At 50.3% G+C, this 70,579-nt stretch overlaps 2 protein-coding genes across 3 annotated transcripts; one reads left to right on the top strand and one right to left on the bottom strand.

The window, feature by feature from the left end:
• Positions 1 to 3,283: 3,283 nt before the first annotated feature.
• Positions 3,284 to 17,904, top strand: LOC137332783 (PABIR family member 2-like). The gene is made up of 4 exons (XM_067996719.1): positions 3,284 to 3,301; positions 7,867 to 7,931; positions 10,569 to 10,665; positions 16,584 to 17,904. Exons 3-4 carry the CDS (start codon positions 10,574 to 10,576, stop codon positions 16,759 to 16,761), a joined length of 270 nt encoding a protein of 89 aa, XP_067852820.1. The 5' UTR covers positions 3,284 to 3,301; positions 7,867 to 7,931; positions 10,569 to 10,573; the 3' UTR covers positions 16,762 to 17,904.
• A 6,940-nt stretch (positions 17,905 to 24,844) lies between these two features.
• Positions 24,845 to 60,591, bottom strand: mospd1 (motile sperm domain containing 1). 2 transcript variants are annotated; one of them, XM_067997344.1, is made up of 7 exons: positions 60,508 to 60,591; positions 53,419 to 53,479; positions 38,468 to 38,710; positions 38,299 to 38,374; positions 37,211 to 37,434; positions 34,367 to 34,528; positions 24,845 to 27,735 (listed from the first exon to the last, which is right to left on the bottom strand). In XM_067997344.1, exons 3-7 carry the CDS (start codon positions 38,619 to 38,621, stop codon positions 27,704 to 27,706), a joined length of 648 nt encoding a protein of 215 aa, XP_067853445.1. In that variant the 5' UTR covers positions 38,622 to 38,710; positions 53,419 to 53,479; positions 60,508 to 60,591; the 3' UTR covers positions 24,845 to 27,703. The 2 variants fall into 2 exon arrangements, with proteins under 2 accessions (XP_067853445.1, XP_067853446.1); XM_067997345.1 differs by lacking the exons at positions 53,419 to 53,479; positions 60,508 to 60,591 and adding an exon at positions 50,333 to 50,413.
• Between the last annotated feature and the right edge of the window lie 9,988 nt (positions 60,592 to 70,579).

Genomic DNA, 70,579 nt, shown 5'->3' with positions numbered 1-70,579 from the left:
TTTAGGGGTGATCTTATAGAAGTCTATAAAATAATGAGGGGCATAGATAAGGTCGATAGTCAAAATCTTTTCCCAAAGGTAGGGGAGTCTATAACGAGGGGGCATAGATTTAAGGTGAGAGGGGAGAGATACAAAAGGGTCCAGAGGGGGAATTTTTTCACTCAAAGGGTGGTGAGTGTCTGGAACGAGCTGCCAGAGGCAGTAGTAGAGGCGGGTACAATTTTGTCTTTTAAAAAGCATTTGGACAGTTACATGGGTAAGATGGGTATAGAGGGATATGGGCCAAGTGCAGGCAATTGGGACTAGCTTAGTGGTATAAACTGGGCGACATGGACATGTTGGGCCGAAGGGCCTGTTTCCATGTTGTAACTTCTATGATTCTATGATTCTCTGGTGGGTCTGTCCTGCCGGTGGGAGGGTTGGTTGAGGGATAAATATTGGCCAGGACACTGGGGAGAACTCTCCTGCTCTTCTTCGAAATAGTGCCGTGGGATCTTTTACATCTGAGGGGGCAGACGAGGCCTCTGATTAACATCTCATCTGAAAGACCCCCCCCCCCCCCCCGACAGTGCGGCGCTCCCTCTGTACCCCCCCCCCCCCCCCCCCCCGACAGTGGGGCGCTCCCTCTGTACCTCCCCCCCCCCCCCCCCCCCCCGACAGTGGGGCGCTCCCTCTGTACCCCCCCCCCCCCCCCCCCGACAGTGCGGCGCTCCCTCTGTACCCCCCCCCCCCCCCCCCGACAGTGCGGCGCTCCCTCTTTACCCCCCCCCCCCCCCCCCCCGACAGTGCGGCGCTCCCTCTGTACCCCCCCCCCCCCCCCCGACAGTGCGGCGCTCCCTCTGTACCCCCCCCGACAGTGCGGCGCTCCCTCTGTACCCCCCCCCCCCCCCCCCCCCCGACAGTGCGGCGCTCCCTCTGTACCCCCCCCCCCCCCCCCGACAGTGCGGCGCTCCCTCTGTACCCCCCCCCCCCCCGACAGTGCGGCGCTCCCTCTGTACCCCCCCCCCCCCCCCCCGACAGTGCGGCGCTCCCTCTGTACCCCCCCCCCCCCCGACAGTGCGGCGCTCCCTCTGTACCTCCCCCCCCCCGACAGTGCGGCGCTCCCTCTGTACCTCCCCCCCCCGACAGTGCGGCGCTCCCTCTGTACCCCCCCCCCCCCGACAGTGCGGCGCTCCCTCTGTACCCCCCCCCCGCCCCCGACAGTGCGGCGCTCCCTCTGTACCCCCCCCCCGCCCCCGACAGTGCGGCGCTCCCTCTGTACCCCCCCCCCCGCCCCCGACAGTGCGGCGCTCCCTCTGTACCCCCCCCCCCCGCCCCCGACAGTGCGGCGCTCCCTCTGTACCCCCCCCCCGCCCCCGACAGTGCGGCGCTCCCTCTGTACCCCCCCCCCCCCGACAGTGCGGCGCTCCCTCTGTACCCCCCCCCCCCCCGACAGTGCGGCGCTCCCTCTGTACCTCCCCCCCCCCGACAGTGCGGCGCTCCCTCTGTACCCCCCCCCCCCCCGACAGTGCGGCGCTCCCTCTGTACCCCCCCCCCCGCCCCCGACAGTGCGGCGCTCCCTCTGTACCCCCCCCCCCCCGCCCCCGACAGTGCGGCGCTCCCTCTGTACCCCCCCCCCGCCCCCGACAGTGCGGCGCTCCCTCTGTACCCCCCCCCCCCCGACAGTGCGGCGCTCCCTCTGTACCCCCCCCCCCCCCGACAGTGCGGCGCTCCCTCTGTACCTCCCCCCCCCGACAGTGCGGCGCTCCCTCTGTACCTCCCCCCCCCGACAGTGCGGCGCTCCCTCTGTACCTCCCCCCCCCGACAGTGCGGCGCTCCCTCTGTACCCCCCCCCCCCCCCCGACAGTGCGGCGCTCCCTCTGTACCCCCCCCCCCCCCCCCACGACAGTGCGGCGCTCCCTCTGTACCCCCCCCCCCCCCGACAGTGCGGCGCTCTCTCTGTACCCCCCCCCCCCCCCGACAGTGCGGCGCTCCCTCTGTACCCCCCCCCCCCCCCCCCCCCCCCCCCACAGTGCGGTGCTCCCTCGGTACTGTACTGATGTCAGCCTAGATTTTGTGCGCGAGTCTCTGTCGTGGGACTGGAACCTTCGTCCTTATGGTTCCGAGAGTGAACCCACTGAGCCAAGGTTGACGCCACTAAGCAATGCATGACTGATGGGCACGAGTATCTTCTGTTCAGCACCAAGTCGTGATCCAGACAGCTGGTTTGTTGGTAATTTGGGCAACTCCTGGACCAATGGGCAAAGGTTTTTGCTTGGAAACCTACTGTAAGTTAGAAGATGATTTGCATGTTTTAAAAAAAAATCTTCCCAGCAACTTTGTTTGATAAATTGAGCTCAGAATTAAATCTTAAGTTACCACTGCCTGCTGCTTTGGCAGAATTCATTTGCATGTGGAGGTTGAAGTATTCGGAAGAATGTTTGGTGTATCTTCCCCATTCTTTAAATACAGTTCAGCCTCCACACACACAACTGCCTTCCTACTCACTCCAGTCTTCTCCCTAACTTGGAGCATTTGCAGTTTGTATTATGTGTCTCTCTTTGTACCAGCCTGGTCTCTACTGCTGTCTCCTTCAAGAGGACAGAAGTGGAACACCAGCTGCAGCGAGACGCTCACATCGGCCGCTCTGATGGCCCCAAACATTTAATTGGCAGTGCCCATAATTCAGTGCTGCTTATGGGACTTTGCTGTGTGTAAATTGACTGCTATATTTGCCTACACAAGTGACTGCACTTCAAAAGTAACTCACTGGCTGTGAAGCACTTTAGGATGTCCTGAAAAGATGAAAAATGCGATGTAACGGTTTTCTGTCTCTCAATTTCTCTTCCTTTATCTCTCTCACTTTCTCTGTCTATCTCTCTTTCTCTCCACTCCCTCCATCTCGGTTCACACTCACAGAAAGTCCTTTGATTTAAGTTGGAGGTAGGGAGAGGTTAAAGGAACCTAAATTAAGATAATTCAAATGTTACTTCACAGGAACCAGAATTTAATGCAACAATAAAAGCTTTTCAGTTAATCTCACGATCCAGAACAATGTTAAACCCAACCTGGTGGTTTCACTTTCCAATGTTGCTGACCAAAGCTACATTGTGTGTGTGTGTGTGTGTCTGTCTCTCTCTGTCTCTGTTACAGATATTGATTGATATTAAATATTGAGCTGTACCAAAAGGAAATGGAATTAATTGTTGTTTTCCCTCTTCCCATTCCCACAGCAATGCTTCTCACCTTCCCTGCAGATTTTTGTGAGTAGTAATGGGCTCCCTCCAAGTCCCAACCCCAGTCCAACGCGGAGGTTTGCCACGTAAGTGCTCTTATCAGAATTGTGTCGAATCACTAATGTTTCTTTGAAGTGTTGTGAATGCAGGATTGCCCCGGCTAAATTTTGTGACTTTAAAAAAAAATTAATTCTGGGGATGTGGGCGTCGCGAGTGCAACATTTATTGCCCATCACTCGTTACCCTGAGAAGGTGGTGGTGAGAACGATTTGATAAAACTGAGTGTCTTGCTCGGCCACTTCAGAGGCAGTTAAGAATTAACCACGTTGGTGTGAGGACTGGAGTCACATATAGGCCCAGACCGGGGAAGGACGGCAGGTTTCCTTCCCTAAAGGACATTAGTGAACCAGTTGGGTTTTTACGACACGGTTTTTACTGAGACCAGATTTTTTGCTTCCAGATTTTAAAAAAAAATGAATTCAAATTCTCAAACTATTTGAGATTTGAACCCACGTTCTTTGAATTAATAGCCCAGTAACACAACCTCTGCAGTTTACTGCACTTTATAACTTGCGCTTGTGATGTTCAATAATGAACCTTAATTAACTAAATTGCAGAATTAAAGGCAACACAAGTAGACTTGTGCCTGGGTGATGAGAGTGATTAATGGTGTTTGTGATTGGGGCATTCTTCAGTTCACTGACACGATAAATTAGGGGTTATAGTTAATACCGAGGAGGACTGCGACAAAACACAGGAAGACATTAATAAACTTGCAGAATGGGCGTGTAATTGGCAAATGAATTTCAATATAGATAAGTGTGAGGTGGTATGTTTTGATAGGAAGAATAAGGAGGTCACATACTGTTTGGATAATAAGAATCTAAATGTGGGAAAGGAGTGAAGGGATCTGGGAGTACAGATACACAAATCATTAGCAACACAGGTTAACAGCCATTTTAAAAAAAGCAAACCAAGCCCAGGGGTTGATTTCGAGAGGGATAGAATTCAAAAGCAGAGAAGTTATGTTAAACTTGTAACGAACCTTGATACACCACGATGATACCAGAACTGAGAGGTTCTACCTCTCAGGAAAGATTGAGCAGGCTGGGGCTTTGTTATCTAGAAAAGAGAAGGCTGAGGGGTGACCTGATAGAGGTTTTTAAGATTATGAAGGGGTTTGATAGGGGAGATGTAGGAAAGATTTTTCCGCTTGAGAGGTTTAGAGGTAGAGAGATTTACTGGAATGGTACCAGGGATGAGGGACTTTGGTTTCGTGGAGAGACTGGAGAAGCTGGGATTGTTCTCCTTAGAGCAGAGACGGTTAAGGGGAGATTTGATAGAGGTGCTCAAGATCATGAGGGGTTTTGATAGAGTAAATAAGGAGAAACTGTTTCCAGTGGCAGAAGGATCGGTAACCAGAGAACACGAGCTTGAGGTGAAATTAGGAAACGTGTTTTTACGCAGTGAGTTGTGATGATCTGGAATGCGCTGCCTGAAAGGGTGGTGGAAGCAGATTCAATAATAACTTTCAAAAGGGAATTGGATAAATACTTGAAGGGAAAAAAATTGCAGGGCTATGGGGAAAGAGCAGGGGAATGGGACTAATTGAATAGCTCTTTCAAAGAGCCAGCACAGGCACGATGGACCGAATGACTTTCACCTGTGCTGTACCTACTATGATTGTGGGGGAGTCCAAAACTAGGGGTCATAAATATAAGATAGTCGCTAATAAATCCAATAGGGAATTCAGGAGAAACTTCTTTACCCAGAGGGTGGTGAGAATGTGGAACTCACTCCCACAAGGAGTAGTTGAGGCAAATAGAATAGATGCATTTAAGGGGAAGCTCGATAAACATATGAAGGAGAAAGGATTAGAAGAATATGCTGTTGGGTGAGATGAAGTAGGGAGGAGGAGGTTCATGTGAACATAAACACCGGCATAGACCAGTTGGGCCGAATGGCCTGTTTCTGTGCTATACATTCTGCGTTGGAGCCTGTGATTGGGCAGTTCGGAGGTCACTGTAGAGGGGGACCTGAGGGGTGGTATGTGGGTATTGTTGGTATTCTTGGTATATTTTGCAGTAGGGGGATGGGGAGATCCTAGGCAGCACTGGGTGAGGGAGGGACAGAGAGTCCCAGGCCCAGTATCACTGGGTGAGGGAGGGACAGAGAGTCCCAGGCCCAGTATCACTGGGTGAGGGAGGGACAGAGTGTCCCCGGCCCAGTATCACTGGGTGAGGGAGGGACAGAGTGTCCCCGGCCCAGTATCACTGGGTGAGGGAGGGTCAGAGTGTCCCCGGCCCAGTATCACTGGGTGAGGAAGGGACAGAGTGTCCCCGGCCCAGTATCACTGGGTGAGGGAGGGACAGAGTGTCCCAGGCCCAGTACCACTGGGTGAGGGAGGGTCAGAGTGTCCCCGGCCCAGTATCACTGGGTGAGGGAGGGACAGAGTGTCCCCGGCCCAGTATCACTGGGTGAGGGAGGGACAGAGTGTCCCCGGCCCAGTATCACTGGGTGAGGGAGGGACAGAGTGTCCCCGGCCCAGTATCACTGGGTGAGGGAGGGACAGAGTGTCCCCGGCCCAGTATCACTGGGTGAGGGAGGGACAGAGTGTCCCCGGCCCAGTATCACTGGGTGAGGGAGGGACAGAGTGTCCCCGGCCCAGTATCACTGGGTGAGGGAGGGACAGAGTGTCCCCGGCCCAGTATCACTGGGTGAGGGAGGGACAGAGAGTCCCCGGCCCAGTATCACTGGGTGAGGGAGGGACAGATAAATCTCCGGGACCTGATGAAATGTATCCCAGGACGTTATGGGAGGTTAGGGAGGAAATAGCGGGTCCCCTAGCAGAGATATTTGAATCATCGACAGCTACAGGTGAGGTGCCTGAAGATTGGAGGGTAGCAAATGTTGTGCCTTTGTTTAAGAAGGGCGGCAGGGAAAAGCCTGAGAACTACAGACCGGTGAGCCTGACATCTGTAGTGGGTAAGTTGTTAGAGGGTATTCTGAGAGACAGGATCTACAGGCATTTGGAGAGGCAGGGACTGATTAGGAACAGTCAGCATGGTTTTGTGAGAGGAAAATCATGTCTCACGAATTTGATTGAGTTTTTTGAAGGGGTAACCAAGAAGATAGATGAGGGCTGTGCAGTAGACGTGGTCTACATGGACTTTAGCAAAGCCTTTGACAAGGTACCGCATGGTAGGTTGTTACATAAGGTTAAATCTCATGGGATCCAAGGTGAGGTAGCCAATTGGATACAAAATTGGATTGACGACAGAAGACAGAGGGTGGTTGTAGAGGGTTGTTTTTCAAACTGGAGGCCTGTGACCAGCGGTGTGCCTCAGGGATCGGTGCTGGGTCCGCTGTTATTTGTTATTTATATTAATGATTTGGATGAGAATTTAGGAGGCATGGTTAGTAAGTTTGCAGATGACACCAAGATTGGTGGCATTGTGGACAGTGAAGAAGGTTATCTAGGATTGCAACGGGATCTTGATAAATTGGGCCAGTGGGCCGATGAATGGCAGATGGAGTTTAATTTAGATAAATGTGAGGTGATGCATTTTGGTAGATCGAATCGGGCCAGGACCTACTCCGTTAATGGTAGGGCGTTGGGGAGAGTTATAGAACAAAGAGATCTAGGAGTACAGGTTCATAGCTCCTTGAAAGTGGAGTCACAGGTGGATAGGGTGGTGAAGAAGGCATTCAGCATGCTTGGTTTCATTGGTCAGAACATTGAATACAGGAGTTGGGATGTCTTGTTGAAGTTGTACAAGACATTAGTTAGGCCACACTTGGAATACTGTGTACAGTTCTGGTCACCCTATTATAGAAAGGATATTATTAAACTAGAAAGAGTGCAGAAAAGATTTACTAGGATGCTACCAGGACTTGATGGTTTGACTTTTAGGGAGAGGTTGGATAGACTGAGACTTTTTTCCCTGGAGAGTAGGAGGTTTAGGGGTGATCTTATAGAAGTCTATAAAATAATGGGCATAGATAAGGTCGATAGTCAAAATCTTTTCCCAAAGGTAGGGGAGTCTATAACGAGGGGACATAGATTTAAGGTGAGAGGGGAGAGATATAAAAGGGTCCAGAGGGGCAATTTTTTCACTCAAAGGGTGGTGAGTGTCTGGAACGAGCTGCCAGAGGCAGTAGTGGAGGCGGGTACAATTTTGTCTTTTAAAAAGCATTTGGACAGTTACATGGGTAAGATGGGTATAGAGGGATATGGGCCAAGTGCAGGCAATTGGGACTAGCTTCGTGGTATAAACTGGGCGACATGGACATGTTGGGCCGAAGGGCCTGTTTCCATGTTGTGAAAGAAAAAAAAAATCAGATTCCTTTTTGTAAACATGAATTTGAAAGTATTACTAAATTTTTAAAGTTCTGAAAAATAGTTTTGTACAAACGTCCAGTACTTTGCTGGTCAGTGCTGCCATGTGATCTCGGAGATCTCTCTTGTTCACATGGGCTATCTCATGTCAGAGAGAAATCATCGGACCCAAAAATACTGCCTCTATCAAAGCCCCAGATATTGCAACTCCTTTTGATTGTTTGATTTAGTTTGTGCTGTAAGTTAATAAAGGAATTGTTAAATTGTCGAGTGTTTATAGTTTTAATCCATTGATGTCCATTCTGGTTTCAGCAGGAGGAGTCAGAGTCCAATCAACTGTATCAGGCCAAGTGTTCTGGGGCCTTTGAAAAGAAAAGGTAGTAACTCAGTAAACAAACTGTCATTTTTTTCTTTTTTAAAAGATGATTATATTCTGTCAAGTGCAACGAAATGTACAGCTGATTGTCTGAGTCAGAAAGTCTAGGTTCAAACCCCACTCCTTGACTTCAACACACATTCTAAGCTGACACTTTTCGGTCTTTTGGCCCATTCAACTGGATGTAAAGATCCCCAGGGGAGTTAGAACCATAGAAAAGATACAGCACAGAAGGGGGCCATTCGGCCCATTGTGTCCGCGCCAGCTCGAAGAACAACTAGATGCCCATTCTAATCCCACCTTCCAGCACCCAGTCTGTAGCCCTGCAGCTTACAGCACTTTAGGTGCATGCAGTTCTCCCCAGTGTCCTGGCCGGTTTATTATCCCTCAAACAACATCACTAAAAACCAATTCACTTGTCATTCTATCATTGCTGTTTGTGGGATCTTACTATGTGCACCTTGTTGCCTACGTAACAAGAGTGACAACACTCCATTAAAAAGTCATTCATTGGAGTGTCCTGGGAAGGTGAAAGTTGCTATATAAATACAAACTCCAATAATGAAGCAGTCCGAGCCCGCATGCAGCAAAACCTGGACAACATCCAGGCTTGGGCTCATAAGTGGCAAGTAACATTCGCGCGAGACAAGTGCCAGGCAATGACCATCTCCAACAAGAGAGAGTCTAACCACCTCCCCTTGACGTTCAACGGCATTACCATCGCCAAATCCCCCACCATCAACATCCTGGGGGTCACCATTAACCAGAAACTCAACTGGACCAGCCATATAAATACTGTGGCTACGAGAGCAGGTCAACGGCTGGGTATTCTGCGGCGAGTGACTCACCACCTGACTCCCCAAAGCCTTTCCACCATCTACGAGGCACAAGTCAGGAGTGTGATGGAATACTCTCCACTTGCCTGGATGGGTGCAGCTCCAACAACAATCAAGAAGCTCAACACCATCCAGGACAAAGCTCGACACCATCCAGGACAAAGCAGCCCGCTTGATTGGAACCCCATCCACCACCCTAAACATTCACTCCCTTCACCACTGGCGCACAGTGGCTGCAGTGTGTACCATCCACAGGATGCACTGCAGCAACTCACCAAGGCTTCTTCGACAGCACCTCCCAAACCCGCGACCTCTACCACCTGGAAGGACAAGGGCAGCAGGCACATGGGAACAACACCACCTGCATGGAATCCAGGGTGCCTTGGCACTTTGGATACAAAACTGGCTTAGTAGCAGAAGGCAGAGGGTGATGGTCGAAGGTTGTTTTTGTGACTGGAAGCCTGTGGCCAGTGGGGTACCACAGGGATCGGTGCTGGGTCCCTTGCTGTTTGTGGTCTACATTAATGACTTGGATATGAATGTAAAAGGTATGATCAGTAAGTTCGCTGATGATACAAAAATTGGTAGGGTGGTAAATAGCGAGGAGGATAGCCTCAGTCTGCAGGACGATATAGATGGGTTGGTCAGATGGGCGGAACAGTGGCAAATGGAATTTAACCCGGAAAAGTGCGAGGTGATGCACTTTGGAGGGACTAACAAGGCAAGGGAATACACAATGAACGGGAGGACCCTAGGCAAGACAGAGGGTCAGAGGGATCTTGGTGTGCAAGTTCACAGATCCCTGAAGGCGGCGGAACAGGTAGATAAGGTGGTAAAGAAGGCATATGGGATACTTGCCTTTATTAGCCGAGGCATAGAATATAAGAGCAAGGAGGTTATGATGGAGCTGTATAAAACACTGGTTAGGCCACAGCTGGAGTACTGTGTGCAGTTCTGGTCGCCACACTACAGGAAGGATGTGATCGCTTTGGAGAGGGTGCAGAGGAGATTCACCAGGATGTTACCAGGGCTGGAGCGCTTCAGCTATGAAGAGAGACTGGGAAGATTGGGTTTGTTTTCCTTGGAGCAGAGGAGGCTGAGGGGGGACATGATTGAGGTGTACAAAATTATGAGGGGCACAGATAGGATGGATACTAAGGAGCTTTTTCCCTTCGTTGAGGGTTCTATAACAAGGGGACATAGATTCAAGGTAAAAGGCGGGAGGTTTAGAGGGGATTTGAGAAAGAACTTTTTCACCCAGAGGGTGGTTGGAGTCTGGAACTCACTGTCTGAAAGGGTTGTGGAGGCAGGAACCCTCACAACATTCAAGAAGCATTTGGATGAGCACTTGAAATGCCATAGCATACAAGGCTACGGACCAAATGCTGGAATATGGGATTAGAGTAGACAGGGCTGATGGCCGGCGCGGACACGATGGGCCGAAGGGCCTCTATCCGTGCTGTATAACTATGACTCTATGTTCCCCTCCAAGTCACACACTATCCCGACTTGGAAATATATCGCCGTTCCTTCATCGTCGCTGGGTCAAAATCCTGGAACTCCCTTCCTAACAGCACTGTGGGAGAACCTTCACCACACGGACTGCAGCGGTTCAAGAAGGCGGCTCACCACCACCTTCTCAAGGGCAATTAGGGATGAGCAATAAATGCCGGCCTCGCCAGCGACGCCCACACCCTGAGCATCTATAAAATAAAATCTTTCATCATTCACTCTGAGACTGAAACTTACTTAGAGAGACAGTGGCTCCAGCTCCGATGCCTGATCTTTGTTTGTAATTCCAGGTGAGATGGAATCTGAAAGCCAACCAAAGCGACTATTCCAAGGAACCACTAACATGCTGTCCTCTGACAACTCACAATCGCCAGAACTCAGCTCCTGGTGAGCACCCAGATTACATGGATTTACATAGAATGTACAGCACAGAAACAGGCCATTCGGCCCAGCTGATCTATGCTGGTGTTTATGCTCCACACAAGCCTCCTCCCACCTCTCCTCTCAACCTATCAGCATATCCTTCTATTCCTTTCTCCCCATGTGTTTATCGAGCTTCCCCTTAAATGTATCTACACTATTCACCTCAACTACTCCTTGTGGGAGTGAGTTCCACATTCTCACCACTCTCTGGGTAAAGAAGTTTCTCCTGAATTCCCTATTGGGTTTATTAGTGACTCTCTTATATTTATGGCCTCTGGTTCTGGTCTCCCCCCCCGAAGTGGAAACATCTTCTCTACGTTATCAAACCCATTCATTATCTTAAAGACCTCGATCAGGTCACCCCTCAGCCTTCTCTTTTCCAGAGAAAGAGCCCCAGCCTGTTCAGCCATTTCTGAAAGGTGTAACCTCTCAGTTCTGGTAACATCCTAGTAAATCTTTTTTGCACCCTCTCTATTATATCCTTTTTATAATATGGAGACCAGAACTGTTCACAATACTCCAAGTGTGGTCTAACCAAGGTTCTATACAAATTTAACATAACTTCTCTGCTTTTTAATCCTAGCCCCCTAGAAATGAACCCCTGTGTTTTGTTTGCTTTTTTTATTGGCCTTATTAACCTGCGTCGCTACTTTTCGTGATTTGTTCTCTCCCCCATTTAGACTCTTATTATCCAAGCAGTATGTGGCCCACTTAATTTTCCTGCCAAAATGTACCACTTCACACTTACCTATATTGAAATTAATTTGCCAATTACATGCCCATTCTGGTTTATTAATGTCTTCCTGTGTTTTGTCGCAGTCCTCCTCAGTATTAACTATACCCCCCAATTTGGTGTTGTCGGCAAATCTGAAATTGTAGTTCCAATTCCCGAGTCCAAATCGTTTATGTAAATGGTGAACAGTGGTCCCAGCACCGATCTTTGTGGAACACCACTTCCCACCTTTTGCCAGTCTGAGTAACTACCTTTAACCCCTACTCACTGTTTTCTGTTTTGTAGCCAGCTTGCTATCCATTCTGCTACTTGTCCCCTGACTCCACATACTCTGACCTTAGTCATGAGTCTACAATGCGGTATCTTATCAAAGGCCTTTTGAAAATCCAAATATATTACATCTACTACATTACCCTTGTCTACCCTTTCTGTTATTTCTTCAAAGAATTCAATAAGTTTGGTCAAGCATGACCTTCCCTTTTGCTATCTGTGCTGACTATTCTTCATTATATTTTTGGTTTCTAGGTGTTTTTCTATTACATCTTTGAGTAAAGATTCCATTATCTTTACTACCACCGACATTAAGCTAATTGGTCTGTAGTTCCCTGGACTTGTTCTAACTCCCTTTTTAAATATAGGCATCACATTAGCTGTCATAAGAACATAAGAAATAGGAGCAGGAGTAGGCCAATCGGCCCCTCGAGCCTGCTCCATCATTCAATAAGATCATGGCTGATCTGATCCTAACCTCAAATCTAAATTCATGTCCAATTTCCTGCCCGCTCCCCGTAACCCCTAATTCCCTTTACTTCTAGGAAACTGTCTATTTCTGTTTTAAATTTATTTAATGATGTAGCTTCCTGGGGCAGCAAATTCCACAGACCTAGTACCCTCTGAGTGAAGAAGTTTCTCCTCATCTCAGTTTTGAAGGAGCAGCCCCTTATTCTAAGATTATGCCCCCTAGTTCTAGTTTCACCCATCCTTGGGAACATCCTTACCGCATCCACCCGATCAAGCCCCTTCACAATCTTATATGTTTCAATAAGATCGCCTCTCATTCTTCTGAACTCCAATGAGTAGAGTCCCAATCTACTCAACCTCTCCTCATATGTCCGCCCCCTCATCCCCGGGATTAACCGAGTGAACCTTCTTTGTACTGCCTCGAGAGCAAGTATGTCTTTTCTTAAGTATGGAGACCAAAACTGTATCCATTTGTCCCAATATCATTTCTCTGTATTACAGTGATTCCTTCCTTTATTAACATAGCCACCCCACCTCCCCTTCCTTCCTTCCTGCCTGTCCTTCCTGATTGTTAAATACCCTGGCATATTTAATTCCCAGTCGTTGTCACCCTGCAGCCATGTTTCTGTAATGGCCACAAGATCATACCCATACGTAGTTATTTGTGCCGTTAACTCGTCCATTTTGTTACGAATGCTACGTGCATTCAGATAAAGAACTTTCAAATATGTTTTGTGACACTTAGTTCCTGCTTTTTCCTTTTTAACACTTTACCTTTTACTCCATACCTTCTGCCCCTTCCTGACACGCTTTCCTCTATCTCCCTGCTCAGGTTCCCAATCCCCTGCCACAGCTTTGATGCTGGGTTAATCGCCTTACGCCTTCTAGTTTTTATTTTATCTGTCGTGCCTAAAGTACACTTTCTTTCCGCTGCTCTACGCTTTTCCCTCTCACTTGTTCTTGAACAACTATTTGTACTATTTGTATTGTAGATTTCCCCTGGGTCTTCCCCTCTCTTGCTGCTCTCAATTTTATTCCCTTCTGACTCCCCGCTCAGGTTCCCATCATCCTGCCACTCTAGTTTAAACCTGTCCGCCAGTCCTCTGGCACTATTCCCTTTTCTAATGAATTTTTATATATATATAATAGTGCCTCTGCTCTCTCTTCCCTAACTTCATTTAATATTCACCGATGCAATCCATCCGGACCAGGGGATTTATCCTCTCTAAGTTTGATTAGTTTATCAATTATCTCCCCACTTTCTATCTTAAATGTCTTTATTTTTTTTGATCTCTTCTTCTAATGTCCTGCCCACCGTGATAGTCTCCCTGGTAAATACTGAGGCAAAGTAACTATTCAATATTTCTGCCATTTCGCTGTCATTACCTGTGAGTTTATTGTGTGTATCCCCTCGAGGCCCTATCCCTATCCTGATTTTTCTTTTGTTATTTATGTGTCTGTAGAATACTTTATTTCTTTTTATATTCCTCAATAATTTAATTTCATAGTTTCTCTTTGCCTTCCTAATTTTTTTAAAATTCTTTCCTAACCTCTTATTTCCCTTCTGTCATCCTCTCCTTTGTCGTCTATGCACTCAGTGTGTCCCTTGTCTCTTTAGTTTCAATTTCACCCTTATTTCTTTATTCACCCATGGTGTATCGTTACTGGCTAGTTTGTTCTTGCTTTTTAGTGGGATATATTTCTCCTGGACACTCAAATACCTTTACTTACTTTGTATATTCCGTTAATCATTTGAGGATTGTGTTATTGAAGAAGATTTGTAATCTGGGGGTTTAATGGAGAGGCGAGGGACGAGCTGTCTCTGTCACTGGTTTTTCCCTGTGTCCTAAAATGTAGCAGCTCTGATTCAGCAATGCGAAGATTTGAGGTTGACCTAAATTGCTGCCGCTCTGGGCTTTCTCATCGCATTCCTGCAACCAATTCACACGAGCGCAGGCTTCCCCACATCCATGCAGACACACCCATAAATACCCCTACGGAGTTTATTGGTCTGTTAACTGAAACTGAATTTACATAGTGTAATCCCTTGTGCCCCTTCAATTAAGTTGAATGTTTTCCTCTGTTTATCTGTCCTTGTGCCTGTCCTAACCAATCCCCCCAGCCCTCTGTCATCTCCCAGCTATCGCCTCATAGAATCATAGAATCATAGAAGTTACAACATGGAAACAGGCCCTTCGGCCCAACATGTCCATGTCGCCCAGTTTATACCACTAAGCTAGTCCCAATTGCCTGCACTTGGCCCATATCCCTCGATACCCATCTTCCCCATGTAACTGTCCAAATGCTTTTTAAAAGACAAAATTGTACCCGCCTCTACTACTGCCTCTGGCAGCTCGTTCCAGACACTCACCACCCTTTGAGTGAAAAAATTGCCCCTCTGGATCCTTTTGTATCTCTCCCCTCTCACCTTAAATCTGTGCCCCCTCGTTATAGACTCCCCTACCTTTGGGAAAAGATTTTGACTATCGACCTTATCTATGCCCCTCATTATTTTATAGACTTCTATAAGATCACCCCTTAACCTCCTACTCTCCAGGGAATAAAGTCCCAGTCTGTCTAACCTCTCCCTGTAAGTCAAACCATCAAGTCCCGGTAGCATCCTAGTAAATCTTTTCTGCACTCTTTCTAGTTTAATAATATCCTTTCTATAATAGGGTGACCAGAACTGTACACAGTACTCCAAGTGTGGCCTCACCAATGCCCTGTACAACTTCAACAAGACATCCCAACTCCTGCATTCAATGTTCTGACCAATGAAACCAAGCATGCTGAATGCCTTCTTCACCACCCTATCCACCTGTGACTCCACTTTCAAGGAGCTATGAATCTGTACTCCTAGATCTCTTTGTTCGATAACTCTCCCCAACGCCCTACCATTAACGGAGTAGGTCCTGGCCCGATTCGATCTACCAAAATGCATCACCTCACATTTATCTAAATTAAACTCCATCTGCCATTCATCGGCCCACTGGCCCAATTTATCAAGATCCCGTTGCAATCCTAGATAACCTTCTTCACTGTCCACAATGCCACCAATCTTGGTGTCATCTGCAAACTTACTAACCATGCCTCCTAAATTCTCATCCAAATCATTAATATAAATAACAAATAACAGCGGACCCAGCACCGATCCCTGAGGCACACCGCTGGACACAGGCATCCAGTTTGAAAAACAACCCTCGACAACCACCCTCTGTCTTCTGTCGTCAAGCCAATTTTGTATCCAATTGGCTACCTCACCTTGGATCCCATGAGATTTAACCTTATGTAACAACCTACCATGCGGTACCTTGTCAAATGCTTTGCTGAAGTCCATGTAGACCACGTCTACTGCACAGCCCTCATCTATCTTCTTGGTTACCCCTTCAAAAAACTCAATCAAATTCGTGAGACATGATTTTCCTCTCACAAAACCATGCTGACTGTTCCTAATTAGTCCCTGCCTCTCCAAATGCCTGTAGATCCTGTCCCTCAGAATACCCTCTAACAACTTACCCACTACAGATGTCAGGCTCACTGGTCTGTAGTTCCCAGGCTTTTCCCTGCCGCCCTTCTTAAACAAAGGCACAACATTTGCTACCCTCCAATCTTCAGGCACCTCACCTGTAGCGGTGGATGATTCAAATATCTCTGCTAGGGGACCCGCAATTTCCTCCCTAACCTCCCATAACGTCCTGGGATACATTTCATCAGGTCCCGGAGATTTATCTACCTTGATGCGCGTTAAGACTTCCAGCACCTCCCTCTCTGTAATATGTACACTCCTCAAGACATCACTATTTATTTCCCCAAGTTCCCTAACATCCATGCTTTAGTTTTGTTCTCTCTGGGCTCTGGATTTGCCACATTCCCGTTAGCAGCAGGTGTGAGATTTGCTGTGTGCAGAATTATAAGTGCAGCCAGTGTTCATCACAGCACAGCATAATGTTGCTTATTGTAGGAGAACCTTCACCACATGGACTGCAGCGGCTCAAGAAGGCGGCTCACCACCACCTTCTCAAGGGGCATCTAGGGATGGGCAATAAATGCCGGCCTCGCCAGCGACTCCCACATCCCGAGAATGAATAAAAAATAAAACTACCCCACTTTGTGTCAGTTTCTTTTAGAAACTTGCTGGGGATCAGTTGGGTCCTCATCCAGGAACATCGCAGGTCAGTCCTGGGTGAGATAATTTCACCATTCCAGGAACATCGCAGGTCAGTCCTGGGTGAGATAATTTCACCATTCCAGGAACATCGCAGGTCAGTCCTGGGTGAGATCATCTCTCTGCCCCATGTTATCAAGGAGAAAAATCAGCCATGATTCCTGCTGCCAAAAGCTGGTTGACTTTTAAAAATGTAGTGGATGATGTTTTGCTGTAGTTTATAATGTGGTTGATTTTTTTCAGTGCGGTTGGAGGTGTTGACGTGTGCCTCAGTCTCTCGGCAGACTGCCTGGATGGTAGTAGCTGCGGTAGTTCAAGCCAGGATTCACCGGCAAAGTCCAGTGCGGTGACTGAGTCCCCGCTGACCACGTCCGATTCCTGCTCGTCGTTTAGCGCAGGAGCTGAACTTTCCCCAAAATGACCCTGCCTTTCCAGAGGTCACCGTGTACTGAGGGAGAAGAGTACAGGATGTGTGAAGCAGAGAATTTGCAAACAGAGACTGCATCAATTGTAACCTGGTGTAAAATGTGCTGTGCCATTAATATATGTAATTGTGTAGAAGGATGTCAGTGTTAATGAACTGGTTGTAGTAATTCTGAGAAATATTTTCTCCCTTTTTAATTTTTTCCCCTCGAAATTGTCCATTTACTTTTTGCACCAAAACCTGGAATGGGAGAGACTGAAATGTTCTTGCCTGCCAGAATCATAAGCTTCTGACTTTTACTTTCACAAGATGGATTATACGTACAACACAGGTTTGTCATTTTCAAATACTTATGAGCTTTACTTTTTATGAATAGCACTAAATGTAAATGGTTCGTGACTTGAATTTTTTTTTAGCAGTTGTTGAATAGATTTTTGTGCTGAACTTAAATGAGCAGAAATGTTAGGAGCCAGAGTGCAGCCTGGAGCAGGGCTGCTGGTATATTTGCTATAATGGGAGAGATGGAAGGGGATCGGAGGGGGTTGATTTCCATGTACAGATTCAATTATTATTGTTGTTTCTTTATTCAATGATTGTTGCAGAAGCACCTTTTCCGGAGAATCTCGCAGTTACCTGTATTATCATTTGCCTGTGGAATGTTCATAGTTACCTTCTATTAACAAAAATGTGCATAGTGTAACATACCAGAAGGATCTAATTTAATATCGTTACATCTATCGAGACCATGACTTGGTATGTGTATAATTCATAGATACCTTTAAACAGTTTTACATGCTTCTGGTAAAATAAATTATTAGTTGTACAGCAAATCGATTCCTCGTTTTACCATAAACTTGATTTTTTTTTTGTTTTATTTCTGATCTCTCTTTCTCGCTGTGTGTTTGTGAATAGAACATTGTGTTTAATTTTGCTCCATGTGCTTCGAGTCACCAGCTGATTTCTATGTCACTTCCTGGAACATTGAACTATCTTCTGGTTATCAATATCCATCTTTTCCCATCTTTAGGCACAACAAGGGAAATCCAGGTTTAGAACAGGGGGCAACTGAGCATTCGGTTCCAAAATACTGTATTGATTGAAAATATATATTGTATATATAAAAAGGTTCTGTAGCATCAATATTTCATCTGCATTTGTGGAAATCTTTCAGTGAGTGTGTGGGAGTGATTGATATTTAACATTCAGTGCTGATTGTGCAGTTACCGGCCTCTAGCTGACTGCGGCAGACATTCCAACAGTGCAAAGCTGTTTGAACTCTTCACAAGAAGGGAGTCTGGACATTTCCTCCTTCAGCCACCATCGTTAAAGAGAATAAATGGACAGCTGATTCTCCTATTTGTGGGTCATCACCAATACTGAATGTTTGCAGATTGAAATTCATCACAGGAAGCAGGTTTGATGTGAGGATCTGTATAAGTGTGCGGATTATTCGTGAATCCTCCCTCTCCCTCTGGTGTTTACTTGTGATGAAGATCGCACATCATTAAGGAATTAAAAATAAAACCCCTGAACAGTGCACAGAGAATAATAACAGCACAAGTACATAAAAGGAGCAGGGCGGGGCACTGACCTTTCACCATGGCTTGCACTGATTGCAGAGCTTGTATTGACCAGTGACAAGTAACTTGCACCTGACTACAAGAGGAGAGGGAGAGACTGCAGAGTGTGTCCACCTGTTATCCTGAGAGGACAACAGGTTCCCCTCCCACAACATTCCTGCTGCCACTCCACCGGTCAGCCAGCCAGCCCGAGATGGTCCAGTCTGAAGCAGAGCCCCTCAGCCCAGGACTGCTCAAGGTCGTCCTCCAAGGCCATCTGCTCCTCAATGGAAGGTCAGCAGCCTCCCACCACCCATGCTGCAGCCACTGGGAATGCGCCTTGTCGGAGCGCTAGGAAAGGTAAAGGACAGGCACTAAGGGAATGCAAGGTGAATAATATTTTCTGTAAATATTCTTTATTTGATAAATTTGGATTAGGTGCAGGAATTTATGTTTGTACTGGTGAGGGCGAGACCAGTGTGGAATGATAGAAGGGACTGTGATAATTGTAGGACTGTTGGTGATTGGGAAATCTGATTTCCAGGAGCTGCTCCTCAGAGGTCTCTGAACTCGGGCAGACGGGCTCTCTGGGCACTGCCTCACCTCTTCCTCCTCTTCCTTCTGCTCCTCCTCCAAGAATGCAGTAACAGGGCACTTAGAAAATCATAATACGATTAGGCAGAGTCAACATGGTTTTATGAAAGGGAAATCGTGTTTGACAAATTTATTTTAGTTTTTTGAGGGTGTAACTAGCAGGGTAGATAAAGGGGAACCAGTGGATGTGGTATATTTGGATTTTCAAAAGGCATTCGATAAGGTGCCACATAAAAGGTTGTTACACAAGATAAGGGCTCATGGGATGGGGGTAATATATTAGCATGGATAGAGGATTGGTTAAAGGACAGAAAACAGAGAGTAGGGATAAATGGGTCATTCTCAGGTTGTCGGGCTGTAACTAGTGGGGTGCCGCAAGGATCAGTGCTTGGGCCTCAGCTATTTACAATCTATATTAATGACATGGATGAAGGGACCGAGTGTAATGTATCCAAGTTTGCTGATGATAAAAAGCTAGGTGGGAAAGTAAGCTGTGAGGAGGACACAGAGTCTGCAAAGGGATATGGACAGGTTAAGTGAGTGGAGAAGAAGGTGGCAGATGGAGTATAATGTGGGGAAATGTGAGGTTATTCACTTTGGTAGGAAGAATAGAAAAACATTTTTTAAAAAAAGGTGAGGGACTAAGAAATGTTGGTAGTCAGAGGGATTTGGGTGTCCTTGTACACAAATCACAAAGTTAACATGCAAGTGCAGCAAACAATTAGGAAGGCAAATGGTATGTTGGCTTTTATTGTAAGTGGGTTGGAGTACAAGAGTAGGGAAGTCTTGCTGCAAATATGTAGGGCTTGGGTGAGACCACACCTGGAGTACTGTGTATAATTTTGGTCTCCTTACCTAAGGGACATAAGAAATAGGAGCAGGCGTAGGCCATCCGTCCCCTCGATCCTGCTCCGCCATTCAATCAGATCATGGCCCCCTAGTTCTGTACTCTCCAGGAGAAACAGCCTCTCAAGCCCCCTCATAATCTTATATGTTTCAATGAAATCACCTCTATTCTTAACTCCAGAGAGTATAGGCCCATTCTACACGACCTCTCCTCATAGGACAACCCTCAACCCAGGAATTAATCTGGTGAACCTTTGTTGCACCGCCTCTAAGGCAAGTATATCCTTCCTTAGATAAGGAGACCAAAACTGTACACCGTACTCCAGGTGAGGTCTCACCAAAGCCCTGTACAATTGTAGTAAGACTTCCTTACTCTTGCACTCCAACCCCTTTGCAATAAAGGCCAACAATCCATTTGCTTTCCTAATTGCTTGCTGTACCTACATGCTAACTTTCTGTGGAAGGATATACTTGTCTTAGAGGCGGTGCAATGAAGGTTCACGAGATTGATTCTTGGGATGAGAGGGTTGTCCTATGAGGAGAGATTGAGTGGAATGGGCCGATACTCTCTGGAGTTTAGAAGAATGAGAGGTGATCTTATTGAAATGTATAAAATTCGTAGAGGGCTTGACAGGGTAGATGCTGAGAGGCTGTTTCCCCCTGGCTGGAGAGTCTAGAACCAGGGGCATAGTCTCAGGACAAGGGGTCGACCATTTAGGACCGAGATGAGGAGGAATTTTCTACCCCAGAGGGCTGTGGAGTATATTCAAGACTGAGATCGATAGATTTTTGGACTCTAGGGGAATCAAGGGATGTGGGGATTGGGCGGGAAAGTGGAGTTGAGGTCGAAGATCAGCCATGATCTTATTGAATGGTGGAGCAGGCTCGAGGGGCCGTATGCCCTACTCCTACTCCTATTTCTTATGTTCCTCCTCTTCCTGCACTTGTTGCCTAGGTGGTGGTGAGTGCTGGTCCCTCATGATAACGATGTTATGGACTATGCAGCAGACCACAGATCTGGATCCCTGCTCGAGTTTATTGCCAAGCTCCTCCGGAACGGTCCAGGCAGCAGAAGTGTTGTTTGAGGACTCTGATTGTTTGCTTGATGATGTTCCTTGTGGCAGCACGGCTCTCGATGTAGGCCTGCTCTGCCGCCGTGCGCTGCTTCCTGACTGGAGTCACGAGCAATATACGGAGGGGATAGCCCTTGTCGTCCAATGGCCAGCCTGTAACCTGGCGGTTTGGTTGGAATAAAGGCGTCACAGGACCCGTACATGACTGCTGCCAGGATAGCGGTCACAGACCTGCCTGATGCTCTGCCTGTGGTCACACACCAGCTGTTAAGGGAGTGGAATCCCTCACGATTATAAATATGCCAGGTGTGCGAGCCGTCCACGGCACCTTGCACCATGGGGAAGTCTGCCATGCAGGTTAAATCACGAGGACAGACTGCATAGACTAGGCTTGTATTCCTTTGAATTCAGAAGATTGAGGGATGATCTAATTGAGGTGTTTAAAATAATAAAAGGATTCAATAGGGTAGATACAGAGAAACTATTTCCTCGAGTGGGGGAGTCCAGAACCCTTAAAATTAGGGCTAGGCCATTCAGGAGTGAAATCAGGAAACACTTCTTCACATAAAGGGTAGTGGAAACCGGGGACTCACTTCCCCCAAAAGGCTGTGGATGCTGGGGGACAGTTGAAACTTTCAGCACTGAGATCGATAGATTTTTGTAAATGGAGTTGAGATACAGATCAGCCATGATCTAATTGAATGGTGGAACAGGCTCGAGGGGCTGAATGGCCTCCTTATATTCCTAATATTAGAGAGCTGGAGTGTTGGAGAGTGCGATTCTTTGAAACACTGCTTTAATGATTCATTTTAACAGGAGGGAATCTTTTTATTAAAATCTACGAGTAATTCACAAGTTGAGGTCGAAGATCAGACACTTGGTAATAGTTTAAATTCCTAATGGAGCAAACCAGACCCCAGCATTAAACCAATTGGTGGCAAGCCCCTTTTGTGCTGTTAGTCATGAAATTTGGTGCCTACAACTTCAGAAAATGCTTGGATTTTTCCCATTCTCTTGTATTTACACCAAAGAACGAAGTTTCTGTTCTTTGAGGTTTTTGCTTCCTTAATCAGATGGAAAAATCTCATCCTGTACATTTTGATGGAAAGGCTGCCACCGTGTGCTGAAGTTGGGGAGTGCAATTCTCAGTCGGAGTAACTTAGTTTTAGTGCGAAGCTTTTTTTGTACATTTTAGGCTCAAACATTTATCATTTGCATTTACTGAATTTACAATGTGAGGGCCTCACCAGATGCACCTGATGTAGAAGGTTGGGTTTTATCTGGATAAAATGTGTAGAGAGGAGCAGGAAATCATGGGTGTCATTCATATATTTCCAACAAATTCTATGTTCATTGTACATTAATATTAAATAAACCATTTCAGAATTAAAAGATGCTTTTAAATTTAAGATACAGGAGAGTTGACTGTTAAATGTCAAGTTGTACAAAAACCAGGATCCCAACCTGGTGTAATTAACAGCATTTTTTTGTCCTCCCTCTTTTTTTTCTTTCTCTCTCGCTCTGTCCTCTTTCTCCCCCTCCTCATCCCAGTTCTTTTCACTCTGTCCTTTCTCCGTTTTTCACTCTCTTTCCTCCCCCCGCCCCCCTTCTCCTGCTCTGTTCTCATCCTTGTGTTTAAATCCCGCCATGGCCTCGCCACTCCCTATCTCTAACCTCCTCCAGCTCTACAACCCTCAGAGTACTTCAATTTTTGCCACTTGTGGATAACCTGCTCCCTTTGCTCCACCATTGGTGGCCGTGCCTTCAGCTGTCGAGGCCCCAAGTTCTGGAATTCCCTCCCTAAACCTGTCCGCCTCTCCGCCCCTCTCTCTTTAAGATGCTCCTTAAAATCCAAACTTTTGATCACTTGCCTTATAGAATCATAGAATCATAGAAGTTACAACATGGAAACAGGCCCTTCGGCCCAACATGTCCATGTCGCCCAGTTTATACCACTAAGCTAGTCCCAATTGCCTGCACTTGGCCCATATCCCTCGATACCCATCTTCCCCATGTAACTGTCCAAATGCTTTTTAAAAGACAAAATTGTACCCGCCTCTACTACTGCCTCTGGCAGCTCGTTCCAGACACTCACCACCCTTTGAGTGAAAAAATTGCCCCTCTGGATCCTTTTGTATCTCTCCCCTCTCACCTTAAATCTGTGCCCCCTCGTTATAGACTCCCCTACCTTTGGGAAAAGATTTTGACTATCGACCTTATCTATGCCCCTCATTATTTTATAGACTTCTATAAGATCACCCCTTAACCTCCTACTCTCCAGGGAATAAAGTCCCAGTCTGTCTAACCTCTCCCTGTAAGTCAAACCATCAAGTCCCGGTAGCATCCTAGTAAATCTTTTCTGCACTCTTTCTAGTTTAATAATATCCTTTCTATAATAGGGTGACCAGAACTGTACACAGTACTCCAAGTGTGGCCTCACCAATGCCCTGTACAACTTCAACAAGACATCCCAACTCCTGCATTCAATGTTCTGACCAATGAAACCAAGCATGCTGAATGCCTTCTTCACCACCCTATCCACCTGTGACTCCACTTTCAAGGAGCTATGAATCTGTACTCCTAAATTGGTGTCAATTTACAATCAAGATTACACCTTGTGAAGTGGCTTGGGGTGGTTTTCTACATTAAAGGCACTGGGTAAGTGCGGTCAGTCGGTCCAATGCTACACAATTCTCTCACATTGACTGTGCCGGACCACAAATGGATCAAAGCTGGGATTGATAGGGAGGCCCGACTATATCAGAATTGAAGGTTAGACTGTTGTAGCTTCTACACTGCAGTTTAATGGAACATCTGGGAATACAAGACAATCTTAGATAAACAGCGAGAATGAAGTTCAAGTGCAGATTTCAGTGTTGCAAACTCCCTTGGCACATAAACAACAGCATCTGTGCAGTAATTTTACTCCGTTTGTGACACCGACCACCACCCATCAGTGTATTGTGTATTCACATAGAACGATTGATTATTAGGAACAGAAGGAGGCCATTCAGCCCCTCGAGCCTGTGCCACCATTAATTAGATCATGGCTGATGTATGCCTCAACCCCATTTTCCCACCTTTGCTCCATATCCCTTGATACCTTTACCCAACGAAAATCTATCGATCTCAGTCTTGAAAGCTCCAATTGATCCACACTTTCTTTGGGGGGGGGGGGGGGTGAAGAGTTCCAGATTTTTACTACCGTTTGTGTGAAAAAGTGCTTCCTGATTTTGCACATAAATGGCCTAGGTCTAATTTTACGATTATTCCCCCTTGTTTTTTATTCCCCCTCCAGAGGAAATAGATTCTCTGTATGTACCCTATCAAATCATTTTAACAACTTGCATTTATATAGCGTCTTTACCATTGTAAAACATCCCGAGGCGCTTCACAAGAGCGATTATCAGACAAAATCTGACACCGAGCCACATGAGATATTAGGACAGGTGACCAAAAGCTTGGTCAAAGAGGTAGGTTTTAAGGAGCGTCTTAAAAGAGAGAGAGGCGGAGAGGTTTAGGGAGGGAATTCCATAGCATAGGGCCCAGGCAGCTGAAGGCACGGCCGCCAATGGTGGAGCGATGGAAATCAGGGATGCGCAAGAGGCCAGAATTGGAAGAGCGCAGAGATCCCGGAGGGTTGTAGGGCTGGAGGAGGTTACAGGGATAGTGAGGGGGCGAGGCTATGGAGGGATTTGAAAACAAGGCTGAGAATTTTAAAATTGAGGTGTTCCTGGATGGTCACTCTCTGATACCACAGGCACTGGTCACTCGGGGATAATGCAGTTTAAGCTAGAAATAAGAGTCTGTAGATATTTAATTGCTCGTTTGCTGCATGTCCTTGTTCTTTTGGTCTTTCTGTTAATTTATTGGCCCTGGCTGTGTAGAATCTGGCTTCGGACGTGATTACACAATGCACCGGTTACAGAACCCCACATCAGTTAAAGGGGAGTCAGAAATAGTAATGTCATTCTCACAATAATGGAAAAAACAGAAAATGTTAAAATCTGTTCTCAAAAATAACTTTATTAAAATGTTTAAATAAATTGTATAAATCATGATGTAAACATTTACAAATTGTCATACTGGTACTGTTTTTTAAAAAAAGAAAATGTAAATGACCTTTAAACACACAAAGTCTGCAGAATGTAAGTTTGCACAACACAGCCAGTGAGCTGCCGGAGGGGCAGCCTGCAGCTGTGTCACTGTTTGCATTTTGCCCTCAAATATATTTCCAGACACTGAGTGTCACAATCTGCTTGCTGTATTCATAACCGTTTATAACACAATTTAACTCACATTCAATAACTAAGAATTTTAAGTAGTTTCTTTTCAGGAGACCTGACATTTGTTTTAAACAATTTCTTTTTAAAACCGTCCATTGTGTTGAAGAGAAGCCTTGGCACCAGGTAACTTCTGTCTGATACAGATCAGAGCTTCCTCTGGCGACCGGCTGACTCTGTGACAACAGTTAAAGGGCTGCTGCTGCAGAGCCACCCGTCACCAGAAAGTGATTGGAAAACAGGGTTTACAGACACAAGGTCCCTGCAGGAAGGGTGCACAAGGAACGGTATAACTCCTTCCCCAACTCACATGACAGAGGGTGGAGGAGGGATTGAGACAGGTTACAAATTATTAATTTCATTTATTACCCCAGTTTCCTCGGATGTGCTAACTTGTGATATTGTTCGAAAAGCACCACTAAGCCCCGCTCCCCCCATAATCTCAACCGCGTGGCCATACTTTGTGTGTGCATCTAGACTGTGATGGTTGACATTGACGTGCTTTTCGACTATGGAAGGCATTACAGTGGCTCCCGCTGCTCGGAATCCAGCTTTCCATCAGCTGGTGCTCTGGAACATAAGCTAGAGTTAGACCCCCGCCTCCCCGTCTGAATTCCTAGCTCAGCTACTGAGGCCAGTTGTAGCATTCAAATTAAAGGAGGGCTTGGGGTATTATTTTGGTGTGGGATGGCGGGAGGAGTATGTGGGGATGCGAGGGAGGGTAAACCCTAAGGTAACCAGTGCTACAGTCCACATCATTGCTGAGCTTCACCAACCCAGAAGGCACCTCATGCAAAGAATGAGAACCTACTGCCAGTCTCTGCAGCAGATGATGTCTCTGAGCACAGGCCTGCAAGCCAGGCTTTCTATTCAGTTACTTCAGCTGACTCTAGTAGCAGGTCTAGTGCAATGTACTAATCAGAAACTCAGTCACACTTGTCATATATTCAGTACTGGGTCTCACAAAGCTAAATGCACATTAAACCTAATCTCAAACTGAACTAGATAAGGTGGAACTATTGCAGTAATCAATGAGGAAAATTAGTGTTCCCTTTAAAATAACTTGCCATTTTCATGTACTCTGCACAGTGAGTGAGAGCACGCTGGTACATAGAGAACCGGTTAGTTATTAAGTTATACAATGCATACGAACTGGTTCCAAAAGAAGGAAACATCCCAAAGCATTTCACAGCTAGTGAATTATTTTTGAAGTGTAGTCACTGTTCTAATGTAGGAAATGTGGCAGTCAATTTGCACACAGCAAGATCCCACAAACAGCATTGAGATAAATGATCAGGTTAATCTGTTTTTCGTGGGATTGATTGAAGTAGAAATGTTGGCCAAGACCAGAACTACCTGCTCTACTTGGAATAGTGCCCTGGGATCTTTTACAGCCACCGCAACAGGCAGTTTAGCATCTCAGCCAGCGCGCCCTCAGGACCGACCCTCCGACAGCGCGGCGCTCCCTCAGGGCCGACCCTCCGACAGCGCGGCGCTCCCTCAGGGCCGACCCTCCGACAGCGCGGCGCTCCCTCAGGGCCGACCCTCCGACAGCGCGGCGCTCCCTCAGGGCCGACCCTCCGACAGCGCGGCGCTCCCTCAGGGCCGACCCTCCGACAGCGCGGCGCTCCCTCAGGGCCGACCCTCCGACAGCGCGGCGCTCCCTCAGGGCCGACCCTCCGACAGCGCGGCGCTCCCTCAGGGCCGACCCTCCGACAGCGCGGCGCTCCCTCAGTACTGCACTGGGAGTGTCGGCCTGAATTTTGTGCTCAGGTCTCTGGGGCGGGGCTTGAACCCACAGCCTTCTGACTCCGAGGTGAGAGAGAGCTACGCTCCGAGCCAGGGCCGACACTGTGGATTAAAATAGCAATTTAGGCTATTTGATAACCATCTTAATTAAAATTTGACGAGCACACTTGTTGAAATAAAAACAGAAAATGCAGGAATTACACAGCAGGCCCATCAGAATCTGAGAGAAGGGACAGGTTAGTGTTTCAGGTCTCTCTCCATTGTCACAACAGGATAGACAACTTTGCACTATTGAAGTGCTGGTTTTTAAATTGTTTTCAGCACAGTGCATGTCTCTGGGTGTAAGTGATTCCTGGCAGCATTACATGTGCTGTGTGTTCAGGAATACTCGTTGGTTTTGCTTAAGGGACTGAAGCTCTCCTTCAGGATCTCACTTGGTATGGAGTACACATTATTACATGATTACATCGCAAAGCTCCACAGGGAGTAAAAAGTAACAACAAATGATGTTCCATTTAATAAAAGTTCTATACACATATGAAACCATTTATCCAAACTAATTCAGAGCAATTAAAACAAACAAAGCTTATTGACTTGACATTTTGGGACAATGAGATGGCACAGTTTACAGGTGAAGGCCGTGCTCAAAGTCTCACGTAAACATTAAAATGCACGAAATTCTGATAAATCCACGTACAGTTTGCAACGGGGTAAAACCAGTGCTCTTGCTGTTTGCCTTCAGATTCTTAAAATGGTAACATGAGCCCCCGAGATCCAACCTGTGCCCGGGATAACTCATGTCCCAACTCCTTCATGTCATCTGAACCGTACCTTTTCATGTTCGTAGGATAACCATGGTCACAAGACCTGAAATAAACAAGATTTAGTTTTTGTTTAGAAAGAGGAACTTGCATTTATATGGTGCCTTCCACATCCCCAAAGTGCTTTGCATCCAAGGAAGTACTTTTCAGGTAGGCAAATGTGGCAGCCAATTTGAGCACAGCAAGATCCCACAAACAGCAAATGAAATGACTGACAAGCTAATCTATTTATGTGCTGTTGATTGAGGGAGAAAATATTGGTCATGAGACCAGGAGAACTCCCTGCTCCCCTCCACATAGTGCCATGGGATCGCTGATTTCCATCTGGACAGGCCGACACGGCCCCAGTTTAACATCTCAGATGAAAGAAAGCCCAATGACAAAAATAGTTTTAATTGGATATTGTCCCCTTCAATTCAGTCCCAGTACATAAGGAGATTAAAAACCAGCCACACTCCCAGAAATCATTTCCCAGCCCATGTTTCAAAGACTATTTGGCTGTAAGTAAGCAGTCTGATTGAGCCACACATTTCAAACCTAAAGATGCTGTGCGATTAGTGGAGATACATGTCTGGTTGGATTTAGGAGAGTTAATTACATTTCACAAAGATCCAGTAACTGATTCAGAGTATGGATGGTGTCGAGCTTCTTGAGTGTTGTTGGAGCTGCACTCATCCAGGCAAGTGGAGAGTATTCCATCACACTCCTGACTTGTGCCTTGTAGATGGTGGAAAGGCTTTGGGGAGTCAGGAGGTGAGTCACTCGCCGCAGAATACCCAGCCTCTGACCTGCTCTTGTAGCCACAGTATTTATATGGCTGGTCCAGTTAAGTTTCTGATCAATGGTTCTGGACTCCCCAGCCATCGGGAACATCCTCCCTGCATCTAGTCTGTCCAGTCCTGTTAGAATTTTATACGTTTCGATGAGATCACCTCTCATTCTTCTAAACTCGAGCGAATATAGGCCTAGTCGACCCAATCTCTCCTCACACGTCAGTCCTGCCATCCCAGGAATCAGTCTGGTAAACCTTCCTTGCACTCCCTCCATGGCAAGGACATCCTTCCTCAGATAAGGAGACCAAAACTGCACACAATACTCCAGATGTGGTCTCACCAAGGCCCTGTATAACTGCAGTAAGACATCCCTGCTCCTGAACTCAAATCCTCTTGCAATGAAGGCCAACAGACCATTCGCCTTCCTAACTGCTTGCTGCACCTGAATGCTCGCTTTCAGCGACTGGTGTACAAGGACACCCAGGTCTCGTTGCACCTCCCCTTTTCCCAATCTATCACCATTCAGATAATAATCTGTCTTTCTGTTTTTACAACCAAAGTGGATAACCTCACATTTATCCACGTTATACTGCATCTGCCATGTTCTTGCCCACTCACCCAACTTGTCTAAATCACATTGGAGCCTCTTTGCATCCTCTTCACAGCTCACATTCCACCCCAGCTTTGTGTCGTCTACAAACTTGGAAATGTTACATTTAGTTCCCTCATCCAAATCATTGACATATATTGTGAATAGCTGGGGCCCAAGCACTGATCCCTGCGGTACCCCACTAGTCATTGCCTGCCACCCGGAAAAAGACCCGTTTATTGCTATTCTCTGTTTCCTGTCTGTCAACCAATTCTCAATCCATGTCAGTATATTCCCCCCCAATCCCATGTGCTTTAATTTTGCACACTAACCTCTTGTGTGGGATCTTATCAAAAGCCTTCCGAAAATCCAAATACACCACATCCACTGGTTCTCCCCTATCTATTCTACTAGTTACATCCTCAAAAAAACTCCAGTAGATTTGTTAAGCATGATTTCCCTTTCATAAACCCTTGCTGACTTTGTCCAATCCCGTTAATGCCCTCCAAGTGTTCTGTTATCACAGCTTTTATAATAGACTCTAGCATTTTCCCCACTACTGATGTTAGGCTAACTGGTCTGTAATTCCCTGTTTTTTCTCTCCCTCCTTCTTTAAATAGTGGGGTTACATTTGCTGCCCTCCAATCTGTAGGAACTGTTCCAGAGTCTAGAATTTTGGAAGATGATCACCAATGCATCCACTATTTCGAGGGCCACTTCCTTTAGTACTCTGGGATGTAGATTATCAGGCCCTGGGGATTTGTCAGCCTTTAGCCCCATTAATTTCCCTGGCACTATTTTTTTTACGAATACTGGTTTCCTTCAGTTCCTCCCTCTCACCAGACCCTTGGTTCCCTAACATTTCTGGGAGGTTATTTGTGTCCTCCTTTGTGAAGACAGAACCAAAGTATGTGTTTAATTGTTCTGCCATTTCTTTGTTCCCCATTATAATTTCCCCCATTTCTGACTGTAAGGGACCTACATTTGTCTTCACTAATCTTTTTCTCTTGACATATTTATAGAAGCTTTTACAGTCAGTTTTTATGTTCCCTGCTAGTTTACTCTCATACTCTATTTTCCCCTCTTAATCAATCTCTTTGTCCTCCTTTGCTGAATTCTGAACTGCTCCCAATCCTCAGGCTTGCTGCTTTTTCTGGCAATTTTATATGTCTCCTCTTTGGATCTAATGCTATCCCTAATTTCTTTTGTAAGCCACGGTTGAGCCATCTTTCCTGTTTTATTTTTGCGCCAGACAGGAATGAATAATTGTTGTAATTCCTGCACACGTTCTTTAAATATTAGCCATTGCCTGTCCACCATCATCCCTTTTAGTAAAGTTCCCCAATCTATCATAGCCAACTCGCACCTCATACTTTCGTAATTTCCATCATTTAGATTCAGGACCCTAGTTTCGGATTCAACTACTTCACTCTCCATCTTAATGAGGAATTCTATCATGTTATGGTCGCTCTTCCCTAAGGGACCCCACACAACAAGATTGTTAATTAATCCTTTCTCATTGCACAATACCCAGTCTCGGATTGCCTGTTCTCTAGTTGGTTCCTCAACGTATTGGTCTAGAAATCCATCACGTACACACTCCCGGAATTTCTCCCCCACAGTATTATTGCTAATTTGGTTTGACCAATCTATATGTAGATTAAAGTCACCCATGATTATAGTTGCACCCTTCTTGCATGCGCCTCTAATTTCCTGTTTAATGCCCTCCCCTACATCTCCACTACCTTTTGGGGGCCTATAGACAACCCCCACCAACGTTTTCTGCCCCTTGGTGTTTCTTAGCTCCACCCATACAGATTCCACATCGTGATTTTCCGAGCCAATATCCTTCCTCACTATTGCATCGATTTCCTCCTTTACTAACAACGCTACCCCACCTCCTTTCCCTTTTTGCCTGTCCTTCCTAAATATTGAATACCCCTGGATGTTCAGTTCCCATCCTTGGTCACCCTGCAGCCATGTCTCCGTAATCGCAACTATATGATAACCGTTAATATCTATCTGCGCTGTTAATTCATCTACCTTATTGCGAATACTCCGCGCATTAAGACACAATGCCTTTAGACTTGTCTTTTTAAGATTGCTAGTCATCTTAGTTTCATTTTGCACTATGGCCCTATTTGTTTTTCACCCTTGTTTACTCTGCCTTCCACTATTGCTTCTTCCCTTTCCGTCTTTTGTTTCTCTCCTTGTTTCCCCCTCCTCTGTCTTGGCTCTTGCTGCTTTCCCCTGATAAGCCATCTCCCCCAACAGTATCCAAAGCGGAATATCTGTTTGATCGGGAGATGGCCCCAGGGGACTCCTGCTCTACCTGCCTAGTCCTTTTACTCTGCCTGGCGGTCACCCATTTCCTTTCTGCCTGCGTAATCTTTACCTGCGGTGTGACCACCTCACTGAACGTGCTATCCACGATAATCTCAGCGTCGCGTATGCTCTACAGCTCCGAAATGCAGTTGGCCAGAAGCTGCAGGTGGACACACTTCCTGCACACATGGTCGCCAGGGACACTGGTAGTGTCCATGACTTCCCACATAGTGCAGGAGGAGCATATCACGGGTGCGAGCTGTGTGGGTAGAGGGCTGGTGCCTGAATACAGTGTGTGGGTCGAGGGTTGGTGTCTGAATCCAGTGTGTGGGTCGAGGGCTGGTGTGTGAATACAGTGTGTGGGTCGAGGGCTGGTGTGTGAATACAGTGTGTGGGTCGAGGGTTGGTGCCTGAATCCAGTGTGTGGGTCGAGGGTTGGTGTGTGAATACAGTGTGTGGGTCGAGGGTTGGTGCCTGAATCCAGTGTGTGGGTCGAGGGTTGGTGCCTGAATCCAGTGTGTGGGTCGAGGGTTGGTGCCTGAATCCAGTGTGTGGGTCGAGGGTTGGTGTCTGAATCCAGTGTGTGGGTCGAGGGTTGGTGTCTGAATCCAGTGTGTGGGTCGAGGGTTGGTGTCTGAATCCAGTGTGTGGGTCGAGGGTTGGTGCCTGAATCCAGTGTGTGGGTCGAGGGTTGGTGTCTGAATCCAGTGTGTGGGTCGAGGGTTGGTGTCTGAATCCAGTGTGTGGGTCGAGGGTTGGTGCCTGAATCCAGTGTGTGGGTCGAGGGTTGGTGCCTGAATCCAGTGTGTGGGTCGAGGGTTGGTGTCTGAATCCAGTGTGTGGGTCGAGGGTTGGTGTCTGAATCCAGTGTGTGGGTCGAGGGTTGGTGTCTGAATCCAGTGTGTGGGTCGAGGGTTGGTGTCTGAATCCAGTGTGTGGGTCGAGGGTTGGTGTCTGAATCCAGTGTGTGGGTCGAGGGTTGGTGTGTGAATCCAGTGTGAACATGAGAAATAGGAGCAGGAGTAGGCCATCCGGCCGCTCGAGCCTGTTCCGCCATTCAATAAGATCATGGCTGATCTTCTACCTCAACTCCATTTTCCTGCACTATTCAAATCCTCTTGTAATAAAGGCCAGCATACTATTTGCCTTCCTAATTGCTTGCTGCACCTGCATGTTAACTCTCGGTGTGTGGGCAGAGGGCTGGTGTGTGGGCAGAGGGCTGGTGCCTACTAAGAATTCTGGCCAAGGTTTCTAAGAATGGTATAAACGATCGAGAAAATTCGAGCGTAGCATAAAACAGGGCATAAGTCACTTACACCTGAATTAAGTCAATATTTTTCAACAAAAATCAGCATTATGCTGTTGGTTAAACCGCAACTTTTCAGAAAATTTCAGGCATTTTTAAGTATATTCCTTTCACAACAGAAATACGTGGATGGATCTTTCAAACCGCCAGAATAGCCGTGATGGGCCAGATGGCCTCTTTCTGTGCTGCAAAATTCTATGATCATATTGCCACGAATGGCAAACATATAACAGTCGCGCCAGCGTGTAAACTATTGTAAAATTACAAAAAAATAAAACTCCAATCACGGGTAATCCTATAAGTTGTTAGTGTTTACAGCACGGCATCAGGTAAACATTTTCAGGTACACTTTACCAACAGGAATCAAGAATCTAATGGTGTAAAATGGTTTCCCAAGTTTTTTTTTTATTCGTTCATGGGATGTGGGCGTCGCTGGCGAGGCCGGCATTTATTGCCCATCCCTAATTGCCCTCGAGAAGGTGGTGGTGAGCCGCCTTCTTGAACCGCTGCAGTCCGTGTGGTGAAGGTTCTCCCACAGTGCTGTTAGGAAGGGAGTTCCAGGATTTTGACCCAGCGACAATGAAGGAACGGCGATATATTTCTAAGTCAGGATGGTGTGTGACTTGGAGGGGAACGTGCAGGTGGTGTTGTCCCCATGTGCCTGCTGCTCTTGTCCTTCTAGGTGGTAGAGGTCGCGGGTTTCAGAGGTGCTGTCGAAGAAGCCTTGGCGAGTTGCTGCAGTGCATCCTGTGGATGGTGCACACTGCAGCCACAGTGCGCCAGTGGTGAAGGGAGTGAATGTTTAGGGTGGTGGATGGGGTGCCAATCAAGTGGGCTGCTTTGTCCTGGATGGTGTCGAGCTTCTTGAGTGTTGTTGGAGCTGCACTCATCCAGGCAAGTGGAGAGTATTCCATCACACTCCTGACTTGTGCCTTGTAGATGGTGGAAAGGCTTTGGGGAGTCAGCAGGTGAGTCACTCGCTGCAGAATACCCAGCCTCTGACCTGCTCTTGTAGCCACAGTATTTATATGGCTGGTCCAGTTAAGTTTCTGGTCAATGGTGACCCCCAGGATGTTGATGGTGGGGGATTCGGTGATGGTAATGCCGTTGAATGTCAAGGGGAGGTGGTTAGACTCTCTCTTGTTGGAGATGGTCATTGCCTGGCACTTGTCTGGCACAATTGTTACTTGCCACTTATCAGCCGAAGCCTGGATGTTGTCCAGGTCTTGCTGCATGCGGGCTCGGACTGCTTCATTATCTGAGGGGTTGCGAATGGAACTGAACACTGTGCAATCATCAGCGAACATCCCCATTTCTGACCTTATAATGGAGGGAAGGTCATTGATGAAGCAGCTGAAGATGGTTGGGCCTAGGACACTGCCCTGAGGAACTCCTGCAGCAATGAAAATCTCGTTAAAAAGGGATTTAAATGAAACAGCAGAATCCATTTCTGGACATACAAACGAGAACTAGAAAGAGTTTAACAGAGGAACGAGATTCCCAGTTATTGAGACAGTAGGTTGTTCATTCTTATTGTGACATTTAAGAGGGGGGGAGATTTAGAAATAGAGGCCCATTGATGGAGCAGCCCGAGGGATTGAATCCTTGACTTTAAATTCATTTTCAGTATCATTCAGCACTGGATTCGACTGACTTCTCTACGTTTAACCTAAAATTTGCTTACCTAAAACATAAGCAGCGACTAACTTCTGATTGACACTTAAGTGGAGGTAGACAGGCACCAGGGATTCTGCTTCTCCAAGTGTCGGTAACATTAACGCCGCGATGCAGATGATTCCCAGGAAGACAGTAAGTAAACTAGGTCCTGAAGAGGCAGTTCTGGATTCTGAAAATTAATTAGACATTACTGAATAATGTAGAAAGTCTTCATGTTTACAGTGGAGATAGAAAGAAATAAAACATCAATATTGTATAAGGGCTTTAATCTTTTCACTGGAAAACCAGCCAGCCTGGTCTGAAATGATTTCCTACCCACTAGTGTCAAACATAATTGGAATATTCTACAAACACAGCCTTTAAAGTCATCACTGTTTTGTTTTAAATGCTACGTTTCTTGCAGGAAAGTCACAAACATGCCCTTACACACAGCTGCCCAATGGCTCAGGGGGTGACTGCAATGCTGGTCACTTCCGGGACTGCGGTCAGGGGGTGATTCCGGGACTGCGGTCAGGGGGTGATTCCCGGGACTGCGGTCAGGGGGTGATTCCCGGGACTGCGGTCAGGGGGTGATCCCCGGCCTGTGGTCAGGGGGTGATTCCCGGGACTGTGGTCAGGGGGTGATTCCCGGGACTGTGGTCAGGGGGTGATCCCCGGGACTGTGGTCAGGGGGTGATTCCCGGGACTGTGGTCAGGGGGTGATTCCCGGGACTGTGGTCAGGGGGTGATTCCCGGGACTGTGGTCAGGGGGTGATTCCCGGGACTGTGGTCAGGGGGTGATTCCCGGGACTGTGGTCAGGGGGTGATTCCCGGGACTGTGGTCAGGGGGTGATTCCCGGGACTGTGGTCAGGGGGTGATTCCCGGGACTGTGGTCAGAGGGTGATCCCCGGCCTGTGGTCAGGGGGTGATTCCCGGGACTGCGGTCAGGGGGTGATTCCCGGGACTGCGGTCAGGGGGTGATTCCGGGACTGCGGTCAGGGGGTGATTCCGGGACTGCGGTCAGGGGGTGATTCCGGGACTGTGGTCAGGGGGTGATTCCGGGACTGTGGTCAGGGGGTGATTCCGGGACTGTGGTCAGGGGGTGATTCCCGGGACTGTGGTCAGGGGGTGATTCCCGGGACTGTGGTCAGGGGGTGATTCCCAGCCTGTGGTCAGGGGGTGATTCCGGGACTGTGGTCAGGGGGTGATTCCGGGACTGTGGTCAGGGGGTGATTCCGGGACTGTGGTCAGGGGGTGATTCCCGGGCCTGTGGTCAGGGGGTGATCCCCGGCCTGCGGTCAGGGGGTGATCCCCGGCCTGCGGTCAGGGGGTGATCCCCGGCCTGCGGTCAGGGGGTGATCCCCGGCCTGCGGTCAGGGGGTGATCCCCGGCCTGCGGTCAGGGGGTGATTCCGGGACTGCGGTCAGGGGGTGATTCCGGGACTGCGGTCAGGGGGTGATTCCGGGACTGCGGTCAGGGGGTGATTCCGGGACTGTGGTCAGGGGGTGATTCCCGGGCCTGTGGTCAGGGTGTGATCCCCGGCCTGTGGTCAGGGGGTGATCCCCGGCCTGTGGTCAGGGGGTGATTCCCGGGCCTGTGGTCAGGGGGTGATCCCCGGCCTGTGGTCAGGGGGTGATCCCCGGCCTGTGGTCAGGGGGTGATCCCCGGCCTGTGGTCAGGGGGTGATTCCGGGACTGCGGTCAGGGGGTGATCCCCGGCCTGCGGTCAGGGGGTGATTCCGGGACTGCGGTCAGGGGGTGATTCCGGGACTGCGGTCAGGGGGTGATCCCCGGCCTGTGGTCAGGGGGTGATCCCCGGCCTGTGGTCAGGGGGTGATTCCGGGACTGTGGTCAGGGGGTGATTCCGGGACTGTGGTCAGGGGGTGATTCCGGGACTGTGGTCAGGGGGTGATTCCCGGGACTGTGGTCAGGGGGTGATCCCCGGCCTGTGGTCAGGGGGTGATCCCCGGCCTGTGGTCAGGGGGTGATTCCCGGGCCTGTGGTCAGGGGGTGATCCCCGGCCTGTGGTCAGGGGGTGATCCCCGGCCTGTGGTCAGGGGGTGATCCCCGGCCTGTGGTCAGGGGGTGATTCCGGGACTGCGGTCAGGGGGTGATTCCGGGACTGCGGTCAGGGGGTGATTCCGGGAGTGTGGTCAGGGGGTGATTCCGGGACTGCGGTCAGGGGGTGATTCCCGGGACTGCGGTCAGGGGGTGATTCCCGGGACTGCGGTCAGGGGGTGATTCCCGGGACTGCGGTCAGGGGGTGATTTCCGGGACTGCGGTCAGGGGGTGATTCCCGGGACTGCGGTCAGGGGGTGATTCCCGGGACTGCGGTCAGGGGGTGATTCCCAGCCTGTGGTCAGTACCACTACAGGTACCCCAAGGTCCGAGGTACAGAGGGAGTTCCTGATCCTGATCACTAAACAATGGCCCCTAGGTACGAGTCAATGTCAGGCAAGGGTGTTATGCTTCCTGTGGTCGAATAGCTCTTATAGACTCAAAAATTAGGCTACTTGCATGAAGTACAGGTAGGCTGTGGGTGCCAATGGAACAGATCTCCAGGAAGTCACTGCCTTCAAGGGGAAAGGGCAGGAATTGAAAGCATGTGGCCAGTGATATTTATGAGCAGCTGGGGAAGTATTCACTTGATGTGGACTGTATGTACCTGGAAAGTACCACACAGTAAGAGTGGCTCCTTAAACATTAGAAAGGCAATTACATTTTTATGGAGCAATTTAGATGTATCGGCCCATTTTTCAGCTTCCAATATATCCAATAACTTCGCTCTCGCAATGCCACGGGGAGATCTGCTAATTTATATAAAATGTTGACAAAGTCCAGAACAAATTAACCTATAATAAGATACACTTACCCTGCTGGAATGAGGTCTGTTCAAAAAACACAGCTTCTGCCAGGTGATCCTTGATGTGTTTCTCCTCTTCCTCCTTTTGTTGTTGATCTTTTGTGGATGGGAGGAGAACAGAAATCACCTCCTTTTTACCCAATGCTTTCCGCTGGCTTTGCTCCGACACTTGCAGTCGGAATTTGTCTATGACACCATAATGGCAGGGCCGAACATCTCTATGGCGGATAACACTGAAGAGAGAAAAAATAACATTTCTGTGTTAAATGAATAAAACATCCTTAACAGCTCTGCAACTACAGCATCAGAGAACCCTCTCGATATACCAGTGCTACACCAGGGCCAACTGCAAGCTCATGGCCTCCACGTCCCATAACATCCACACATAAATGTTCATCGGCTGGTGGCTATCAATCACTGCTGTCGCTCTTTTCATTTTGGGATTTCCTTTATCGGAAGTTAAAGCTCATAAATGGAGAATAAAGAAAGACAAGCTGGAAGTATTTACCGGTTTGGATCAGTAGGTAGCATTCTCTTGAGTCAGAATATCGTGGGTTCAAGACCCACTCTGGGACATGAGCATCTAATTTAGGCTGGAACTTTGGTGCAGTACTGAGGGAGTGCTGCACTGTCGGAGGTGTCTGCCTGTCAGGCGGATGTAAAAGATCCCATGGCACTATTCAGAAGGGAGATAGAAGCTGCCCTGGTGTCCTGGCCAACACTCTTCCTTCAACCAACACCATCAAAAACAGATTAACTGGGCATTCGTCTCGTTTGCGGTTTGTAAGACCCTTGCTGTGGGCAAATTGGTTGCTGTGTTTGCCTACATAACAGTGGCTCTGCTTCAAAATTAATTCATTGGCTGTGAAATACTTTGGAACATCCTGAGACTGTGAAAGGCAAATTCTGTCTAGGCTTGTGTTATGGTCAATGATAACTGTAAAAAAGCAGATTTTACTCCTACAGTTTATGCCATCAAACCTCCTCGACTGTGTTATAGCCTTGGAGAACCACCCACCCAGCACTAAAGACAAGGCAAAGCTCCCTGAGCACCACAGTAAAGTAACAGTTTAATGGGACAAACAGTCTTCACTTACATGTCGACACAGCACTGAGGCTTCACTGCACCAGCAGCATCAACAACAACATATTTGTTTGGGGCTGTGCAAAGAACTGAAAGCACAAAAGAGGAAGTGTTAGCACGTAAAGCAGCCTCACCACTAAAAGGTGTTTACTGTGTACATCAATGCGAAGGTGCAGATATACCTTTGAATTTTAAGGCAAACTCATAAGGGTTGTAAAGAGTCAACACCTGCTTGTGTGTTGACTGATCATCCGCATAAAATATCAGTTCTGTTGGGAATACAAAGACAGGAAGATTTCCTTCCACTAGTTCTGGCTGCCGTCTGTGTTGCTGCATTGGCACTGAATGTTTTGAATGTTCTTGCTCACTTAAACCCCTTTAAAACACTTCACTCTTTTTATAGTCCTCTGAACATTTTGACATGCCTGTAAATACAAGAAAAAAATTATTGTTTTTACAGAACAAAATTCACAGAAGACATTTATTATAAGATTACATTATGAAGATGCTGACAAATTTTCTCCGACATTTTGGGATATTGTCATTTAAAGGTGTAATGTCTAACCCAATGCAAGGTTCTACTCTCTGCCTTTTGATACATTTCCAGGGCAACCACTTATGAATGAACCAACATCATAAGCATCCAATCGCTCTCAAACAAGTAGCCCTTCCATTACAGTCCCACCAAACAGTACATGTTGACAATACAGCATCCTCTCTCAATGTAAAGCACCAAAAAGAATAGATAAAAAGTCAAGGTTGAGAAAGGGCTATTAGATGGATCTCAGCTTACTACCCTAACTCACCCAACTTGGCACCAAATGAAATCTAAACATCCCTTATGTCTTTGACTCCACCTGACCTGGTAGATCATTCCAAACATATAGCACCCTTTGTGTAAAGAACTTCTTTCTAATGCCAGTTACCCCCTGTGACACTGTAAACGCGATTCAAGACCAAGTGTAGACTCCAGGTGAAACCAGATTAGAAGGCGGAGGATAATGGGAGCAGGCAACGTAAGAACAGGAGGAGGCCATTCAGCCCCTCGAGCCTGTTCCACCAGTTAGATCGTGGCTGATCTGTATCTCAACTCCTTTTACCCGCATTTGCTCCATATCCCATGATACGCAGGACACACAGGCATCGTTCAGTCCCCATTTTAAAGCCATATATTCTGCCCTTATTTTTATGTTGCTATTATTTGAATTCCTGTATCCACATTTATAATGGAAATTACCTCTGCAATGGGCCCCGACAACATCCCGGCTGTAGAGCTGAAGACTTGTGCTCCAGAACTAGCCGCGCCTCTAGCCAAACTTTTCCAGTACAGCTACGACACTGGCATCTACCCGACAATGTACAAAATTGCCCAGGTATGTCCTGTCCACAAAAAGCAGGACAAATCCAATCCGGCCAATTACCGCCCCGTCAGTCTACTCTCAATCATCAGCAAAGTGATGGAAGGTGTCGTCGACAGTGCTATCAAGCAGCACTTACTCACCAATAACCTGCTCACCGATGCTCAGTTTGGGTTCCGCCAGGACCACTCGGCTCCAGACCTCATTACAGCCTTGGTCCAAACATGGACAAAAGAGCTGAATTCCAGAGGTAAGGTGACAGTGGCTGCCCTTGACATCAAGGCAGCATTTGACCGAGTGTGGCACCAAGGAGCCCTAGTAAAATTGAAGTCAATGGGAATCAGGGGGAAAACTCTCCAGTGGCTGGAGTCATACCTAGCACAAAGGAAGATGGTAGTGGTTGTTGGAGGCCAGTCATCTCAGCCCCAGGACATTGCTGCAGGAGTTCCTCAGGGCATTGTCCTAGGCCCAACCATCTTCAGCTGCTTCATCAATGTCCTTCCCTCCATCATAAGGTCAGAAATGGGGATGTTCGCTGATGATTGCACAGTGTTCAGTTCCATTCGCAATTCCTCAGATAATGAAGCAGTCCGTGCCCGCATGCAGCAAGACCTGGACAACATCCAGGCTTGGGCTGATAAGTGGCAAGTAACATTCGCACCAGGCAAGTGCCAGGCAATGACCATCTCCAACAAGAGAGAGTCTAACCACCTCCCCTTGACATTCAACGGCATTACCATCACCGAATCCCCCACCATCAACATCCTGGGGGTCACCATTGACCAGAAACTTAACTGGACCAGCCATATAAATACTGTGGCTACAAGAGCAGGTCAGAGGCTGGGTATTCTGCGGCGAGTGTCTCACCTCCTGACTCCCCAAAGCCTTTCCACCATCTACAAGGCACAAGTCAGGAGTGTGATGGAATACTCTCCACTTGCCAGGATGAGTGCAGCTCCAACAACACTCACGAAGCTTGACACCATCCAGGTCAAAGCAGCTGGCTTGACTGGCACCCCATGCACTACCCTAAACATTCATTCCCTTCACCACCGGCACACGGTGGCTGCAGTGTGTACCATCCACAGGATGCACTGCAGCAACGCCCCAAGGCTTCTTCGACAGCACCTCCCAAACCCGCAACCTCTACCACTTAGGACAAGGGCAGCAGGCACATGGGAACACCACCACCTGCACGTTCCCCTCCAAGTCACACACCATCCTGACTTGGAAATATATCGCCGTTCCTTCATCGTCGCTGGCTCAAAATCCTGGAACTCCCTTCCTAACAGCACTGTGGGAGAACCTTCACCAAATGGACTGCAGCGGTTCAAGAAGGCGGCTCACCACCACCTTCTCAAGGGCAATTAGGGATGGGCAATAAATGCTGGCCTTGCCAGCGACGCCCACATCCCATGAACGAATAAAAAAAAATTATACCTTCCACCACTGCTGTGCCTTCACTGGGAGGAGGGTGTAATTACAAGTTTACACTGGTACTTCTCATTATAAATTTAGATAGTCATTTATGATGGGAAAAAGTGCACACAGATGTAACATTTTTAATATATTATTGCTAGGTTTAAATATACTTTTCACGGATCTAAATTTGGTGATCACGGTGATTGCGATCACACATTAAGCGAATATGTGAAATGAGTAAAGAACGTAAAATTGAGTAGAATGGGCCTATACTCTCTGGAGTTTAGAAGGATTAAAGGTGATCTCATTGAAATATACAAGATTCTGAGGGGACTTGACAGGGTAGATGCTGAGAGGTTGTTTCCCCTGGCTGGAGAGTCTAGAACTAGGGGTCATAGATGCAGTTGAAGGGGTCGGCCATTTAAGTCTGAGATGAGGAGGAATTTCTTCACTCAGAGGGTTGTGAATCTTTGGAATTCTCTACCCCAGAGGGCTGTGGATGTTGAGTTGTTGAATATATTCAAGGCTGAGATCGATAGATTTTTAGACTCTAGGAGAATCAAGGGGTATGGGGATCGGGCGGGAAAGTGGAGTTGAGGTTGAAGATCAGCCATGATCTTATTGAATGGCGGAGCAGGCTCGAGGGGCCGAATGGCCTACTCCTGCTCCTATTTCTAATGTGCTTATGTAAAATAATTATCAGGCGAGATTTTATCTACCCCCAAATAAACTGGCAAGAAGAGGTAGATAAAGGGGTACAGGGAATGGAGTTTTTACCGTGTGAACAGGACTCCTTTCTTACCCAGTATGTAAAAAGCCCAACAAGGGAGGAAGCACTGCTGGATCTAGTAATGGGAAATGAACCAGAATAGATAAGAGAAGTAAATGTAGGGGAACATCTAGGCAATAGCAATCACAATATAATAAGGTTTAAGATAAAGATTGAGAAGGACATAAGTAAGACAAAGGCCAAAATAATAAATTGGAAAAAAGCTGATTTTAAGGGGATGAGAATGGAACAAGGGAAAATAAACTGGAAAAATTTACTGACAAACAAAGAAATAGAACAGCAGTGGGAAACATTTAAAACATTGATCAAGAGAGTCCAGGAGAAATATATCCCACTAAAAAGCAAGAACAAACACCATGGATGAATAAAGAAATAAGGGCAAAATTGAAACTAAAGAAAAAGGCATACACTGAATACATAGACAATAAAGGAGAGGATGACAAAAGGGAATAAGACGAGGTTAGGAAAGAATTTCAAAAAACACAATTAGGAAGGCAAAGAGAAACTATGAAATTAAATTATCAAGGAATATAAAAAGAAATAGTAAAGTATTTTGCAAACAAATAAATAACAAGAAAAATCAGGATAGGGATAGGGCCACTCGGAGATAAAAATGATAAACTCACAGGTAACGACAACAAAATAGCAGAAATACTAAATAATTACTTTGCCTCAGTGTTTACCAGGGAGACTATCACGGTGGGCACGACATTAGAAGAAGAGATCAAAAAGGATATAAAGACATTTAAGATAGACAGTGGGGAGATAATTGATAAACTAATCAAACTTAGAGAGGAAAAAAACCCTGGTCTGGATGGATTGCAGCTGCGAATAATACAAGTAGATAGGGAGGAGATAGTAGAGGCACTATTACATATATACATATATATATAAATATATATTACATATATATATAAATTCATTAGAAAAGGGAATAGTGCCAGAGGACTGGTGGACAGTAAATGCGATTCCTATATTTAAAAAAGGAGAGAGAACAAGTCCAGGGAACTATAGACCAATCAGCTTAACGTCGGTGGTAGTAAAGATAATGGAATCCTTACTCAAAGATGTAATAGAAAAACACCTAGAAGCCAAGAATATAATAAAGAATAGTCAGCATTGATTTCAAAAGGGAAGGTCATGCTTGACCAAACTTATTGAATTCTTTGAAGTAGTAACAGGGTAGACAGTGTGATGTAGTAGATGTAATATATTTGGATTTTCAAAAGGCCTTTGATAAGGCACCGCACTGTAGTCTCATGACTAAGGTCAGAGCATGTGGAGTCAGGGGACAAGTAGCAGAATGGCTAGCAAACTGGCCCGAAAACAGAGAGTAGGGGTTAACGGTAGTTACTCAGACTGGCAAAGGGTGGGAAGTGGTGTTCCACAAAGATCGGTGCAGGTACCACTGTTCACCATTTACATAAACGATTTGGACTCGGGAATTGGAAGGACAATTTCAAAATTTGCCGACAACATCAAATTGGAGGGGTATAGTTAATACCGAGGAGGACTGCGACAAAATACAGGAAGACATTAATAAACTTGCAGAATGGGTGGGTAATTGATAAATGAATTTCATAAGACCATAAGAGATAGGAGCGGGAGTAGGCCATTCGGCCCCTCGAGCCTGCTCTGCCATTTAGTGTGATCGTGGCAGATCTGATTTTTACCTCAACTCTACTTTCCCGCCTTTCCCCATATCCTTTGACTCCTTTGCTGATCAAAATTTGTCTAACTCAGCCTTGAATGTATTCAATAACTCAGCCTCCACAGCTTTTTGGGGTAAAGAATTCCAAAGATTCACAACCCTCTGGGAGAAGAAATTCCTCCTCATTTCCGTTTCAAATGGGCGACCTCTTATTCTGAGACTATGCCCCCTAGTTTTAGATTCCCCCATGAGGGGTAACATCCTCTCAGCATCTTGTATGTTTCAATCTCATTCTTCTAAACTCCAATAAGTATAGACCCAACCTGTTCAATCTTTCCTCATAAGACAACCCTTCCATACCCGGAATCAACCTAGTGAACCTTCTCTGAACTGCCTCCAATACAAGTATGTCCTTCCTTAAATAAGGGCACCAGAACTGTATGCAGTACTCCAGGTGTGGTCTCACCAGCACCCTGTACAGTTGTAGCATGACTTCCCTGCATTTATACTCCATCCCCCTAGAAATAAAGGCCAATATTCCGTTTGCCTTCCGGATTACCTGCTGCACCTGGATGTTGACTTTTTGTGTTTCACGTATGAGGACACCCAGATCCCTCTGTACCGCAGCAATTTGTAGTATTTCTCCATTCAAATAATATTTTGCTTTTTTATTTTTCCTCCCAAAGTGGTTGACTTCACATTTTCCCACATTATATTCTATCTGCCAAATTTTTGCCCATTCGCTTAACCTGTCAATATCCCTTTGCAGACACTTTGAGCTCTATTATAGCACCCGCGATCGGGTGCGTTCCTGGCGGGGGGGCTACGAAAATCGGGGATTCCCGGGGCGGGGCGGGAGCCCGGTTCCAACCCGTCCCATTTCCAGGTTCCCCACTGACGCGCTGACACGCTTGCGCAGCCCCCGCATGTGGGACTCCCGCCGGCAATTAAAGCCAGCGGGGTGCCACTTAAGGTAATTATTTTGGTATTTCAGGTCGTTTACAGACCTGATTAACGTGATATTTTAGGAGGGTTCGGATTTTACAAACAACTGGGACTGTTTTCTGTACTGGGGGAAACACTCCCAGTTCAAATGGACGTGTTGTAGCCATCAGCCTGTGGCAGCTGCAAAGGTCCATTTGACAGGTGGGGGGGGGATGGTGGGGGAGACCCTCACTCATTGCAGGAGGCCACTCTGTCACTTTGGACAAAGTTTGGCCTCCACCACCCTCCCCCTAACAACAAAATTCACCAACTTGCACAATTACCCCGGGGTCCAGACACACGTACCTACCTTGCGGACCCCCTCAGATGTACATCTTCCGGATGGGGGCCGCTGTAGCTGCACCTCCTCGGAGGGCGAACAGCATCACCAGCCTCGCTGGCCACCTGACACGTGGAGCTTCACAACACAGTGCTGTGACACATCCACCTGCACAGCAGGAGGGAGGGCAAAGGCATAGAGAGATGCGTCGCAGAGGGCACTACCCTCGCCACGGGATCCACAGACCGATGCTCAGCTTCCTGGACCTCTCTGAGCAGCAGTGCAGACGGAGGCTCAGAGTCACTCGACATGTAGTCGTGGACATCTGCAGCCTCCTTCATGCCGAGCTGCTCCCGGCTGGCCCGAGCACCATCTTCTTACCTGTCGCTGTCAAAGTCACCTCAACAACTTCCCCTCCGCATCCTTCCAGGGTGCCACCGGGGACATCGCCGACGTCTCTCAGTCGTCTGCACAAAAGAGCCCTGCAAATACACCTACACCCACTCTGCAGTGACACAATGGGTGGCATCAGGTGTGGGTCTTCATTGTGATTCTCAGGAAAGGGCATTATTGCACAAACCAGGCAAGATTCGCAAAGACGTGACAGTAGTGGTGCCAATATAATAAGTAATGTGAGTTGCTTAGAAATTAAATATAAGTAAAAACCATGACAAACCCTCAAACACCCTTGTACATCCCCTTCATGCTCACGACACGTTTGCCTTACGCTGCCTACTGCACATATGTGATGCATGCCCTGTGGCTGCATGCCCTGTGGTTGAGTGCGGCTGACTGTGAAAAAGATGCATGAGAGGGTGAGTATGAGATAGAGCCATGAGATTGTATGAGGATTGGGTTGAGTGGTAGTGGCGGGATGAGTACTGGCGAGGTGAGTAAGTGCAGGTAAGATGAGGATGGGGTTTGAGTGGGTGTGAGGGGTGATGTGAGAGTAGTGTTGGCAGTGCTGAAGGAGATGTGGGGTGGGGACGGTGATGTGGCAGACGGAGTGTAGGGGAATGAGTAAGTGTACTCACTTTGGCTGACCTACTGAGGTCATTGGAGCGCCTCCTGCACTGTATGCAGGTGGGCGATATGTTGGTGGTGCAGGTGACCTCCTCTGCCACCTCGAGCCAGGCCTTCTTGGTGGCAGAGGCAGGCCGCTTCCTCCCGCCCGCCGGGGGGAAGATCTCTGTCCTCCCCCTCCTCCTCACCCCGTGTATTGATACCTGGAGTGAGGCGTCATTAAACTGGGAGCAGCCTTCCCCCTGGGCTGCTCCATGCTGTAATTTTTCCTATTTCTTGCAGCATCAGTCAGTGGAGGACTGCCCCTTTAAATAGAGCTCCTCCAGCTGACAGACCTTACTGCGCATGCGCAGCCCGCCCGACGCGCAGATCAGCAGTGGGGAACCCGGAACAAGAGGTAAGTGGATCCAATCAGCCTGCGATTGCGCGCGAAGCAGACTGATTTCACCGGGCGCGTTACCCACGCGCTCAATCGCCGCCCCCCCCGCCGCGAACCCACCGCCCTGGTAATATCGGGCCCTTTGTGTCCTCATCGCAACTTGCTTTTCCATCTATTTTTGTATCATCAGCAAATTTGGCCACAAGACACTCTGTTCCTTCATCCAAGTCATTGATATATATTGTAAATAGTTGAGGCCCCAGCACTGAGCCCTGCGGCACCCCACTGGTTACAGATTGCCATTTTGAAAATGACCCTTTTATCCCGACTCTTTGTTTTCTGTTAGTTAACCAATCCTCTATCCATGTCAGTATATTGCCCCCAACACCATGAGCTCTTATCTTGTGCAGTAATCTTTTATGTGGCACCTTATCGAATGTCATTTGGAAATCCAAATATACTGCATCCATTGGTTCCCCTTTATCCACTCTGCCCGTTACTACTTCAAAGAATTCTAATAAATTTGATTTCCCCTTCATAAAACCATGTTGACTCTCCTTGATTGTATTATGAGTCTCCAAATGTCCTGCTACTACTTCCTTAATAATGGATTCTAGCATTTTCCCAACGACCGATGTTAGGCTAACTGGTCTATAGTTACCTGCTTTCTGTCTCACTCCCTTCTTGAATAGGGGTGTTACGTTTGCGGTTTTCCAATCCGCTGGGACCTTTCCAGAATTTAGTGAATTCTGGAAGATTACAACCAATGCATCCACTGTCTCTGCAGCCACTTCCTTTAAGACCCTCGGATGCAAGCCATCAGGTCCAGGGGACTTGTCAGCCTTTAGACCCATTAGTTTACCAAGTACTTTTTCTCTAGTGATAGTGATTGTTTTTAGTTCCTCCCTCCCCTTTGCCCCTTGATTTTCTACTATTATTGGTATATTATTAGTGTCTTCTACTGTGAAGACAGATACAAAATATCTGTTCAATTTCTCTGCCATTTCCTTGTTTTCCATTATTATTTCCCAGTCTCATCCTCTAAGGGGACCAATGTTTACTTTAGCTACCCTCTTCCTTTTTATATACTTGTAGAAGCTTTTACTCTCAGTTTGTATATTTCTTGCTAGTTTACTCTCATAATTTATTTTCTCCCTCTTTATTATTCTTTTAGTCATCCTTTGCTGGTTTTTAAAGTTTTCCCAATCTTCAGGCTTACCAGTAATCTTTGCCATGTTGTATGCTTTTTCTTTTAACCTGATACCATCCTTGACTTCCTTAGTTAGCCATGGTTGGTTCACCCTTTTTGTGGAGTCTTTCCTCCTCACAGGGATATAGTTTTGTTGCGAGTCATAAAATGTCTTTTAAAATGTTTGCCACTGCTTATCCACCATCATACCATCTAATCTGTTTACCCAGTCCACTTTAGCCAATTCCACCCTCATTCCTTTATAATTGCCCTTATTTAAGTTTAATACAGTAGTTTCATACCCAAGATCCTCGCTCTCAAACTGGATGTGAAATTCTATCATGTTATGATCACTGCTTCCCAAGGGATCCTTTACTTTGAGATCATTAATTGATCCTGTTTCATTACCCATTACCAGATCCAAAATGGCCTGTTCCCTGGTTGGTTCCCCAACGTATTGGTCTAAGAAACAGTCCCTAATACACTCCATGAACTCCTCCTCAGGGCTATTTTTGCCAATTTGATTTGTCCAATCTATGTGAAAGTTAAAATCGCCCATGATTGTTGCATTACCTTTTTTACAAGCCCCCCCTTATTTCCTGATTTATTTTTTGCCCTACAGTGTAGCTACTGTTAGGGGGCCTATATACTACTCCCACCAGTGATTTCTTTCCCTTGCTATTTCTTTCCTCCACCCAAATTGATTCAACATCTTGATCTTCTGAGCCAAGATCATTTCTCACTATTATACCAATTTCATCCTTTATTAACAGAGCTACCCCATCACCTTTACCATTTTTCCTATCCTTCCGAAATGTTAAATAACCCTGAATATTTAGCTCCCAACCTTGGTCACCTTGCAACCACGTCTCTGTAATGGCCACGAGATCCTACCCATTTGTTTCTATTTGTGCCGTCAATTCATCTATATTATTACAAATGCTGTGCGCATTCAGATAAAGAATCTTTAATTTTGCCTTTTTATCATTCTTTCCTACCCCTGCCCCATTTGCTAGTGCACTCTTATGTTTGTTCGCTCTGTCCCTTCCTGACACACCATGTTTATCATTACCCCCATCACTTTCCTGTACTATTTCCTTGTCTTTTCTCTTCATCAATCTAAACTTCGCCCCACCTGAACCCTCCCACCCTCTATTTAGTTTAAAGCCTTCTCTACCACCCTAGTTATTCGGTTTGCCAGAACACTGGTCCCAGCATGGTTCAGGTGAAGCCTGTCCCAATGGAACAGCTCACTCTTTCCCCAGTACTGGTGCCAGTGCCCCATGAATCGAAACCCACTTCTCTCACACCAATCTTTGAGCCACGCATTCATCTCTCTGATCTGATTTACTCTGTGTCAATTTGCTTGTAGCTCAGATAATATCACCTTTGTGGTTCTGCTTTTTAATTTAGTCCCTAGCTGCTCAAACTCCCTCAGCAGAACCTCTTTCTTAGTCCTACCTATGTCGTTGGTACCTACGTGGACCACGACAACTGGATCCTCCCCCTCCCACTCCAAGTTTCTCTCTAGCCCTGAGGAGATGTACTTAACCCTGGCACCGGGTAGGCAACACAGCCTTCGGGACTCTCGCTCTTGGCGGCAGAGAACAGTGTCTATCCCTCTAACTATACTGTCGCCTACTACTTTTTTACTCCCCCCACTTAAAAGGCCACCTGAACCATGGTGCCATGGCCAGTTTGCTCATCCTCCCTGCAGTCCCTGCACTCGTCCACAGGGCTGCAAGAGCCTCGTATCTTTTGGACAAGTGCCGAGGCTGAGGCTCCTGCAACGCTACCTCCTGAATCCCCGTCAATATAGATAAGTGTGAGGTGGTACGTTTGGGTAGGAAGAATAAGGGGACTACATTCTCCTTGGAAAATAAGAGTCTAAATGGGGTAGAGGAATCTTGGGGTACAGAGACACAAATCACTAAAAGTAGCGATGCAAGTAACGAGGCCATAAAAAAAAGCAAATCAAGCAATGGGGTTCATTTCTAGAGGGATAGAATTGAAAAGCAGAGAAGTTATGTTAAACTTGTATAGAACCTTGGTTAGGCCACACTTGGAGTACTGCAAACAGTTCTGGTCTCCATATTATAGAAAGGATATAGAGGCACTGGAGAAGGTGCAAAAAAGATTTACTAGGATGATACCAGAACTGAGAGGTTATACCTGTCAGGAAAGATTGAACAGGCTGGGGCTCTTTTCTCTAGAAAAGAGAAGACTGAGGGGTGACCTGATAGAGGTCTTTAAGATTATGAAAGGGTTTGATAGGGTAGACGTAGCGAAGATGTTTTTATTTGCGGGGAGACCAGAACTAGGGGCCATAAATATAAAATAGTCACTAATAAATCTAATAGGGAATTCAGGAGAAACTTCTTTACCCAGTGACTGGCTAGAATGTGGAACTCGCTCCCACAAGGAGTAGTTGAGGCAAATAGGATAAATGCATTGAAGGGGAAGCTCGATAAACACATGAGAAAGAAAGGAATAGAGGGATATGTTGATGGGGTTAGATGAAGAAGGGTGGGATGACACTTGTGTGGAGCATAAGCACTGACATATATCTGTTGGGCCGAATGGCCTGTTTCTGCGGTATACATTCTATGTAATTCCATGTGTCAGCCGTGACTCAGTGGGCAGCACTCTCACCTCTGAATCAAAAGGTCTTGGGTTCAAGCCCCACTCCAGAGACTTGAGCACATAATTCAAGCTGACACTCCCTCAGTGCTGCACTGTTGGAGGTGCCGTGGTTCAGATGAGATGTCTGCCCTCTGAGACGGATGTAAAAAATCCCATGGCACAATTTGAAGAGCAGGGAACTTTTCCCAATGCTCTGGCTGATATTTATCCCTCAACCAATCGATTATGTTACTGGTCATTTATCTCATTGCACTTTGTGGGATCTTGCTGTGTGTAAATTGGCTGCTGTGTTTCCTACATTACAACAGTGACCATGCTTCAAAAATACCTTATTGGCCCTGAAGCGCTTTGGGACGTCCTGAGACTTTGAAAGGTGCTGTAGAAATGCAAGTTCTTTCTTTTTCTTTCTTATCTTGAAGTAATACTCTGGATTGACCTCATCTATGGAATTTAATATTTTATAAATTATATACCTTGATGAGGTCCTGTTAACATCTTCTCTCTGGACTCAAGTTTCTCTAATCTTTCCTCATAGTTTATTTAGATGATGAGGAAAATTTAACAGCTGTTCATTATGAACAGCAATACAGTGGTCTGTTGCTGTTAAAGTAAAGATGTTATATATATATCGAATCATAAAATTACTCTGCAGAATTGTTTAGAACCATAGAAGTTTACATCACAGCAAGAGGTTATTTGGCCCATCGTGTCTGTGCCGGCTCTTTGCGACAGCAATCCAAAATTAATCCCACTGCCCCATTCTCACACCATAGCCCTGTATCAATCCCAAACTAATCCCACTGCCCCACTCTTGTACCATAGCCCTGTATCAATCCCAAACTAATCCCACTGCCCCACTCTTGTACCATAGCCCTGTATCAATCCCAAACTAATCCCACTGCCCCACTCTTGTACCATAGCCCTGTATCAATCCCAAACTAATCCCACTGCCCCACTCTTGTACCATAGCCCTGTATCAATCCCAAACTAATCCCACTGCCCCACTCTTGTACCATAGCCCTGTATCAATCCCAAACTAACCCCACTGCCCCACTCTTGTACCATAGCCCTGTATCAATCCCAAACTAATCCCACTGCCCCACTCTTGTACCATAGCCCTGTATCAATCCCAAACTAATCCCACTGCCCCACTCTTGTACCATAGCCCTGTATCAATCCCAAACTAATCCCACTCTCTCCCCATAGCCCTGTATCAATCCCAAACTAATCCCACTGCCCCACTCTTGTACCATAGCCCTGTATCAATCCCAAACTAACCCCACTGCCCCACTCTTGTACCATAGCCCTGTATCAATCCCAAACTAATCCCACTGCCCCACTCTTGTACCATAGCCCTGTATCAATCCCAAACTAATCCCACTGCCCCACTCTTGTACCATAGCCCTGTATCAATCCCAAACTAATCCCACTGCCCCACTCTTGTACCATAGCCCTGTATCAATCCCAAACTAATCCCACTGCCCCACTCTTGTACCATAGCCCTGTATCAATCCCCAAACTAATCCCACTGCCCCACTCTTGTACCATAGCCCTGTATCAATTCCAAACTAATCCCACTGCCCCACTCTTGTACCATAGCCCCACATCAGTTCAAAACTCGGCTCGGAAGTTCAGGAGGTAGAATCAGCATGGGTGGAGATAAGAAATAAAAAGAGGCAGAAAACGCTGGTGGGAGTAGTTTATAGGCCCTCTAATAGTAGTTATACCGTTGGACAGAGTATTAATCGAGAAATAATAGGAGCTTGTAACAAAAGTAATGCAATAATCGTGGGGGACTTTAATCTCCAAATAGACTGGGCAAATCAAATTGGCAACGGTAGTCTGGGGGATGAGTTCATGGAATGCATTCGGGACAGTTTCCCAGAACAATAGGTCCCAGAACTAACCAGGGAACAGGCTGTTTTAGATCTTGTATTGTGTAATGAGTCAGGGTTATTTAGTAATCTCATAGTAAAGGATCCCCTGGGGAAGAGTGGCATGTTGGTCTTTATTGCAAGAGGGTTGGAGTACAAGAGTAAGGAAGTCTTGCTGCAATTGTACAGGGTTTTGGTGAGACCACACTTGGAGTACCGTGTACAGTTTTGGTCTCCTTATCTAAGGAAGGATATACTTGCCTTAGAGGCGGTGCAACAAAGGTTCACTAGATTAATTCCTGGGATGAGAGGATTGTCCTATGAGGAGAGATTGAGTAGAATGGGCCGATACTCTCTGGTGTTTAGAAGAATGAGAGGTGATCTCATTGAAACATATAAGATTATGAGGGGGCTTGACAGGGTAGATGCTAAGAGGATGTTTCCCCTGGCTGGAGAGTCTAGAACTAGGGGGCATAGTCTCAGGATAAGGGGACAGCCATTTAAGACTGAGATGAGGAAGAATTTCTTCACTCAGAAGGTTGTGAATCTTTGGAATTCTCTACCCCTTGTGGCTGCTCAGTCGTTGAGTATATTCAAGGCTGAGATTACACAGAATGTACAGCACAGAAACAGGCCATTCGGCCCAACCGGTCCAGGCAGGCGTTTATGCTCCACGTGAGCCTCCTCCCACCCTTCTTCATCTCACCATCAGCACAACCTTCTATTCCTTTCTCCCTCATGTGTTTATCTAGCTGCGGAGCAGGCTCAAAGGGCTGAATGGCTTACTCCTGTTCCTATTTTCTATGTTTCTTCCCCATAAATGTATCCAAGCTATTCGCCTCAACTGTTCCTTGTGGTGATGAGTTCCACATTCTAATCACTCTCTGGTTAGATAGAAAGATAGATAGATTTTTGGACTCTAGGGGAATCAAAGGATATAGGGATCGGACGGGAAAGTGGAGGTGAGGTCGAAGATCAGCCATGATCTGACTGAATGGCGGAGCAGGCTTGAGGGGCCATAGGGCCTACTCCTGCTCCTATTACTTATGTTCTTAATCCCACCGCCCCACTCTCTCCTCATAGCCCTGTATCAATCCCAAACTAATCCCACCACCCTGATCTCTTCCCATAGCCCTGCATCTTCCTCTGCTTCAAACGTTCACCTACTCTTCCCTTAAAATGTGAAATGGTCTCCATTTCTTGTCCAACTAGCTGCAGTCCAGTTGGTTTCATGTTCCAGCAAAATCTGCTTCAGCCCATCTACAAGCATTGCTGTCAGTAATATTGTAAACAGAAAAAAGAATATTTAAAAGGAATTTTTCCTCTCAAAGTTATCCAAAGCAATAGAAACAGCAATCAGCCAATCGAGAAACAAAAGCATGCCTATTTTGGATCTCTACTTTTCCTTGTTTTTGGGATACAGCACTATCCCCTCCAGGGGGCAGGGTCTACTTTGCTCCTCTATAGCCTCTCACTCTTTACAAGTCCCTCATCTTTCTCTTGCTGTTCTTCCCAATGACTTGAGGTGTATTGTACTCACTTAGTCACATCATCCCTGATCAGCTGCTTTTTTTCTTCTTCCAGCACCTGGAGTTCAAATCCTGTGGTGAGAAAAATATTTACGATACAATTGAGCCGAGACAGAGGAAAAATAAGGCTGGACAGTAAGTAGTAACAAGTGAGGGTGAAGGGAAGACATCACAGAGCAGACCACAGCAAGTGAGCAGTGGCTGGGATAACTGCAGAAAGATGCATTTCACAGGTTTCTGGTCCATTGGCACAAATGCACGCTTACTGAGCCAGTGGGCTAGAAAGGTTCCAGCTTAGCCTAATAACAGTGCCGGGATCAGGAACTCTCCTGTTAGGAATCACAGCTACACAGTACATTCACACGCCAATAGGCTGTGCCACCCAGCGTTTCACTTCCTGTTTCTCAACTCTTTTTCCCTTTCATTGTTTGCCTGCACTCTACTCTCCGCGTGCTCAGCTTTCTGTACAGATAATGTGGTGCGTTTGCTGTTGTGTAGAAGTCACTCTCTCGACATTTGTGAGTAATCAAAATGGTTCATTCTTTGCCTGAAAGGAGCAGATCTTTGGACAAGCTGCCTGATTGCTTTAAAGCGACAGTGCAGGGTTTCAAACTGTGCAGGGCACCTAAAACATCATGTATACTGCAGATCACACAACTGGAAAGTGCACAACTTGGGGCAAGGGCTTAAAATTAATGGAATGTGACAGGCCCCGTCTGCCTGTTCACATGCACGCAAAAGACCCCGTGACACTATTTGAAGACGAGCAGCGGAGTTCTCTCACTATACTGGACTACAGTTCTTCCTCAACCAGCACCCCAGATTAACTGGTTATTCATCTCGTTGCTATTTGTGGGATCTTTCATCTAAATGGCTGCCACATTTACCTACATAAAGTAACTCTGCTTAACGGTAATTCCCAGATGAACTATAGCAGTTTACACCACAGAAAGCAGCTATTTGGCCCACTGAGTCTGTGCCGGCTCTTTGCTAGAACAATCCAAAAGTAATCCCACTACCCTGCTGTCTCCCCGTAGCCCTGTAATTCATTGTGTGTGAAGCATTTTGAGATATTCTGACAAGATCATGAAGGGTTTTGATAGAGTAACTAAGTAGAAACTGTTTCTACTGGCAGGAGGGTCGGTAAACCAGAGGACACAGATTTAAGGTAATTGGCAAAAGAACCATAGAAACGATACAGCACAGAAGGGGGCCATCCGGCCCATCGTGTCCGCGCCGGCTTGAAGAACAACCAGGTGCCCATTCTAATCCCACCTTCCAGCACCCGGTCCGTAGCCCTGCAGCTTACAGCATTTTAGGTGTAGGTCCAGATACTTTTTAAAAGAGTTGAGGGTCCCTGCCTCTACCACCAATTCAGGCAGCAAATTCCATACACCCACCACCCTCTGGGTAAAAATGTTTTTCCTCATGTCCCCTCTAATCCTTCCGCCAATCAGCTTAAATCTAGGAACATAGGAACAGGAGTAGGCCATTCAGCCCCTCGTGCCTGCTCCGCCATTTGATAAGATCATGGCTGATCTGTGATCTAACTCCATATACCTGCCTTTGGCCCATATCCCTTAATAACTTTGGTTGCCAAAAAGCTATCTATCTCAGATTTAAATTTAGCAATTGAGCTAGTATCAACTGCCGTTTGCGGAAGAGAGTTCCAAACTTCTACAACCCTTTGTGTGTAGAAATGTTTTCTAATCTCGCTCCTGAAAGGTCTGGCTCTAATTTTTAGACTGTGCCCCCTACTCCTAAAATCCCCAACCAGCGGAAATAGTTTCTCTCTATCCACCCTATCTGTTCCCCTTAATATCTTATAAACTTCAATCAGATCACCCCTTAACCTTCGAAACTCCAGAGAATACAACCCCAATTTGTGTAATCTCTCCTCGTAACTTAACCCTCGAAGTCCGGGTATCATTCTAGTAAACCTCCCTCCAAGGCCAATATGTCCTTCCGAAGGTGCGGTGCCCAGAACTGCTCACAGTACTCCAGGTGCGGTCTAACCAGGGTTTTGTATAGCTGCAGCATAACTTCTGCCCCCTTGTACTCTCGTCCTCTAGATATAAAGGCCAGCATTCCATTAGCCTTCTTGATTATTTTCTGCGCCTGTTCATGACACTTCAATGATCTATGTACCTGAACTCCTAAGTCCCTTTGGACATCCACTGTTTTTAATCTTTTACCATTTAGAAAGTACCCTGTTCTATCCTTTTTTGATCCAAAGTGGATGACCTCACATTTGTCTACATTGAATTCCATTTGCCACAATTTTGCCCATTCACCTAATCTATTAATATCGCTTTGTAATTTTATGTTTTCATCTACACTGCTTACAATGCCACCAATCTTTGTGTCACGGCAAACTTGGATATGAGACTTTCTATGCCTTCATCTAAGTCGTTAATAAATATTGTGAATAATTGAGGCGCCAAGACAGATCCCTGCGGGACTCCACTAGTCACATCCTGCCAATGTGAGTACCTTCCCATTATCCCTACTCTCTGTTGCCTTTCGCTCAGCCAACTTCCTGACCAAGTCCGTACTTTTCCCTCGATTCCATGGGCTTCTATCTTAGCTAACAGTCTCTTATGTGGGACCTTATCAAATGCCTTCTGGAAGTCCATATAAATAACATCCATTGACATTCCACTGACCACTACTTTAGTCACCTCTTCAAAAAATTCAATCAGGTTTGTCAGGCACGACCTACCTTTCACAAATCCATCCTGGCTCTTTCTGATTAACTGAAAATTCGAGGTCTTCAGTCACCCTATCCTTAATTATAGACTCCAGCATTTTCCCCACAACAGATGTTAGGCTAACTGGTCTATAATTCCCCGGTTTCCCTCTCTCTCCTTTCTTAAAAAGCAGAGCAACATGTGCAATTTTCCAATCCAGAGGGACAGTTCCTGAATCTAGAGAACTTTGAATGATTATAGTTAGGGCATCTGCAATGTGCTCACCTACTTCCTTTAAAACCCTGGGATGGAAACCATCTGGTCCTGGGGATTTGTCACTCTTTAGTGCTATTATTTTCTTCATTACTGTTGCTTTACTTATGTTAATTTTATCAAGTCCCTGTCCCCGATTCAATATAAGTTTTCTTGGGATTTCCGGCATGCTATCCTCTTTTTCTACTGTAAATACTGACACAAAGTTCAACATGTCCGCCATTTCCCCATTGTCAGTGACAATATCCCCACTTTCAGTTTTTAAGGGGCCAACACTGCTCCTGACCACCCTCTTTTTCCTAATATAATTATAAAAGTTCTTTGTATCCTCTAATTCCTGAACTCTCCGCTAGGGGAAACAGGTACTTCCTGTCTACTCTATCTGGGCCCCTCATAATTTTGTACATCTCAATCAAGTCTCCCCTCAGCCTCCTCTGCTCCAAGGAAAACAACCCCAGCCTATCCAATCTCTCCTTGTAGCTGCAATTTTCAAACCCTGACAACATTCTTGTAAATCTTCTCTGCACTCTCTCCAAAGCAGTTACGTCCTTCCTGTAACGTGGTGACCAAAGGGCAGATAGGGAGAATTTTTTTTACGCAGCAAGTTGTTATGATCTGGAATGTGCTGCCTGAAAGGGCGGTGGAAACAGATTCAATAGTAAGTTTCAAAAGGGAATTGGATAAATACTTGAAGCGGAGAAAATTGCAGTGCTCTGGGGAAAGAGCAGGGGAGTGGGACTAATTGGATAGCTCTTTCAAAGAGCCGGCACAGGCACGATGGGCCAAATGGCCTCCTTCAGTGCTGTACGATTCTATATGGTGGTGTTACGAATGCAAGATCTTTCTTTTTAACGCTGTTACTTCATGATTGGCGCCAATGCTCTCTTATTGTTCCACTTGTTCTGCTCCCTCTTTTTCAGTCTGTAGGTCTGGTTTCCTGCTTTGCTTCTTCCTAAGCATCTCCCCCTGCTCGTCTGGTCTCCACAATGATTAAGTCACCTCTTGCATTCCTATGAGCCCTGCCTACCCAGGCGTAGGTGTTGCCCTGGGTTTAAAGTCAATGTTACAGTATCTTATCCAGGTTGGAGGGGGCGGCGTTGAATTGGACACCAAATAGAAGCAGAGAAGTCAGGAGTAGTGACCAAACAGGGCAGTTTTGTGGTGGGTTTTCAAGTGGGAAGAGTGAGCGAACAAAGGAAGGAATTTAGGAAGAAAATTCCAGAGTATAAGGGTGTAGTGGCTGATGGTGGTGTAAAGCGAGTGGGGAGAGATAAACAGTCGACCACAAGATGAGCGAGTTCATCTGACCTATCTTAGTTAATTTATTCAGATATAGCCTAAAGTCCTTCTACTGCAGCATCAAATTATTCTAGGGTTTTACCTCCATTGCTCTATCTGGGAGTCCATTCCATTTATCGATTAGTCTCAGTGTGAAGATGATGTCGGTTCTAAATCTGCCTTGAACCCAAGTCCCCTCATCCTATTCATGCAATTTAAACTAATTATCCACATTTTCTTTCTCCACACCATTAACTATCCCATATCCCTCTATAAAATCACCTGTTAGACATCTCTTTTCCAAGCAGAAAAGCCCAAATTTCTCCAGTCTTTTCTCATAACTCAGACGCTGACACTGGGGACCAGCCTCATGACTCTTCACTGCTTGCCTCCAGTGACTGAATATCTCCCATGTGTCTCAGTGACCAGAACTCGATACAGAGCTCAAGGCGGGTCTGACCAGAGCCCAGTTCAGTTGAATCACAACTTCCCCTGACTTGTATTCTACTGTTTGCTGTTCTGTGTTGGTTGGGCAGAGTCAGAGGAGTGGAGGGTGCAAGCTGGGATGCAGGACTGGAGAGATTGCAAAGGTTGGCTGAAGCAAAGCAATGGAGGGAGGAAACATAGGAACAGGAGTAGGTCATTCAGCCCCTCGTGCCTGCTCCGCCATTTGATAAGATCATGGCTGATCTGTGATCTAACTCCATATACCTGCCTTTGGCCCATATCCCTTAATACCTTTGATTGCCAAAAAGCTATCTATCTCAGATTTAAATTTCGCAATTGAGCTAGTATCAATTGCTAAAGATGATGTCGAGGGACTTCAGGACAAAGATTTTCAAGTTGATGCACTGGGAGACAGGGAGACAGAAAGTTGGCAGAGACAGGAATGCTGGGCCACGTTGGACTGCCATGTTCTGGATGAGTTGGAGTTTACATTTATAAAGTTTTTCCAATTCCTTCTAGATCATGCACCTAAGATGGTAGGTGGGCAAATTCCCCCACACCACCTTGCATCATTGCTTAGATGTGTGCAAGTCCCAGTGATTGCTGCTCATCCCTTCTCCTGGCATCAGAACTTAGGAGTTTTGAGAAAATCACAACCTCCAACTGCTGACTTTAACATGACCTTCCCCTCCTTAGGTTCATTGCTACAGAACAGGATGACCTCTCTTCCAGTCCTACATTCATTTCAGATTCATATGCAATAGCACCTATAATGGCAACTGAACTTTTTTTCTGTTATAGTTTTACTTTGAGGAGTATCACCACCAGTAATGTGCAGAGTTCCTGCTGCTGTTAACATTAAGAAACCATCTCCAGAGACCCAGATTTTCGTCAGACCAGCATGATGCCATGGTTGGGTTTGCATTTACAACTAAAAGAACGGTGCTTAACTCCTTCCATATTAGCTACAGGAATTGCATGTTTCCAGACTCTGATGGATTGTGATTGGAAGGCGAGATTAAATAGGGGATAGCACAACATAGAGCGTGTGTGACTCAGTGCTGCTCCCTCACGGTCCCTATTGACAATGCAAGAGTACCCAAGGTTGGACAATGGTCTGTTTTCCTTCCATAATTATAGTAAAAGGCTGGACTCGAAGTGAAATGCAACAACAGGCTGCACAGATCCCCTCTCTCTGGAACTAAAACACTAGTTAACTTGGTGCAAGATTGGACTGCTGTCTGCCTCTCTCTGGAGTAGATTAATTGGATGGTTAATTGTGCACTCCAGCGGTTTCCTGTTCTCAGATGAGTAGATAACTTCGGTCCAAGGCTCTCCCTCTCTGTAGTAATTTAAGTTTAAGACTGGAAAGCTCTCTCTCTCTCTCTTTCCCTGGCACAGTTCCCCAATTTGACCCCCTTTACTAGAGTATGCTTCTGGCGGTGCTAAGAATGGCAAAACAGACTTGAGGGGCTGAATGGCCTACTCTTGTTCCAATGGCTACTGCTCATCTTCGAAACAGTTCTGTGGGATCTTTTACGTCCAACTGAGAGGGCAGACAGAGCCTCAGTGTAACGTCTCATCCAAAAGACAGCACTTGCAACAGTGCGGCGCTCCCTCGGGGCCGCCACGGCGCTCCCTCGGGGCCGCCACCACGGCGCTCCCTCGGGGCCGCCCCTCCGCCAGCGCCCCTCCACTCCCTCGGGGCCGCCCCTCCCTCGGGGCCGCCACCCACGGCGCTCCCTCGGGGCCGCCCCCCCGCCGCTCCCTCAGGGCCCCCCCGCCGCTCCCTCGGGGCCGCCACCACGGCGCTCCCTCGGGGCCGCCCCTCCGCCAGCGCCCCTCCACTCCCTCGGGACCGCCCCTCCCTCGGGGCCGCCCCTCCACTCCCTCAGGGCCGCACTGGGAGTGTCGGCCTGGAATTTGTGCTTATGGCTCTAGAGTGGGACTTGAATCCACGACCTTCTGACCAGCAACATGAGGAAGAGTTTTACCAACTGAGCCAAGCTGACACTACCCCCTCCCCCTCCTATTTAAATACCCCTCCGAGTCACGCGGGCCGCACGTGGCTAGTCACGTGTCCGTGTTTACGGTTTAATTGACAGCTGGCGCCTCTGACGCGCCCGCCACCGGACAACGGCTCTCCGGCCGCCCCGAGCCCGTGGATCGGCCGGGCCCGCACCGCACCCGGCACCGCGGCCCATGGGAGGGAGGGCCTGGCCGGTACCACTCGCCCTTCTCTCGTAATCTCCCCTCCCCGGGGCCCGAAGCCGCTCGCCGGCCCCTCAGACCAGTCCCCGTTGATGGACGGCGGGCCCGCCACTCCGGCCTGTTGGTGCGGAACAGGCCCGTGGCCCCGCATCCATGACTGGGGCGCGGGCCTGACGCTTCGCCCGCCGCGGTCTCCCTTACCCGGGCTCCGTGTTGCCGCCGATTCCGCTCCGCTTCTCCGCAGCGCTGGTGTGCCGCGGGGCCGCCGGGATACTGGAGGACCCCAGCACTCCTCCAGCACTGACGTCACCGGACAGCTAGCGGGGGGGGAGGAGGAGGAGGGGGGAGGAGGGGGGGGATGGGGAGGAGGAGGGGAGGAGGGGGGGATGGGGAGGAGGAGGGGGGGGGAGGGGGGGATGGGGAGAGAGAGGGGGAGAGGATGGGGAGGAGGGGGGAGAGAGAGGGGGGATGGGAGGAGGGGGGAGAGAGAGGGGGGATGGGGAGGAGGGGGGAGAGAGAGGGGGGATGGGGAGGAGGGGGGAGAGAGAGGGGGATGGGGAGGAGGGGGGAGAGAGAGGGGGGATGGGGAGGAGGGGGGAGAGAGAGGGGGGATGGGGAGGAGGGGGGAGAGAGAGGGGGGATGGGGAGGAGGGGGGAGAGAGAGGGGGGATGGGGAGGAGGGGGGAGAGAGAGGGGGGATGGGGAGGAGGGGGGATGGGGAGGAGGGGGGAGAGAGAGGGGGGATGGGGAGAGAGGAGGGGAGGGGGGGAGGAGGAGGGGGGGAGGAGGAGGGGGGGGAGGAGGAGGAGGAGGGGGGGAGGGGAGGAGGGAGGAGGGGAGGAGGAGGGGAGGGGATGGGGAGAGAGAGGGGAGAGAGAGGGGAGAGAGAGGAGGGATGGGAGGAGGGGGGGAGAGAGAGGGGGGATGGGGAGGAGGGGGGAGAGAGAGGGGGGATGGGGAGGAGGGGGGGAGAGAGAGGGGGGATGGGGAGGAGGGGGGAGAGAGAGGGGGGATGGGGAGGAGGGGGGAGAGAGAGGAGGGATGGGGAGGAGGGGGGAGAGAGAGGAGGGATGGGGAGGAGGGGGGGAGAGAGAGGAGGGATGGGGAGGAGGGGGGAGAGAGAGGGGGGATGGGGAGGAGGGGGGGAGAGAGAGGGGGGAGAGAGAGGGGGGGGGGAGAGAGAGGGGGGGATGGGGAGGAGGGGGGAGAGAGAGGGGGGATGGGGAGGAGGGGGGAGAGAGGGGGGGGATGGGGAGGAGGGGGGGAGAGAGGGGGGGGATGGGGAGGAGGGGGGAGAGAGGGGGGGGATGGGGAGGAGGGGGGGAGAGAGGGGGGGGATGGGGAGGAGGGGGGAGAGAGAGGGGGGGAGAGAGGGGGGGGGGAGAAAGGGGGGGGGGGAGAGAGGGGGGAGGGAGAGGGGGGGATGGGGAGGAGGGGATGGGGAGGAGGGGGGATGGGGAGGATGGGGAGGAGAGGGGGGATGGGGAGGAGGGGGGAGAGAGAGGGGGGATGGGGAGGAGGGGGGGGGAGAGAGAGGGGGGATGGGGGAGGAGGGGGGGGGAGAGAGAGGGGGGATGGGGAGGAGGGGGGGGAGAGAGAGGGGGATGGGGAGGAGGGGGGGGAGAGAGAGGGGGGGATGGGGAGGAGGGGGGAGAGAGAGGGGGGATGGGGAGGAGAGGGGGGATGGGGAGGAGAGGGGGAGGAGAGGGGGGGATGGGAGGAGGGGGGGGAGAGAGGGGGGGGATGGGGAGGAGGGGGGGATGGGGAGGAGGGGATGGGGAGGAGGGGGGGGGAGAGAGGGGGGGGGTTGGGGAGGAGGGGGGAGAGGAGGGGGGGGGGGGATGGGGAGGAGGGGGGAGAGAGGGGGGGGGATGGGGAGGAGGGGGGGAGAGAGGGGGGGGGATGGGGAGGAGGGGGGAGAGAGAGGGGGGGATGGGGGAGGGGGGGGGAGAGAGAGGGGGGATGGGGAGGAGGGGGGGTGAGAGAGGGGGGGATGGGGAGGTGGGGGGAGAGAGAGGGGGGATGGGGAGGAGGGGGGTGAGAGAGGGGGGATGGGGGAGGTGGGGGGGGATGGGGAGGAGGGGGGAGAGAGAGGGGGGATGGGGAGGAGGGGGGAGAGAGAGGGGGGATGGGGAGGAGGGGGGAGAGAGAGGGGGGATGGGGAGGAGGGGGGAGTGAGGGGGGATGGGGAGGAGGGGGGGATGGGGAGGAGGGGGGGAGTGAGGGGGGATGGGGAGGTGGGGGGAGAGAGAGGGAGGAGGGGGGATGGGGGGAGGGGGGAGAGTGTAGGGGGGATGGGGAGGGAGAGGGTGGAGGGAGAGAGAGGGGGGGAGAGAGAGGGGGGGGAGAGAGAGGGGGGGGAGGAGGGGGGGGGGAGGAGGAGGGGGGGGGGTGGGAGGGGGGAGGAGGGGGGGGGTGAGGGGGGGGGGAGGAGGGGGGGGATGGGGAGAGAGAGGGGGGAGGAGGAGGGGGGATGGGGAGAGAGTGGGGGGAGGAGGAGGGGGGATGGGGAGAGAGAGGGGGGGTGGGGGAGAGGAGAGGGGGAGGTGGAGGGGGGATGGGGTGAGAGAGGGGGGAGGTGGAGGGGGTGGATGGGGAGGTGAGGGGGGTGGTGGTGGGGGGATGGGGAGAGTGAGGGGGGTGGGGAGGTGGGGGATGAGGGTGGAGGGGGGATGGGGGAGGGGGGGGGAGAGGGGGGGATGGGGGAGAGAGAGGGGGGGTGTGGGGAGGAGGGGGGATGGGGAGGAGGGGGGATGGGGAGGAGGGGGGGAGGAGGGGGGGGGGAGTGAGAGGAGGGGGGATGGGGTGGAGGGGGGATGGGGAGGAGGGGGAGGAGGGGGGATGGGAGGAGGTGGGGGTGAGAGAGGGGGGATGGGGAGGAGGGGGGAGGGAGAGAGGGAGGAGGGGGGAGTGGAGAGGAGGGGGGATGGGGAGGAGGGGGGGAGAGTGGGGGGATGGGGAGGAGGGGGGTGAGGAGGGGGGATGGGGAGGAGGGGGGGAGAGAGGGGGGGATGGGGAGGAGGGGGGAGAGAGAGGGGGGATGGGGAGGTGGGGGAGAGAGGGGGGATGGGGAGGATGGGGGAGGAGGGAGAGAGAGAGAGAGAGGTGGGGGAGGAGGGGGGATGGGGGAGAGAGAGGGGGGATGGGGGGAGAGAGGGGGAGGAGGGGGATGGGGAGAGAGAGGGGGAGGAGGGGGGATGGGGAGAGAGAGGGGGAGGAGGGGGATGGGGAGAGAGGGGGGAGGAGGGGGGGGAGGGGGAGGAGGGGGGATGGGGAGAGAGAGGGGGAGGAGGGGGGATGGGGAGAGAGAGGGGGAGGAGGGGGGATGGGGGAGAGGAGGGGGAGGAGGGGGATATGGGGATGGGGGGGGGGGAGAGGGGGATGGGGAGGAGGGGGATGGGGGAGAGGGATGGGGGGAGAGAGAGAGAGAGAGAGAGGTGGGGGAGGAGGGGGGGATGGGGAGAGAGAGGGGGGTGGTGGGGGGGATGGGGAGAGGGAGGAGGGGGGATGGGGAGAGAGAGGGGGAGGAGGGGGGTGGGGAGAGAGAGGGGGAGGAGGGGGGATGGGGGAGAGAGAGGGGGAGGAGGGGGGATGGTGAGAGTGAGGGGAGGAGGGGGGATGGTGAGAGAGAGAGAGGGGGAGGAGGGGGGGATGGGGAGAGAGAGGGGGAGGAGGGGGGATGGGGAGAGTGAGGGGGAGGAGGGGGGATGGGGAGAGAGTGGGGGAGGAGGGGGGATGGGGAGAGAGAGGGGGAGGAGGGGGGGATGGGGAGAGAGAGGGGGGAGGAGGGGGGATGGGGAGAGAGAGGGGGAGGAGGGGGGATGGGGAGAGAGAGGGGGAGGAGGGGGGATGGGGAGAGAGAGAGGGGGAGGAGGGGGGATGGGGAGAGAGAGAGAGGGGGAGGAGGGGGGATGGGGAGAGAGAGAGGGGGTGAGAGAGAGGGGGAGGAGGGGGGATGTGGAGAGAGAGGGGGAGGAGGGGGGATGTGGAGAGAGAGGGGGATGAGGGGGGATGGGGGGGAGGAGGGGGGATGGGGAGAGAGAGGGGGAGGAGGGGGGATGGGGGGGAGGAGAGGGGGAGCAGGGGGGATGGGGAGAGAGAGAGAGGGGGAGCAGGGGAGATGGGGAGAGAGAGGGGGAGGAGGGGGGATGGGGAGAGAGAGGGGAGAGAGAGGGGGGATGGGGAGAGAGAGGGGGAGGAGCGGGGATGGGGAGAGGGGAGGAGCGGGGGATGGGGAGAGGGGGAGGAGGGGGGATGGGGAGGAGGGGGGATGGGGAGAGAGGGGGGGATGGGGAGAGAGGAGGGATGAGGAGAGAGAGGGGGAGGAGGGGGGATGGGGAGAGAGAGGGGGAGGAGGGGGAGAGGGGAGAGAGAGGGGGAGGAGGGGGGAGAGGGGGAGGAGGGGGGAGAGGGGGAGAGGGGGAGGAGGGGGGATAGGGGGAGGAGGGGGGATGGGATGAGAGAGAGAGGGGGAGGAGGGGGGATAGGGGGAGGAGGGGGGATGGGGAGAGAGAGAGGGGGAGGAGGGGGGATGGGGAGAGAGAGGGGGAGGAGGGGGGATGGGGAGAGAGAGGGGGAGGAGGGGGGATGGGGAGAGAGAGGGGGGATGGGGAGAGAGAGGGGGGATGGGGAGAGAGAGGGGGATGGGGAGAGAGAGGGGGAGGAGGGGGGATGGGGAGAGAGAGGGGGGAGGAGGGGGGATGGGGAGAGAGAGGGGGAGGAGGGGGGATGGGGAGAGAGAGGGGGAGGAGGGGGGATGGGGAGAGAGAGGGGGGGGGAGGGAGAGGGAGGGAGGGGGGGGAGGGAGAGGGAGGGAGGGGGGGGAGGGGGGAGAGAGAGAGAGGGAGGGAGGGATGGGGGAGAGAGGGAGGAGGGATGGGGAGAGAGGGAGGGAGGGAGGGATGGGGAGAGAGGGAGGGAGAGAGGGAGGGATGGATGGGGAGAGAGAGAGGGAGGGATGGGGGGAAGAGAGAGAGAGAGAGAGAGGGAGGGAGGGATAGATAGAGAGAGAGGGAGGGAGGGATAGATAGAGAGAGAGGGAGGAGGGATGGGGAGAGAGAGAGGGAGGGAGGGATGGGGAGAGGGAGGGAGGGAGGGAGGGATGGGGGAGAGAGGGATGAGGGAGGGATGGGGAGAGAGGGATGAGGGGGAGGAAGGGATGAGGGGGAGGGATGAGGGGGAGGGGGGATGGGGAGAGAGGGATGGGGAGAGAGAGAGGGAGGGAGGGATGGGGAGAGAGAGAGGAAGGGAGGGATGGGAGAGAGAGAGGGAGGGAGGGATGGGGAGAGAGAGAGGGAGGGAGGGATGGGGAGAGAGAGAGGGAGGGAGGGATGGGGAGAGAGAGAGGGAGGAGGGATGGGGAGAGAGAGAGAGAGAGGGAGGGAGGGAGGGATGGGGAGAGAGAGAGAGAGAGAGGGAGGAGGGATGGGGAGAGAGGGATGGGGAGAGAGAGAGGGAGGGAGGGATGGGGAGAGAGAGAGAGAGGGAGGGAGGGATGGGAGAGAGAGAGAGGGAGGGAGGGATGGGGAGAGAGAGAGGGAGGGAGGGATGGGGAGAGAGAGAGGAGAGAGGGAGGGAGGGATGGGGAGAGAGAGAGAGAGAGAGGGAGGGAGGGATGGGGAGAGAGAGAGAGAGGGAGGGAGGATGGGGAGAGAGAGAGGGAGGGAGGGATGGGGAGAGAGAGAGGGGGAGGGAGGGATGGGAGAGAGAGGGAGAGAGGGATGGGGAGAGAGAGGGATGGGGAGAGGGGATGGGGAGAGGGATGGGGAGAGGGATGGGGAGAGAGAGGAGGGAGGGAGAGAGGGATGGGGAGAGAGAGAGGGAGGGAGAGAGGGATGGGGAGGGAGAGAGGGAGGGAGAGAGGGATGGGAGAGAGAGAGAGGGGGGGAGATGAGGGATGGAGAGAGAGAGAGGGAGGGAGAGAGGGATGGGGAGGGGAGGGATGGGGAGAGAGAGGGAGGGAGGGATGGGGAGAGAGAGGGAGAGAGGGATGGGGAGAGAGAGAGAGAGGGAGGGAGGGATGGGGGAGAGAGAGAGAGAGGGAGGGAGGGAGGGATGGGGAGAGAGGGAGGGAGGGAGGGGATGGGAGAGAGAGAGGGAGGGAGGGAGGGATGGGGAGAGAGAGGGGGAGGGAGGGATGGGGAGAGAGAGGGAGAGAGGGATGGGGAGAGAGAGGGAGAGAGGGATGGGGAGAGGGATGGGGAGAGAGAGAGGGAGGGAGAGAGGGATGGGGAGAGAGAGAGGGAGGGAGAGAGGGATGGGGAGAGAGAGAGAGAGGGAGGAGGGATGGGGAGAGAGAGAGAGAGGGAGGGAGGGAGGGATGGGGAGAGAGGGAGGGAGGGAGGGATGGGGAGAGAGAGGGAGGGAGGGAGGGATGGGGAGAGAGAGGGGGAGGGAGGGATGGGGAGAGAGAGGGAGAGAGGGATGGGGAGAGAGAGGGAGAGAGGGAGAGAGGGATGGGGAGAGGGATGGGGAGAGAGAGAGGGAGGGAGAGAGGGATGGGGAGAGAGAGAGAGGGAGGGAGAGAGGGATGGGGAGAGAGAGAGAGAGAGAGAGGGAGGGAGGGAGGGATGGGAGAGAGAGAGAGAGAGAGGGAGGGAGGGAGGGATGGGGAGAGAGAGAGAGAGGAGGGAGGGAGGGAGGGATGGGGAGAGAGAGGAGGGAGGGAGGGAGGGATGGGGAGAGAGAGGAGGGAGGGAGGGAGGGATGGGGAGAGAGGGAGGGAGGGAGGGATGGGGAGAGAGAGGGGGAGGGAGGGATGGGGAGAGAGAGTGAGAGAGGGATGGGGAGAGAGAGGGATGGGGAGAGGGATGGGGAGAGAGAGAGGAGGAGAGAGGGATGGGGAGAGGAGAGAGGGAGGGAGAGAGGGATGGGGAGAGAGAGGGGGGAGGGAGGGATGGGGAGAGAGAGGGAGAGGGATGGGGAGAGAGAGGGAGAGAGGGATGGGGAGAGGGATGGGGAGAGAGAGAGGAGGGAGGAGAGAGGGATGGGGAGAGAGAGAGAGAGGGAGGGAGAGAGGGATGGGGAGAGAGAGGGAGGGAGGGATGGGGAGAGAGAGGGAGGGAGGGATGGGGAGAGAGAGGGAGGGAGGGATGGGGAGAGAGAGGGAGGGAGGGATGGGGAGAGAGAGGGAGGGAGGGATGGGGAGAGAGAGGGAGGGAGGGATGGGGAGAGAGAGAGAGGGAGAGGGAGGGAGGGATGGGGAGAGAGGGAGGAGGGATGGGGAGAGAGAGGGAGAGAGGGATGGGGAGAGAGGGAGGGAGGGAGGGAGGGATGGGGAGAGAGAGAGGGAGGGAGGGAGGGATGGAGAGAGAGAGAGGGAGGGAGGGAGGGAGAGGGATGAGGGAGGGAGGGAGGGATGGGGAGAGAGAGGGGGAGGGAGGGATGGGGAGAGAGAGGGAGGGAGGGAGGGATGGGGAGAGAGAGGGAGGGAGGGAGGGATGGGGAGAGGGGAGGGAGGGTTGGGGAGAGAGAGGGAGGAGGGAGGGATGGATGGGAGGGATGGGGAGAGAGAGGGAGAGAGGGATGGGGAGGGAGGGAGGGAGGGAGGGAGGGATGGGGAGAGAGAGGGAGGGAGGGATGGAGAGAGAGGGAGGGAGGAGGGATGGAGAGGAGGGAGGAGGGAGGGATGGGGAGAGAGAGGGAGGGAGGGATGGGGAGAGAGAGGGAGGAGGGAGGGATGGGGGAGAGAGAGGGAGGGAGGGATGGATGGGAGAGAGGGAGGGAGGGATGGATGGGGGAGAAGAGAGAGAGGGAGGGGGGAAGGGGGAGGGAGGGGGAGGAATGGGGAGAGAGAGGGGGAGGGAGGGATGGGGAGAGAGGGGGGAGGGAGGGATGGGGAGGGATGAGGGGGAGGGAGGGATGAGGGAGAGGGGGGGAGGATGGGAGGGATGGGGGAGAGGGGGAGGGAGGGATGGGGGAGAGAGGGGGAGGGAGGGGATGGGGGAGAGGGGGAGGGGGAGGGAGGGATGGGGAGAGAGGGGGAGGGAGGGTTGGGGGAAGGGGGAGGAGGGATGGGGGAGAGGGGGAGGAGGGATGGGGGAGAGGGGGAGGGAGGGATGGGGAAAGGGGGAGAGGGAGGGAGGGGAGAGGAAAGGGGGAGAGGGAGGGAGGGGAGAGGGATGGGGGGAGGGAGGGATGGGGGAGGGGGGAGGAGGGGGGAGGAGAGGGAGGGGGGAGGAGAGGGGGAGGGAGGGGAGGGGGAGGAGGGATGGGGGGAGAGATGGGGGAGGAGGGATGGGGGAGAGAGGGGGAGGAGGGATGGGGGGAGAGAGGGGGAGGAGGGATGGGTGGGAGAGAGGGGAGGAGGGATGGGGGGGAGAGAGGGGGAGGAGGGATGGGGGAGAGAGGGGAGGAGGGATGAGGGAGAGAGGGGAGGAGGAGGATGGGGATGGGGGAGGGGAGGGATGAGGGGAGGAGGGCATGGTGGGAGAGAGGGGGAGGAGGCATGGTGGGAGAGAGGGGGAGGAGGGATGAGGGGAGAGAGGGGGAGGAGGAGAGAGGGGGAGGGGGAGAGAGGGGGAGGAGGGGAGGGGGGAGAGAGGGGGGAGGAGGGGAGGGGAGAGAGGGGGAGGAAGGGTGGGGGAGAGGGGGAGGAAGGGTGGGGGAGAGAGGGGGAGGAAGGATGGGGGAGAGGGGGAGGAAGGATGGGGGAGAGAGGGGGAGGAGGAGATGGGGTTGGGAGGGGGAGAGGGAGAGGAGGAATGGGTGGAGAGAGGGGGAGGAGGGAGGGGGGATGGGGAGAGAGTGGAGGGGGAGGAGGGATGGGGGGATGGGGGAGAGAGGGGAGGGAGAGAGGAGGAGGAAGGATGGGGGGGGAGGGATTGGGGGATGGGGGAGAGAGGGGAAGGAGAGAGGAAGGAGAGAGGGGAGGGGAGGAAGGGTGGGGGAAGAGAGGGGGAGGAAGGGTGGGGGAGAGAGGGGGAGGAAGGGTGGGGGAGAGAGGGGGAGGAAGGGTGGGGGAGAGAGGGGGAGGAAGGATGGGGGAGAGAGGGGGAGGAAGGAGGGGGAGAGAGGGGGAGGAGGAATGGGTGGAGAGAGGGGGAGGAGGGAGGGGGGATGGGGGAAGAAAGAGTGGGAGGGGGAGGAGGGATGGGGGAGGGGGAGGAGGGATGGAGGGATGGGGGAGAGAGAGGGGAGGAGGGAGGGATGGGGGAGAGAGGGGGCGGGGAGGAGGGATGGGTAGAGAGGGGGAGGGGAGAGGGAGGAGGGATGGGTAGAGAGGGGGAGGGGGAGAGGGAGGAGGGATGGGGAGAGAGGAGGAGGGGTGGGGGGAGGGGCAGGACGGATGGGGAGAGGGAGGGGGAGGAGGGAGAGGGAGGGGGAGGAGGAGGGGTGGGGAGGGGGAGGGGGGTGGGGAAGGGGAGGGGGAGGAGGGGTGGGGAAGGGGAGGAGGGGTGGGGGTGAGAGGGGGAGGAGGGATGGTTGAGAGAGGGGGGATGGGGGGAGGAGGGATGGTTGAGAGAGGGGGAGGAGGGAGGAGGAGGGATGGGGAGGAGGAGGAGGGATGGGGAGGAGGAGGAGGGATGGGGAGGGGGAGGAGGGATTGGGGAGGGGGAGGAGGGATGGGGAGAGACGGGGGAGGGAAGGAGAGACGGGGGAGGGGGGAGAGTGGGAAAGGGGAGGGGGAGAAGGAGAAGGAGAGGGGGAGGGGGAGAGTGGGAAAGGGAGGGGAGGGGGAGAGTGAGGGGGGAAGGAGGGGGAAGGAAGGGGAGAGTGGGGGAAGGAGGGGAGAGTGGGGGGGAAAAAGGGGGAGAGGGGGGGAAAGGGAAGGGGGAAGGAAGGGGTGAGGGGGAACGAAGGGGGAGGGGAGAGGGGGTGGAAGGAATGGAGGGGAGAAGGAAGGGTGGAGGGGGATGGGGGGAAGGTAGGGGGGAAAGTAGGGGGAGGGGGAAGTAGGGGGAGGGGAAGAGGGGAAAGGAGTGGGGAGGGGGAGGGTGGGGAAGGAAGGGGGAGGGTGGGGAAGGAAGGGGGAGGGTGGGGAAGGAAGGGGGAGGGTGGGGAAGGAAGGGGAGGGTGGGGAAGGAAGAGGGGGTAGTGGGAAGGGGGAGGGTGGGGAAGGAAGGGGGGAGGGTGGGGAAGGAAGGGGGAGGAGGGGTGGGGAAGGAAGGGGGAGAGGGGGAGGAGGAATGGGTGGAGAGAGGGGGAGGAGGGAGGGGGGATGGGAGGGGGGATGGGGGAAGAGAGTGGGTGGGGGAGGAGGGATGGGGAGAGAGAGGGGGAGGAGGGAGGGATGGGGGAGGAGGGGTTGCGGAGGGTGCGAGAGGAGGAGGGT

Source organism: Heptranchias perlo, chromosome 15 (assembly GCF_035084215.1).
Source record: "Heptranchias perlo isolate sHepPer1 chromosome 15, sHepPer1.hap1, whole genome shotgun sequence".
Lineage (NCBI taxonomy): Eukaryota > Metazoa > Chordata > Chondrichthyes > Hexanchiformes > Hexanchidae > Heptranchias > Heptranchias perlo.
This window is presented reverse-complemented; position numbering and strand designations above follow the sequence as displayed.

What these genes read in the sequence shown, in the direction of transcription:
- LOC137332783 (XM_067996719.1), top strand. Translation starts at nt 10,574, where the DNA reads ATGGAATCTGAAAGCCAACCAAAGCGACTATTCCAAGGAACCACTAAC. An exon ending in TCGCCAGAACTCAGCTCCTG is followed by an intron (nt 10,666 to 16,583) that starts GTGAGCACCCAG and finishes GATTTTTTTCAG; the next exon opens with TGCGGTTGGAGGTGTTGACG.
- mospd1 (XM_067997344.1), bottom strand. Translation starts at nt 38,621, where the DNA reads ATGCAGCAACACAGACGGCAGCCAGAACTAGTGGAAGGAAATCTTCCT. An exon ending in GTTTGCCTTAAAATTCAAAG is followed by an intron (nt 38,375 to 38,467) that starts GTATATCTGCAC and finishes TTGTGCTTTCAG; the next exon opens with TTCTTTGCACAGCCCCAAAC. An exon ending in AGTCGCTGCTTATGTTTTAG is followed by an intron (nt 27,736 to 34,366) that starts GTAAGCAAATTT and finishes TGTTTATTTCAG; the next exon opens with GTCTTGTGACCATGGTTATC.